This window comes from Polypterus senegalus, chromosome 10, assembly GCF_016835505.1.
Source record: "Polypterus senegalus isolate Bchr_013 chromosome 10, ASM1683550v1, whole genome shotgun sequence".
In the NCBI taxonomy this organism is placed as follows: Eukaryota; Metazoa; Chordata; class Cladistia; order Polypteriformes; family Polypteridae; genus Polypterus; species Polypterus senegalus.
Genome location: NC_053163.1, coordinates 93,740,414 through 93,807,685, shown reverse-complemented (window position 1 = coordinate 93,807,685; position 67,272 = coordinate 93,740,414). Strand labels below are relative to the sequence as shown.

The 67,272-nt window shown below is 38.5% G+C and overlaps 1 protein-coding gene across 1 annotated transcript; it reads right to left on the bottom strand.

The window, feature by feature from the left end:
• Positions 1-6,596: 6,596 nt before the first annotated feature.
• hs6st2 (heparan sulfate 6-O-sulfotransferase 2) lies at positions 6,597-48,587 on the bottom strand. Its single transcript, XM_039766218.1, has 2 exons — positions 47,894-48,587; positions 6,597-8,105 (listed from the first exon to the last, which is right to left on the bottom strand). The coding sequence occupies exons 1-2, from the start codon at positions 48,418-48,420 to the stop codon at positions 7,358-7,360; spliced, it is 1,275 nt and encodes a 424-aa protein (XP_039622152.1). The 5' UTR covers positions 48,421-48,587; the 3' UTR covers positions 6,597-7,357.
• Positions 48,588-67,272: the final 18,685 nt, after the last annotated feature.

Below are 67,272 nucleotides of genomic sequence, written 5' to 3'. Positions count from 1 at the left end.
GGTAACACATCCCCTATTGATCTTTGCAAGTAAATGTTGATAATCAAATTTATACTTAATATATAAATCCATCGATCCTCTTCCACTTATCTGAGAGCGGGTCACGGGGGCAGTAGCTTGAGCAGAGATGCCCAGACTTCCCTCTCCTCAGCCACTTCTTCCAGCTCTTCTGGGGGAATCCCAAGGTGTTCCCAGGCCAGCCGGGAGACATAGTCCCTCCAGCGTGTCCTGGGTCTTCCCCGGGGCCTTCTCCTGGTTGGACGTGCCCAGAACACCTTACCAGGGAGGCGTCCAGGAGGCATCCTGATCAGATGCCCAATCCACCTGATCTGACTCCTCTCGATGCGGAGGAGCAGCAGCTCTACTCTGAGCCCCTCCCAGATGACCGAACTTCTCACCCTCTCTTTAAGGGAAAACCCAGACACCCTGCGGATGAAACTCATTTCAGCTGCTTGTATTCGCGATCTTGTTCTTTCAGTCACTACCAACAGCTCATGACCATAGGTGAGGGTAGGAAAGTAGATCGACTGGTAAACTGAGAGCTTTGCCTTATGGCACAGCTCCTTTTTCACCACGACAGACCGATGCAGAGCCCACATCACTGCAGACACCGCGCTGATCCGCCTGTCAATCTCACGCTCCATTCTTCCTTCACTCGTGAACAAGACCGCCGAGATACTTGAACTCCTCCACTTGGGGCAGGATCTCGCTCCCAACCCTGAGAGGGCACTCCACCCTTTTTCGGCTGAGGACCATGGTCTCGGATTTGGAGGTACAGATTCCCATCCCAGCCGCTTCACACTCAGCTGCAAACCAATTCAGAGAGAGCTGAAGTTCATGGCCTGATGAAGCAAACAGGACAAGATCATCTGCAAAAAGCAGTGACCCAATCCTGAGTCCACCAAACCAGACCCCCTTAACACCCTGGCTGCGCCTAGAAATTTTGTCTAAGTTCTGAACAGAATCGGTGACAAAGAGCAACCTTGGCAGAGTTCAACTCTCACTGGAAATGGTCCGCATTGCTGGCAGTAAGTCGAACCCAAGCTCTGACACCGGTTGTACAGGGACCGAACAGCCCTTATCAGGGGGTCCAGTACCCCATAATCCCGGAGCACCCCCCACAGAATTCCCCGAGGGACACAGTCGAACGTCTTTTCCAAGTCAACAAAACACATGTAGACTGGTTGGGCAAACTCCCATGTACTCTCCAGGACCCTGCTAAGGGTGTAGAGCTGGTCAACTGTTCCACGACCATGACGAAAACCACACTATTACTCCTGGATCCGAGGTTCAACTATCCGACGGATCCTCCTCTCCAGGAACCCCAAATAGACTTATAAATAGACAAATATGTTTAATATATAAAGTGGTTTACAATATAAAAGACCATCATTTTACTTTGTATTACATTATATTAAAATACCTCGTAAATGGCATTAATCTCATACCCAAATTTTATTATCATGCCTTGCTACACATTGCAGCTCTGCATTAGATTTAACAAGGCGCCTAACAATGAGAAAGGGAAATTTCCAAAAGAGAAGTTATGCATATCAAGTACGACCGTCACTGAACTTGACTCACTAAGGCCGGAGTTATACTTCACAAGACGCGATGCACGCTGCAGCGGACGCTCCTGCTACGCAAGCGTTGTAGTGTTCATACTTGTGCGCGTACTTTACGTAAATCTGGAGGAATCCACCAGGTGGCAGTGCGACATATCACAGTGAGAACATGTTCGGCTTCTCTGTGTTGTGAATTGCCTAGAACACTCATTAAATTCTGATGACACCTTACCGCAATATCTCTGAAAATTCTGTTTATTGATTAAATCCATCAATCCAGGGATGTGTCCATTCCAGCAAGCACTGGGCACGAGTGAGAAATAATCCCTGGACGAGGCCTCAGCTCACCGCAAGGTGAATACAAGTACTCGCATACACAGCGTCATTTTAGCAGCACCAAATCCCCATATCTGCATGTCTCTGGAAGGAAACCGGAGCACAGTGTGGAATACAAGCAGGAAATATAACTCCCTGCGAGACAGCAGTGCTATCGCTCAACCTCCGTGACACCCCCATATGTGTAATTATTAACAGTATTCATTATTTAAACAAAATTACATGTAAATTGTAACATACACACTTTAATTCATTTCATCATAAAAGTGGTATCAGGTACAAATCTAAAGATTCTAAATGTACTGAGAGTTGGAATATCATACATTTAATTTGTCCTGTGTGGTGATCTATTGCTGCATGGCCGCTGCTGTCAGGTCTAAGAAGCTCGTATCGATTAAAAACTAGGATGACGTTTACGATGGTCTGCATTAATGATAAAGTAAACTACGAGGTTAAAGTGGACATTTCGAGGTTAAAGCCGAAATTTCCACTTCAATCACAAAATACACGTTTTCACCGTGTCCTTTATTTTTTTTCACAGTGGCTCAAATACAGCGTTATACATTATGTTGCTATGTGTTAAGTTGCAAAAAAAAAAAAAAGGGAACAAAAGATGGTATGTGAGACTTTTAAAAATGTATCATGTCATTACGATCGGGAATATACGACGCTTGAATATAAAAGCACAACGAATGAATCCGTATGTCTGCATTTTGCTTCACCACATCAAAGCATTCATTCCGTAGGATCTGCATAGAGGCTTTCTGCCACATGTAGATAGTAAACAGAGACACTGACGTCACGTTCCGACTTTTTGCTGGTGCTGCAACTCGCGCACGCGTCTCGCTAATTTCTGAGGATCTGCTCAGAGGATGCGTGAAATGAACACTGTGAACGCGTGGCAGCCATGATGCAGGCGCGTACGCGTTCTAAGCGTGAAGTATAAATCACCTTAAGACTTCAAGGAAAGACAAAACTGGCACAAGATTGTGTGTGCTGCCCATACTGGTGTGACAGAATGTAGGTTAGGTTGACATAGAAAAATGCAAAGCAGCTGATCATTACATAAAGAACCACCATACTGTTTGTATCTATGTACCTCATTCTTGGGTAGCATGCTCAGGTCCAGTCAAGTAGGTAGGAGAGGTCAGCATGTGTGCTTTAAGCAGCACTGATTTCCACAATTAAAACTCTTGGCAAGCGCGCCATGTGAGAGGTCAATGGCTGGCCAAGCTGCCCTTGTAACATCAAAGCCTTCCTTTACCACATGACTTTTCAGAAGACTTTCAAAGGAGAGAAATCAATATATAACACTGCCATTTGATTCTCTGCCTTCAATCGACTTGAAGCAGCACATGTCTCGATGCAGACAGAAAGGAGAGTTACTCTGTCTCTCATAGTATTAAATTTAAGCCTTCTGACACACTGCTATTGGACAGAATAAGATCTTAACATAATTCCAGCCAACATTCAATCCACATCCAATTACCTTCTCTTTTACTTTATGACAAGAAAATAAATTAGGATTAAGAAAGAAAAGCTAAACAGGTGAAAACGGTACACTGTACCAATGGAAACAGTGTCTCAAAACTACATATACAATCAAAAAAAAAATCTTTATGCATTACATGAAAAAGATGGCTCATATGCACAACAACGACAGAGATCAAGAGCTGGCAAGATGCTTGAATTATGTATAGAAGGTAAACGTTCGGTGTTATTTTAAATCTGCTATACAATAATAAAGGTAAAAGGAAAGGAAATGAAAAGGGACTGCTGTAGTTCAGACTGATGGAACAAACCGTAATGCAGGGCTTTTAAAATAATTATGAGACCAATACAAATCCTGTCTGGTTGGGGGGAGTGGGCAAAATGATTTGTAAGAATACCTTCTCAGAATTTGAAATACGGACACTCCTGTAAAAGTGCCCAGTAAGATGTATAGAAGCACAGCACCAATATGTGAGCATAAATGTTCAATGCTCACACTTTGAGCAACAAAAAAGGTCTCTTAAGAGTTCAAAGTGGTTTGAAGGTTTCTATAGTTCCGCTCTCTACCACTTTACTTTGTAATTAATTCCATGTGTCTATGGTTCTTTCTGTGAAGACTAACTTTGTAATATTTCTGCAACATTGACCCTTAACACATTTTTCAGTGTAATATGGAGACCAAAACTACACACAGCACCTCAAGTGAGGCCTCACTGGTGCATTGACTTGTACTCCACAGATTGTGCTACAGTATATAACCCAACATCCTAGGAATCTTCTGTAAACTATATGGATGTACACAGTAACAAGTCCACTATGACTCTTAAGTCCTTCTCATAAGGGGGACTTTAAAGTTTTAAAGCTTCTTTTGTATATTCAAATCTAAAGAAAGGAAAGTTGCCAAATACTTTACAAAGTACACTTACTAGCTCAACATTGCTCAATATCTTGTTCAATTACATGTTTTCCTAAGGATAGGAAGTGGTAAAACAAGATTTCTTTTTCCTTAATTCATTTAAAATACATTTAATTATTTCCACGTAAATACTTCTTTTCTGAACTGATGATTTTGTTTTAAATAGTAGTAAAACAAATCTATTTACACAGAAAAAAGAAAACGTATCAGATATCCTAAAAGTATATATACATATGTGGCTTATGCTTAAATAGCAAATGTGGTCAAATTAAAACAGATGTTTTCTTTGAAATAAAGTCTTTAGAATCAATCAGGCATTCCTGATATTCACCTCCCGACATACAAAATCATTTTTTACTGACACCATAAATAAATATGACTGCTTTGAGTTAACACTTTCAAGTCACATATGTCACATTGGGAATACATTTTCAAATTTTGACCCATCTCTAAAGTTTGACCCTTGTATTAGAAATTTTGCTCAGTCTTGGTATATAAGGCAAAAAATGTAAGATAAGATCACTTCTATTCTTACAGGATGACTATAAAGTTTAATTCATCAATTTAGTACAAGACTGGATTATTGCATCTCATTGTATTTTTGAATGGCATATCAGTCCTGGCTAACCACAAAAGTTTTAACAAATAATGGCAAGAAACCCACATTTCAATCACTGTTCCAGCATAACTGCATTTTTTTCTGACCTCCTGGTCAACTGACCTGATCATACTCATCTGTTGAGGCTTACATTATACTATATGCAAAGACACTGGTTTTCTACAAATTATATACTATGTCATGTAAGTTCAAATGCATTTAAGGTTACTTATTATGTTTCTATCTTTACCTAATTTCATTTGTTTTTATATTCCTGTAACCATCTCTTGGACACCTTGTAAAATATTCTGAGCTATATTCTTTGTATGAGGCACTTACCCTGTGCTCTGTGTGTGGATCCCAATGCCACAGTGCAGAGATGAGGACACAGTGCTGTCAATATGGAGCCTTCTTTGGATGTGATGTAAAACTGAGATCCTGACTCTGTGGTCATTAAAGATACCTGGGCATCTTTGAAAAGAAAAGGGTTTATCCGGAGGTCCTGGCTAAATTGCCCATCACATCCCAATCCATTCTGGCCACCTAATCATTACTGTCTCTAACTGGCTCTCTCTCTCACCTCTTCAGCACCTAATAGCTAATGTGCAGTGAGCGTACTGGCACCATAATGGCTGTCATTGCATTATCCAAGCGGGTGCTACAGTTCCCCTCTGTCTAAGTGCTCGGAGTAGGGAGAAAAGCTATATATAAATATAATTAATATAGTTTAACAATAACACAAAAGATGGGGCCCTCCTCTGTTAAGATATCAAAGAGGCAGAATTCTCACTTTGAACATCAGGTTAGCAACATTTTTAAAGTCTTGATTAGATATTCTACTAGTTAACATGTTATTTAATGGGTGGGCTATTATCCGTGGCCCTGAACTGGATAAGCAAGCTAGTATCAAATAAAAACAAGAAAACAGAAAAAAGGATTGACAGGTGATTACTACTGTCTGGTGTACTTGTATCCAAGTCTTATTTTCAACATTTATATATTTTATGTTTACCGAGTAGTTTTCTGGTAAAATACTTTAAATACAGTGACTAAATTTGCATTACAATTAATGTTTTTACTTAAGCAACCACACAATAAAAAAACCTCTATTAAACTAGAAAGTGTGGTGCTGCTGTGACATCTAGTGGACAAATTAAGTACTACATGGATATGAACAGAGCAAACTGGACACTAACACCATTCAACATTTCAGTTAGCAGACCAAATTTGATTAATTAATCAGATGACAACTATTAATGAAAAATTGTATTCATTCTGAATATTGTGATTGCATCTTAATTTCACAGAAATTTTCCATTAGGTCTATAAAATACACATTTAAAGGAAAAGAAATAATCACATGCATTTCTACAGCATTCATCCTACAGTTCAACTAGCTCAGTGTCCTTTAACACATATTGCAAAATTATAAAATGCCACATAACACCCTTCAGATAAAAATGTGAACACATACTAAAACTCAAATAAATGATTGAAACTCTTAATTCCCTGAACAGGGCAGTGCAACCTCACAGTTAGGTGCTAGGCAGAGGAAAAGGGGTTAAAAAAAAAAAAAAGAAAAGGTAAAAAAAGGAAAAAAGGTCAATTAATTCTTGCTGTTTTTACGAAAATTTAATTTCATCTTGACATACCAAAAAAAATTCAGTGTGATGATTAAAAAAATAAATAAAATCAACAGGAAAATTAATACTAAAAATGTTAAAAATATATATATGTATATATACACACATTTACATATAGATGATCAGACCAGAAGGTATTTTGGTATGAATGTAAGGGTCACACAATGAAGACAGTGATAATTCTCAGTAGACACCTGATGAGGCAACCCAAACAGATACTAAAGAGACAAACAGTGAAAACAAGATGACTAACAGCAAGATAAAGACGTCACAGTTTCAAGAGGTTAGATTTTCATACAGAAGGTATAAATAAATAATATCAAGCAAAACATTGGAAGTTCAAGACCGCAAAAATGAACGGCCCATTTTGGAAACCATCTGAGCATGCCTTCGTCTGTACAAGCAGCTGAGCAGTCCCTGTATAGGCAGGGAATAATGGGTAGAGGCAATCATAGAATGCGCTTCTTCCCAGCCTGGAGATCAGCTGCCGCTATTGCTGTACGAGGTGAGAAATAAAAACTAAATATGAGCAGCTGCCAAAGCTGCTACTTTAAGTATGAATCAGCTTTACAGTAAAAAGTTAATTAAACTCCATGCTAAAGTCAGCACAAATGCTTCAAAGCATCAGCAAAGAAGCACAATATCTGAACAAAGTGTGGCATTGTCCAAATATTACTAAGTGGAATTAAAACAAGGTCTTCCCATCTAGTCAACAATGGACCACCATTCATCAAGCACTTCTACTGAGCTTTTAAGTTTAGAAGACAGCATCACATCAGTGTCATTAACTGTTTAGCCCATGAGCCTATTATCGCCTCCACCTTTCTACATTCCCAATGTAGTCTGCTCCTGTTGAATTGTCTTCTGAGGCCCAGGAGGATGCTAGTGTTTCCTGCTGTTCTGTTGGGTTGTTTACTGCCCATGGCAGATGGCCCCTCATAAGTCGCCGGCGCTCCTGCTGTCGCTGCCGCCGGGCCTCCCGTCTTTCTTTTTGCCGTGCATACTGGAAGCGCTGCAAGAAGAGGTCCTGGGCATAATCATAGAGCTCCATATCAAGGAAGTTGAGCTCTCGTATACGCTGCTGGGTTGCTTCCTCGATTTCCACGCTGGATGCCCTAGTGCTGTTAAACTGGGTGAAGGGAGCAATGAAGTTCATACGAAAGGTGCGCTCAAACAAATACTGGGTCTTACGCTGAAACTCTGTCAGGCCAAAAAAAGCCATTTCTTTCAGGTTGTTCTTGGCACTCTCCAGCAGGCGCCGATTACGCTCCTCTACAGTCATTACAGATAGGTTATAACATCCTACCAGGCTGAGGTCTGCTAACATGCGGACCTGGCGATTGTTGGCCAGGTTGTACGGACAGTCCATGAACTCTGAAAGTGTACATCCTGACCAGTCATCTCCTGTGTAACAGCTGGGCAGCTCAGAGGTGGTTGGGGAGCGTCCATCACACACATGTAATGAGGCTTTCCACGTAGCTCCCCGTTGTACATGTCGCCACTCACTAAGGTAGCGAGATACTGGATCCCTCAAGATGGTGATGTAGTAGTAATTCCTGTTGGAGATACAAGGGGCAACAGATTAATCTTAATCAAGGGCCCTTCAAAATTACCACCATCACAAAATATTTTACAGTACAACTAAATAAATGTACAAAATACTGACTGGGTTTAAAGAACTTTGAAGCTTGTTTTAAGTGTCCATTGACCAGCACCAAACAAAACTAACCAATGCAAAGTCATATATGATACCGGTGCCATGGCTATGCTTTACAGCCTAATAAGAAACCTTCCGAGGATGACAGAATGCTGGATGGATAGACTGATAAGCTAGACAGAAAAAATCCATTTTAAGACATAAACCTTGGTGATCGTGGAATAATGGGATTTTATCAGGAGTCTTGGAATCTTCAACATGTGAATCAATTTTAGCACATCTCTTAACAGCAAACACAAACAATGCTCTGAAAACTTTAAAATTATTCTGGTCTGCTCACAGAAATGATGGTGAGGTCACAGAAAGCTTTGTTGAAATGATTTACAAATACTTATGGAAGAGTTAATGAGAAGTACCTAACAATAGGTATTTCTTGAACCTCCCTTCATTAACTGATTTTACATAACCAAACGGTTCCACCATTTTGTGCTGTTTTTTAAAAATTGGTTCACGAAGTTGAAGATGAAAAAAAGACATAGCATACAGCATGCATTCTATTTTTTTCTGTACAGCACATATTGTATATTATGAAACACAGTCCCTTTCATTACACACCTGAAGGACTTTAACAAAGTTCACAAAAGAAGAGAATTTACTTAGTTAATATGCTCTGTGGTTTGAACAACTCTGTACATTTAGTGACTACATTAAAATTAAGACTGCTTAACTGACTTTGTCAGTACCAAAGAAGATTTTAAACATCTTGAGTAGACCACCACAAATTTTTCTCTGTACCTGACCAAAAAACTTTCTACTTCTTCTAATATTATGAAGATAAATACAACTAGTTAAAGAAGGAATTTCTCTGTTTGGATATTGGGAAGTCAGTCCCAACATTTCAAGCAAAACAGAAATCTCTTTATTTTAGATTAAGATATTCTTGTTAAATTTGCTGCTTAAGTAATTTCATACTCTCATGATGTTGGTTGTAACTTTAACTGTTTTTGACTTGTCATTATGAAGTCTCTTTGCATTTTCTCTCTCTTTTTTGGCCTGCCATGGATAGGAAGCAACATTACATATAATGAACCAATTTTCATTTGTCTGCTATCTGACTGAAATGGCTGCTAATTGACTATGGAACAATATTGTCAGGAATGCAGCTGAACTATAGCAATTTAAACTTAAAACCACCTTGTACATTCATCCAGTTTCTACACACACTTATCTAGAGCAGGGTCATGGGGAAGTTGAAACCTATCCCAATAAACATCAGGCACAAGGCAGGAACAATCTCTGCACAGGGTGCCAGCCAATCACAGGGTGAACACAAATACACATTCTACATCACACAAATGGGTCAATTTAGCTTTGCCAATTAGAAGGAAAACCACTTGGACACCGGGAGAGCATGGAGACTCCACACAAGGGGCAACTAAGACAAACTTTGCCTCCATCGTATGATGCTGAAGTACTACCACTGTTCCACGATGCCTCACATTCTGTACATGTGAAAATATGTACATTTTTGTATAAATCTTGTTACTGTGACTTGCACAATGTGCTAGAAATGTACTTAATATGAATAAGCTGAACCACATTATTTTACATTGACTATTCATTTTGTACACAGACCATTATACAGAAGACCAGTTCAGGCTGTTTTATTACTTGAACTGCATCAGAATCTTGTACATGGTGTATCTTTTGTTATAGTACTAGAGTGATCACTGTTGTATGGTGGAATGCTGAAACACGGCACTAAAATAATTCTCTTTTTAATTACTTCAGTTTATTGTTGCAAATATGAAAAACAGAAGACTTTTTCACCAAAAATAAGTGCTCACTGCTACACTGTCGCGAGTACCATGCAGAGTGACGATATTGTTTTGCTATGCATTTTCTCTCATGCTTTTCTCATGCCTGGAAGTGTTAATTATGAGGGGCCAACCAGGCCATAAATCATATATTTCTGTGTGTAATCTATTGGTTTACGTGTGAACACTATTGGTTTAAGAATATTTACTATCGGTTTGTGTGCATACTTAATTGGTTTGCCTGCATACAATACTGGTTTCATTCATATGAACTATATTGGTTCGTGTCCTTTAGAATAAGTAACTGTTTTGCAGATACTGTGTGAACAAGTACAGCTGCGGGTTGCAAGCAAGCATGTAGATGGGACCGAATAAGAGGACGGCCGAATACGTACCTAACTTTAGCCTTGTGTTCATTACAGACTCAAGGGTAGATTCTGTTAAATAGTAATAATTACCACCAAGTCCTTTCGCAAACGTATGGTGCGGAAAAAAATTTATATAGTGCCGTTTAAACACAGACGCGTCTCCTAGACACATCTCTTTACACTCCATGACTCTACCGGTCCCGGAATTCCTGTTTCTTGCCCCGCCCATTTCCACTGAAGATCACCTGAACAACCAATATAGTTCACACGCAGAACTGATATAGTTCATTCACAGAGTTGCGATAGGGTGCGCACGCATAACCAATATGTGTCATACGCGAAACCGACATAGTGCACACATACAACCAACAGAGTTCAAGCGCAAAATTGACAGGTTACCCACATGAAACCAGTATAAGACGTGCATGAAACCAATATAGTGCATACGCAAATCCATTGTTAGACCGTCACAGAACGCAAGCCAACATAGTTCACTCACAAACCAATAACAAATCGTACTGGAACCAGTGATATACACACGCAAATCAATATAGTTCATATGCAAACCAGTGGTGTATGCACATACAAACTGATATAGTTCACGCACAAACCGTTAATATACGGACACGAACCAATATAGTTCATATGAATGAAACCAGTATTGTACGCACACATACCAATTAAGTATGCATGCAAACTGATAGTAAATATTAATAAGCCAATAGTGTTTGCACATAAACCAACAGATTACACACAGAAATATGATTTTTGCCTGTTTGGCCGCTCATAGTTAATCACTCTTTTCTTTCACAATTCTCAACATGACTTTGCAATTCTGTGCATCACAGTCTTTTCACAAGTAGCCTGTGGCATCAGACTAGAAGTCTGACTACCAAACACTTTGGTCTTGCTAGTGTATGATCAGAAAATGTAACCCTTAAGGCCGTTATAGATCAGAAAGGAGCAGCCACTGAGAGCATTCACATGTTTTTTAATAATATTCAAAGAAACATTTAAAAAATGCCATGTATATCTTTATTCCAGTTACAGAAACCAGGATATGAGGTTAACACACGTAAATTTATCCACAGGTAAACTGGTTATGTGGACATGTAAACCCTTAACTCGGTTGCAGTTTTAAATTTTGCAGCCTGTGCATGTCCAATGCACTTTGTTAACCACCACACGTCTTTCCTTTAATCATACATTAAGCAACCACTGGTAGAAAACAGTAGGAGCATCCATAAAGATCAATGGAGGCAAATATTTAGATGATAAGCATGATTCCTTCTCCTGGTTGAAATTATCTGTGCCAAATCACTATACAATAAAACAATAAGTTTCGTGTGTGTGTCCTGGCCTTATAGCAATATGATCGGTTTGGCTTAGGTATCACAGTCAAAAATAGAATTGCAAGTGTTAGACACACGAGGAGGAGAGAAGGTATAGAAGGTGACTCCACGTGCCTCCTAAGATGGGAAGTATAAAAGTAGACAGGAGGTGAGAAAAGTGCCTCAAAAATGTGACAAGAGACTGAGAACCAGGCTTTGTGGAAAGTCATTCAGAAAGGGAGCACCAGTCAAAAGAGGTTCAGACACATGTAAACAGAGAGGAGAGGAGAGGGATAGATAGAGAGATAGAGAGATAGAGATAGATAGATACTTTATTAATCCCAAGGGGAAATTCACATAATGAATGTGCATGTAGGGCAGGGGACGGCAAATATTTTAATTTCTATTACAGTACTTGTCTTTTGACAAGCAGTGTGGCTAGTATTTCACAAATTGCTAAATTCATGTTGATACATTGAACACACAGTGCTGGGCTCGGCAGCATGACCTTGACAGACACAGGCTCCATCCTTGTTTTCATGTTCATGGGTGCTGTTGAAGTTGTTTCATTTTTTTTTTTAAAAGTGAATTTCTAGTGCATGTTTATGACATCACAGAATTTTGCCAAGGGAGTGCTCCATAAGAGGATTTGGGCATATAAACTGGGGTCCTGAAGAAATCACATTTCTGCATTAACTAGGTCACTCACCTTATCCCAGTTGTGTGTGCATATAAAAGCACTCATCATGGCAGTATAAAGCATCCATATCAGACATAGAGCACAAGCCCACTATACATCTTCAAGTAGATACTGCAAGGTACCAAATGCACTCTTAATTGCACATTCCAGATTATCAGCATACTAAATTACATGATCTCAAAACTGGTTATTCTTTATATATATAAAAAAACAAACAAAAAAAAAAAACACCTTTGCTTTCTAGATTGTCAAATCATTGGCCCTTGATACAAAAAAGAATATATATACGTACGTTACAACCAAGACATTGCTATTGACTTTTTTTTTTTGTAGTTAAGAATTTTAATTAACATTTAAGCCTAGTAACATCTGCATCTTAGAACTAAACACTTAAAATGAAGTTTATGACAATAATGTAAAAATGTACTCACTGCTGAACTGATTCTCTATTTTATTCTACTCAAGTTACTGTGGATCCCAGTTAAAAGTAGTACATTTTAAAGATCCACTCCCTCATCTAAAACTACTTTTAAAATAACTGGAAAAAAGAAGCACTAGCATTAATGACTATTCTCCATTTGGAGTGTCATTTTCCACTCAAGTCATGGAGACCGCTAATCAATGGAGACAAATGATTCATTAAGTGGGGAAGACGCCAAGTGGTTTAGCGGTTTGCCCAAAGGACACATTCTGATCAGGAAGGTCACATCTTTGATATCGTTCCAAAATATATTACAGAGCTGCTCTTCTGCCAAGATAGGACAAAAGCAATCCGACAGGAGGGATAGCTCTTAAGATCAGTTGCCCAGACACAGCAGAGAAGAACAAGCACCCCAAACCCATTGGAATTACCTCACTTTTACATTAAATATTGTTTGAAAAAGCATCAAACACTGCAACTCATTTTCCAGTACAATCCATATAAGTAGCGTTTTGCCTCCCTTTACTGTCCCATAATACTAAAAGAATGCAAATTTAATGTCATGTTCATGAACTCCACAAAGTGATAACTATTACAAATATCTTTCTGAATGAGTTAACAGTTCAGACTACACAAAAAACAATATATATATATTTAATTAATACTGTAGACTATTTGTGCCCATTATATTCTGCTCTGGCACAGAGGCCTGCATAAATATTATGATGATAAATATTTTAAGAGAAAAAATACTGCTTGTGACCTTGGACCATTCCTCTCAGCAAGAATTTTCTAGATCCACGATATCTTTATGATCATTTAAATTCAAAGGCATTTAACCAGGATTAAGGGACTGAAATGGCAATTAGAAAACATTTTTTTTTTCAATCCATCATTCAGGGAGTGTTTAGAGTCACTATCATGTTAAACATGACTAAGCTGAAGTTTTTGCAGAAGCAGTTTTTAATTTGAATATCCTATTACTTAAGAATACTGGTATAATGAACTCTTCTACCAAGGGCTACACGATTAATGGCAGCAAAGTAACAAGAGGACACTAAAGAACCACTGAATTTAAACGTGGACATGAGGCTGTTTATACAGTCCAAGGGGTTTTGGTCTCACCTGGGTTTCAGTGAAAGTTCCAACAGTATTTGACCAACTCGGCAATATGACCTTTCTTCCTCGATCTTTCAAAATAGTCAGTTTGTAGACAAACACTGTCATGATTGTTGATGTGGACAGCCTAATTAACTACTACATTTCTCTAGCCATGACATTTTTATTCTCCCCCGCCCCCTTTATCACCAACTTCCCAACTGTATGTAGGAAGATGATTAACTTGTGCCCTCTCTGCTAGGTGAATTACCACTTAAGTGGTTTTGAAGTTATATAATGCCTTATATTATTGAATGATGCATTTAACCTTTTATATATTTTTGTACCCAGTGAAGTGATCAGTTATTTGTCTTTTGGCAAATACATAAATCAGAATTATTTCATGTGGTTCCCCCATAATGTCCTGGTTAAATAGGAAGTTCAAATCTGTTGCTTTGTACTGGCATTTAAATAAACAAAACCATTTTCTTTCAGATAATATATATTCACTTTGATTTTTGTATAGCTCTCTTTACAGAGTACCGGCTTACAGTGTTTACACATATTACAAAATTTTGTGTGTTTTAATAATATATTGTTAGTACAAAATTAATGTATCTGTCCGAGTGTCTATATAAACACTGGGAATTCCAGTCTCTGTATTACCTCTTGCCTGAAAGGGCCTATGTTGCCTCAAAAGCTTGAATATTTTAATCTTTTTATTTAGCCAATAAAAGATTTCACTTTGCTTGCCTTCTCATTAAATACATAAACACAGAAATTAACCTAAACCACACAGTCAACTTGAACAATTGAAATAATGCTTTAAATTAATAAGAATGCCCTATTAAAATCATAACAGATATGGGGATTCAATAAATCCTGCACCAGCTTATTATACAGCTTATTTTTTGTTTTTTTTCTCCTTTTATTCAACTTCACTAAGAAATGCAATAACTTCTAAGCTCTGTAAATGACAAAAGATTCCACATCCCAATCTTTCAGAAGTTAGTATATGTCAAATCATCACTGGACATGGGATTTAGTTCTAATGAGCAATCATTTTCATACTGACGAATGTCAGAAACAATGAATTTAATGTATTGATGCTTTATAAATGAAGCCCTAACAAAGGGTAGGCCAAAAAGTAGCAAATTGTAAACGTTTATTCTACAAAAATTCTATAAGATAAAATAGATTTGATTACATCTTGCCTGAAGAAGGGGCCTGAGTTGCCTCGAAAGCTTGCATATTGTAATCTTTTTAGTTAGCCAATAAAAGGTGTCATTTTGTTCCCCCCTCCTCAAAAAAGGGCCTACAATGCCAAACTCTGCAACGACGCACGAAACTAACACACTCACTGTGCAGGGGTCTATGGATGGATGGATTGGCTTCAGCCTAATAGTGAACATTTTGCTTATTTACCCAACAGTTCAAATAGAAATGTGCCTCGTCACTGCAAATGACAACAGCATCTTGAACGGTTTGTAGAGTGTTTGTACACAACTCTCTACGGCTCTCCCAGTCTCCCAGAGTTCCTGCACTACCATCATTCTGTATAAATAAAGATTAAGGTCCTCATGCAAAATCCTCCCCAAAGATGTGCTGGAAATTCCTAAGGCAGAAGTATGTTAGCCTGCTGAACATCCAGGAGACTGCAAAATTGATGGCCTTATAGCTTGGATGTTTTCCGGCGTTTCTAAAGTTCAAGTATGGCCTGGAGATTTTCTGTTCAATGTTGTACCCGTCTATTTAAATTTAGCCACCCACTAAAGAATTGTTTTCTGATTTGGAATGTCACTGTTAGGAGGAATGCTGAAGTGCATTCGGAAGACGCATTGCATAGCGATGATGGACTCGTTTTTGAAGAATGCTTCGACAGTGAACGCAGGGTGCATATCGGACCAATGAATGTTGCCGACTAAAAACTACAAGGGATCACCTATCAAAGGATCCCCCACCCAACCCACTCAGCTGCCTCTACCTTGCGTAATGACCTTGAGAAATGTGGTACTTCTTTAGGGCTCACCCTGTATTTGATAGAATGATATGAAATTAGTCCATTCAAGAGTGGAATTTAATAATGCTTGCATAGGTTAAACATCTTTCTACCCACATGGAGCTGTTATATTTCAAAAGCATGGCTATAACAAACCACCACCCTACTGAATTTAAGGTTTGGCAGTGAGCAAAGACAGAAGTGATACTTCATACATGCACCAACTGTCCAAAAGTGGGTGGACACCGGATTATTACATCTATATGAGCTTGTTGGACATTCCATTCCTAGGCCTAATTTATATTTTTATATACATATAGTCACACACGTGCGAATAGGGGGGACGTTGTGTGGACCAAGTAAAGGTAATTCCACTCCAGGCCAGGGGAGGGCGGGGTGCATTAAACCTTCTCCTGCTATCTCTACAGACCAGCCACAGGAAAACCTATCTGAATCAAGAATGTCACTTCTGGTTCCGGCGCCCAGAACAATGCCACTTCCGGTTCCGGCGCCCAGAACAACGCCACTTCCGGCGCCGGCTCCCAGGCTGATGTCAGAGAAACATCACTTCCGGTCAACCTACGTCACTTCCAGTTAACATACATCACTTCCTGTCTGACCATTTAAAACCACCATCTTTTCCAACCTTCATGAGTTCTGTCTTGGACTCTCTACAATCAACTACTATGTTGAATGAAAAAACAAACCTTTGCAGCTAGGAATATTATACGGGTGGCTGCCCCAAACATAACAGTCTAACAGTCTCCATTTTTCTGCAAAAGATTTCCACAAAATCTGGCGTGTGTCTGTTGGGAATTTATGCCCATTCAGCCAAAAGTGCATTTGTGAGGTCAGGCACAGAGGACAGATGAGAAGGCGTGGCTCACAATCATCATTCTAGTTTATCACAAAGGTGTGGAAAAGGGTTGAGGTCAGGACTCTGTCCAGGCCACTCAATTTCCATCACACCAAACTTGTCAAAGACATGGCTTGTCAACAGCAGCACACACATGCTGGAACAAATGCCACAAAGTTGGAAGTTCAAAATTGTCTAAAACGTCCTTTTTATGTTTTAGGGTACCTTTCACTGGAACTAAGGGGCCTAACCCAAACCCTGAGAAATAGCCCCGGACAATTATCACTCCTGCACCAAACTTTACAGTAAGCACAATAAATTCTAGAAGACAGACTTCTCCTGGCATCTGTCAAATCCAGATTCATCCATCAGACTGCCAGATAGTGAAGCGTGATTCATCAATTCAGATAACTCTTTACACTGTTCCAGGCATGGTTTACACAATTTTAGCATTCTAATAGTTATCTTAGGTTTGTATGCAGTTGCTCAGCCATGGAAGCCCATTTTATGATGGTTCTAACACAGTTCTTATGCTGATATTGCTTCCAGATGCAATTTGTAACTCTGTTAATAGTGATGCAACAAATGATTCTTACACTCTATGTGCTTTAGCACTCGACAGCCAGAGTCTGTGTGGTCTACTACTTCATGGCTGAGAAGTATTTGCTCCCAAACACTTCACAGTAATAGAACTTGTAGCTGACCAGGATAGATCTAGCAGAGCAGAAATTTAACATACTAACTTGTAGCAAAGGTGGCATATTTTTGACAGAGTAACATTTAAAGTCACTGAGCTCTTCAGTATGACTCATTCTACTGCAGTTGTTTCTCTCTGGAGATTGCATGGCTATGTGCTTGATTACAGCACCTGTTAACAATGGGTGTGGCAAGTACTTATGAGATGAGAAATGGTGCGAGTAGTTAAGGGTTACATTGCAGAATTACTTTACTTTTCAATTGTCAATACTAACATAACCTCATTTATAACAAAATTCTGGTTAGTTTACAAAAAACTGAACAACAATTTAACCTGGCAGAGACAGCGACACTACAGTCTTAGATGTTCAGTATCCTGGGTTCAAATTCAATACCCAGTTATGGTCAGTGTGGAGTTTATATGTTCATCCAGTGTCTGTTTGGACTTTTTTGCCATTACTCTTGTTTTCTCCCTGAATCCCCACAGAAAAATAAAGTAGGTTAAGTTACATTTAAATCCAAATGCACCGTGGTGTGGGAGAGAGTGGGACCTGCAAAGAGTGGCTAACCTGTCCAGGACTTTTCCCCACCTTGAGTCAGAACAGGCTTCAACCCCCATGACCTCAAATTACATTAAGCAGGTTAGAGAATGTTATGAGTAAGTGAAGGTTTGTGCATGAGTGTGCCTTATGATAATGACTTGTGACTAAATGCAATTATATATACAGTATTAGCAATGTAGCAGGAAATAAACTTTAGTATTCTTTAAATATTTTAGTTATTTGTGTGCTCCCTAATTGTATTATTATATTTCCTCACTGAGTAAAGAAAGCAAGGTTCAAGCCATGCCTATATTTGTAAACAAAATTTAAAAAAAAGAAAACCGACATAAACACCAACCCCATAAAATACCATAGCTTAATATACTCAGTATGGAGGACACTGAACATTCCCTGAGGTTTTCTGAAATTCAAGATGTTGTAATGCTTAAGTCCCACATGACTATCAAGTAGGCTTTTATAAAAAGTTTTACATTCTTTTCCCCGTTTTTTAAGTGGAAATGGTCATACAGCATGGATATTATTACTATAGCAATGGGCTTGTTGTCATACACAACAAGAACACTGAGATCTGAAATGTCTTTATCAGGTCACAGAATATTTGTTAAGGAATCTGGAATGTAGCCTCGTGCCGTAAATGCACAATCAGGAACATCGGCAGAGTAGAACAACGTTATGCTAGTTATTGTTGTTAAATTGATCACTCTGCAAATCATCTCAGTGTAGAAGCATATAAAAAGTAAAATGTTAGAAAAAGACATCATGTGTTTCTACAATTTTCAATATCATTATTTTCAACTGATAAAATATAAACTACGAATTTAACAAATACTCCAAGAAATTTCCAAGGTAACAATTAGGTCTTTAAATGTTTCAGATTTAAAAAAACACAAACAGGCAAAATGAGTATAAATCCAAAAACTAAAAACACCACCAACTTTAAACTAGTTTTCTAAAAGACAAGATAGTAAATGTGCCTTTTCTTAAGGTGGAAATGCCAATATCTACTATCCTAGCTGCGGTGGGTTGGCGCCCTGTCCGGGGTTTGTTTCCTGCCTTGTGCCCTGTGTTGACTGGGATTGGCTCCAGCATACCCCCGTGACCCTGTAGTTAGGATATAGCAGGTTGGATGATGGATGGATGGATACTATCCTAGTATGTACTGTATTGGTAAATCTTTCACCATTTTCATTCACATAGTAATCTAAAGGCAAAGATTAAAACACGTGTCTGTTGAAATTTGCCATCTCTTTCCGATTACTCTAGTTTTAAATGAACATCTGAAACACTTGAACAATGAATTGATAACAAATTAAAAAATGCATTGTTAAGTACAATGGCAACAGACTTACATGTTTAATCTACAGTTTCCTGTGGACAACATACAACAACTCACAAGTACTGATGTGGGCCGAGTATAGGCAACATTTTTAAGCATTCTACCTTCCAAAGATTTTTTTGCAAACAATTGAAAGAAAAAAAGGAACTGCCTTCAAAAGGGAAACAGTCATAAGCATGCATGGCAAAATCGTAAGAAATTGCAGCGAGACTGAACTATGGGACAACCGAGATCTTAAATGCTGTTACCACTGCGGTCATCCACATTTTTCCAAATTAAAATGCTCTAACCATCTTTTGCTCCTTTAGCATATTTAAGATGAATACCTCAATGCTACTGTACTGAAAAGTTTGACTTCGATTTGCACTGTGAAAGAGTAACTGTGTTATTGCCACATGCTGCACTCTCCACACACACATTTTTAAAGGCTATAAAGCAATTAGTTTACCACAAAACATCTTATGACTTGCCTATATCGTCATAATCAATAATAATTATTAAAAACATTGGTAATAATCACTTTCATCGATTAGTTGATTTTGTCATTAGGCCAAGTATGTTGTGTTTTACAATTGCGTCACTACTTCATTCAGTTGTGAACACATTGGAAAAATTGCAGACAGTAAGCAAGTGCAAGAAAAAACATGGGATGGACCTAAGAGTTTAGGTGCACTTTATTTCGAACACAGTATAAAAAAAAAATAAAAAAAAGGTTGTTACTTGCGAATTGTGTAGGTCTGAACTTATACAGCAAAAGAGCACAATAAGATGCACAAAAATTTGAAAAGGAAATATACCGTTACAGGCTTTGTGGAGAAGGAAGACTCACCTGTATTTCATTAAGTTGATTCAGCTTTATGCAATACAAATACATAATGTAGTGTTTGCTAGGCTAGACATAATGACATGGCATTCGGTATGAAGTGAGGAATAATTCAAGTCATAGTCAAGCCCTCCACAATGCAAATAAAACACTAGCATATGTGACAGAATTTTATGATAGGCAACTAAAAATATGTCATTAGCCACTAACTAGTAAAAGTTCAAATTTTCACTTGCCATGTTTGGGTGTTTCTTTTTTTGATGTAGTAAATGGTGCTGCATTATACATTTGGACACGTGTAACATTAGTGTGTGCATTTACAAAAAACAGTTGCGAAGAAACCCAAATCCCTGTCCGAGTAGAAATCTTTATTTTTTTAGACTTGCGTGCAAAGGAAGTCAAAAACTCGTACTGTGAGATTCACGGTCACACTCAATGAGAAAGGTGGATCTCTCATTCAGAGTAAAAAGATGGAGTGGGGTGGAAAAATCGAAAGTTCAAGACTAGCTGGCTATCAGACTTCATCTGGATTTTATCAAATCTGGAGGAAGATGCAATAATGTGCAAATTCTGCTGCAGCAAGCCTAGCTTAGCCAGTAAAACAGATTTAGTGCCAGGGGCACAGAGTTTCAAATAAAAGAAAATCTAACAGAACACTCATACAGCAAATGACATGCAGCAACGCTGGAACAGTGCGTTGGTTGCAAGCAAAAGTGCCAAAGAATCTGCAGTGGTGAAAAGTTTCCAGACACAAAAAAGACAAATGATGATGCGAAACATTATGAACTTTCAGTTAAAATAAACTCCCCATATTACTTGGCAAAGGAAAAACTGAAAAATTAAACCACTTGTTTTGATGCAAAAGGGAAATAGCCTGGACATTTCCACACCATGACAACTATGCTTGTTATGCTGAACACCTGATGGTGCAACAGATTCTTCTGCGGTGGAATATTGTGTTGGTCAGATATTTACATGCTTTGCCAATAAACTCTCTGTTCCACAGAAATTGAACTTTATTACTTGTTTTATTTTGAAGTGTTTGGTTTAATGGGATTCTGCACACATAAGCCATTATTGTGAGTTTAGTTAATTTATTGAAAATTGTTGTGTTTTTAGTGTGTGTTCACTGCAAACACAGCCAGTAGTGCTACTAAGTGTTTCCTTTCTATTTATTACTGCTTATATTCAATGTACTATTATATAAATCTTGTATAAACACCTACATTTTGTTTAAAATACCTATAAGTAGTTTTTAATACATTTCTGAAAATATTATACAGACCAGTTTAATGGTGAAATATTTAATTAATGCACTTATTATACTGAATTAAAAAAAAAAAACAACAAACAAGACAAGTTTTCACTCCTCAGCACCCTGAAACTGGATAAAATGGATGGCTGGAATACATATCTCACTATAGAAACCTGTACTACTCCTTCTGTTGATGCATCACATACCTGTATCTTAATGGTTAATAGGATCAGTAGTCTGAGTTAGCACAGGACAAAAAGGGATGCTGGAGAGACAAAAACCAAGCCAGGATTTATTTATAAACTATATATATATATATATATATATATATATATATATATATATATATATATATATATATATATATATATATATATATATATATATATATATATATATATATATATATATATATATAGTTTACCAATAGTGTTTTCTTTATTTTTGATTTTCTAACTAGGATGTGGAGGCCGGTCAATTTAAGTTTTAAAAAGTACATTGGTTCCAAGGTGAGAATTAAACCTTTTGCTTCTTTGAATTCCTTCAAATATTATGTGCCAGCCTATCAGTATCCTTAATAAAATATTCTACAGAATGTTATGTTATTTCTCAAAAGGCTGATCTATCAACCATCATTGTTTTAGATAAATGCACAAATATTGAAATTAAAAAGTCTTTGTCCATAATATAGCTGCATTCACATGGCTTCAGTCAGACATTATACCCTCCATACATTCATCTCCTGATCTGACCCAATATATGATGCAGCATCACAGAAGCCTATTTTTTGAGTTCAACCAAAGTACTTCAGAGACTCTCTTCTAGAGTTCATTCAGAGTACCATGTATGTATAGTTTATAAACATTATACTGCTCATTAAGAACAGTTTCAAGACCTTCTTTCTTCTCCCTTATACTTCTAGTCACACTACATGTCTCTTTACATCGAAACTGCCAACGTTTTTAACAAGCTGCCCAATTCTAGTACTCAGTTTCTGACATTAAGGGGTTTGAGTAGAGGCCACACACATCACATGAAAAGTACAACCCACCTATGTATTATTATAAAAAAAAAAAAAGCTCAGAGTAATACATTTAAAACTAAGCAAAACCTCTAACAGTATCATATAAAAAGGTTATGAAAATCATAGCTATTAAAATGTAAAGAATTATTATTATTATACAACAGACATGCTATTTCATGAGTCAAGGGCCTCTTTCACTATAGCATCTAATCTCCCCTTTTAAAAAAAAAAATAAAAAAAAAAAAGGTATAAATCCAGATAAGGTAAAGTGTATTTTACCAAACTAGATCAGCTTTGTTTATTAGCAGTAAAAATGCCTGTGCTAATTCCAAACATTAAAAAGAATGTGTTCCAAGACAATACAGTACATTATATTGTTTACTTGTAAACAAAAGGAGTTTAATTTAAAAACACTTTAAATTACTTTCCCTGAACATACACAGGCACAATATGCTGAAATGAACTTAATCGACTCAACTAAACTTCAAAATAAACTGTAAATAAATGCCTGGCTGTACAATGCATGTCAAGAGACATTTCCACAATACTGTATACTGGGGCCATTCAATTCGAATTCTTGGGTGGAAACATCTGAAGTGTTACGGGGAACTGCTTTTTTCTAATAAATTTCTAGTCCTGTAATTGGCAATACCAATATAAGCTAGGATAAGCAACTGCACAACAGCAAAAACAACGCAGTCTCTCGTCTTTCTCTTAGTTTACAGAGAAAAATGCACCTATATTTACCCCAAAAAATTCATTCTCTCTCTCTCCTTTTACATACTTGAATCAGGAAACTATGAAGTGGGACACAAACTCCAAAAGGTCACCTCAGCCATTCCCAGCTCCTACACAAATTACAAAGAGAGCACTTCAAAACCCTCAGGCAAGTGTTGTGAAGTGGGTACTGCAGCAGTTAGCAGGCAGAAACACTGCTTTTCTATTACTAATAAAACACATGAGCTGTGTCTAGCATATAATAGATTATTGAAGTAAACCACAATAGTTGGCCAACAACAAGATTCAGTAGAGCCTAACCATTTACATACATGTACAAACGCATGGAAAATAACAGTTCTGTATTTGCAGCAAATATTTTCTGATACAGATTTTATGACATTCAGGATGAGTTTCCTTTTTCTATATGCACAGAGCATATTTACAAAAATATAAAAACTTATGATTCTCACTAACCTACAGTAGACACTTTCCAGCTTGGATATGTTGGATTACAGAGGATTATCCATTATTTAGGAATCTCTGTATTAAAAGAGAAATCCTAAAAAATTAATTATTAACTCAGCAGTGATGTATCACTGCAAAAGCATGGCACATAGGGACTGGTACTCTCAGTTCACTAGGGCACATGATGCAGTCTAAAAGAACGAAACAAAGGTGAGGAGAATTAAACTCTCATCTGCAAAGCCTGCCTCAACAAGATCAAGTTGACAGGATAATGGTAATAAAAAATAAAAGGGACCTTCAGTCAAGCCACTAATAGCAGTGGATTTAACATTTGCCTTCAGAAAGTCCCTCAAGGGAGACGGCTCTTTCTATGCATCAGACACAGGTAATATTTGTAACAAGACACAAAACACAGCTTTAAAATGTCCTACAACCTCCAACACCTTCAGTAAAATAGCAGATACAAGCAACCCAGATTACAATGCCAACAAGTACGTACAAAAAACAACCACACCATTCTTTGATGGCATCACTCTGATACACACAAAGCACACATTTTTTTTTTTTTTTTTTTACTACAGAAGTGCTTCCATTCCCTTCTGCAAGTAAATACCATAAGCCAGAGAATAATTTGTTGCTTTTATACTGAGGAATACTCTCATATTTTGCTTGAATTTACCTACAGTATATTGATAACGTGTGAGGTCACTCCTGACAGATCATGTCAATTTAATGCAAGGTAAAAAAACATAAGCACAATAAAACCAAATACTGAATCAAGAAAAACAACCATCAATCTTCTGAATTTGTTTTTATGCAATTTAAAATTGCAAGAACCAGTTAAAATGTTATTCCAGCATTATTGGACACAAGGCAGAAACCATCACTTGTGAAGTCAACAAATTAAATCAGGTCCCACACACTCACATTAAGACAATTCAGAGTTACCCTTAACTAAACATATACATGTTTGATGTATAGTAGAAATACCTGGACATAAAAGCTACAGAGACAAAGGGAGAATGTACATCTCCACACAGATAATGACCAGGCTGCGAGCTGAATTACCAATTCACCCTAGGGATTCTTTTTAGGTATAAATACATATATTATTGGTTCCTTTACACACATGAGCTAGCATAGTATTTTGATCATTAGTGCAAATTGTAATATTTTCCAAAATAAATAGCTGGGTGGTTAGTGCACAAGACTGCAGAATATATGTTGGCACTGTTTGTAAAATCCATAGCTACCACCCCCAATACTCCAAGTAACCCCAAGTAATTCTGGTTCTCTTTTTTCTCCGCGTATAACTTATTTACTGAAATATCCACTTTAGCTTGCTAAAACAAGACAAATGCCCCAATTTGGAAAAATATTGGAGTGTAAACAATGTATTTGGCTAGGCTGTTCATGAACAGATTTCAAACACTGCGGATACCGTAAACTCAGGTTTTCAGGACTTCATGAGGCTATAATCACTGAGCATTGATTCCAATTTATTGCAGATGGGGTGGTACAATTACTGATCATACACCAGAAGATCTGCTACACACTCTACACAACTCTGTCAAAGAGCTCAACTATCATGGGTATCGTGTCTGATTTTGTGTTCTTTACAATATTTTCACCTGAGGAGGCTTTCCTAGGTCTAATATTCTATTAGGCAGATCTTGGATTGTATGTAGTTTGATGTAAATGCTAAATTAACCTGTAGTCTAGCTGTAAGAAATATGCCTAAATAGTAACATTAATTATCTGTACTTGCAAAGAGCCTTAGAATGGTCCAGGAGATAGAAGGGTTTTATATAAAATAAAGATTATTTGGTAACATCACATCATCTAAAAACCAACTTATTTATTGGACCTTTCATTTGTTAAGTACCGTAAACTGCTATGTATCACTTTCAGAGCATCCTTGCCTCTCAACCATTATAATGCAACATTGTCAATAGAGAATGTAATCCTGTCCACAGAATGCCTTGGCCAAGTGTATAATAATATTAGATTCTGGTCAATAACAACAGATGGGTCAAAACACATTTTGCTTCTGTAGAATTGCAGAAATATTCATGCATGCTAATGGATTTGTAATTTAGAAAAGTGTTACAATTTGCACAAATAGAAATGTTCATACCTGAAAGTCACCTTTGCAAATCCATACTTGTATTTAGTCATGATGGTACTTCTCTAGTAATGCTAATTGAGATCAATCAATTTCTACCCTTAATTATTTGTTCAGTGATCTGTAAGTCCTTTACACAAAGTAATACAGTAATTCGGGCATTTCATATGTCATTTTGCTGCTGAACTCTTTGTAAACAGACAGTGTATAGTCCAACTTTAGGACAGAGTGAAGGTGTTAATATTGCTTTTTACGCTAAAGAAAGTATATCATGGTGAGGAACACCATTGTAAGAAAAACAAGGTGTGTATTTGCCAGAAATCAAAACAGAATGGGTTCAGACATTTTCATTTTTTCCTATAACTTAAATGGATACTCTCTCTCTGAATTTGGACAGTGAGCATGCCCGCATTTAGTACAACAGTTCACATTTTTAATTATAAAAGAACAGATAAAGAATTGCTTGTTAGCTTAAGAGCAAAATATATCAATTTTACATATAAATTTGTTAAGCCTGTTAGCTTTGTATCTTCTAAATAAACATGAACATTAGCAGCACTGTGGCTTGTAATTATGACAAGAAGTTCCATTTTCTTTAATTAAATGTGTATTAGGGATACTTTTTTTTGTAAATGTTTTCATAGTTTTAAAAAGTATGTTTTAAGGGGATTATACAGTATTTAATTTTGTACATTTTAATGTCACTGAACAATAAGCCCATGGAATTTCAATCTGTAAATAAAAAAAATGAAGTTTGTGGTTTAATTATAAAAATACCACTTTAATATAGAATATAAGGTATGGCTGTAATGCAGGAGTTCAATGTAAAATAAATAAATAAAGATGAAGAAAACAAATCAGAATCACTAATGGAAAATTCTAACAACATAAAAATTGGTGATCGGTAGCAGCCCTAAAAAACCTGATCAGAGAATTGCTATAATTTACATACAGAAAGTCTCTTGCAGTTGTAATATAAATTAAGGACAGCTTTTACTTAAGCTGTAAAGTGAAAATGGTCAACACTCAATACACCATGCAGGTTGTTATAAAACACTGGAGATATCTGAGCATGAAATTGGAGCACTGCATTTGTAAATATGCATTTAGAGACACAGGTCGATGCTTTTTGCAGACCAGGTCCCTTGTGTATCATATGCCTCTTTGTGACCCTGCTATGTAGAAGTAGCCAACAAATATTACATAGCAGGATGGAACAATGTTACTGCAGTTGCTATTGTCTTTCTACATTTCTCTATGATCATTCATAGCTCTTAGAAACAGCTTTTCTGTGAATTAAAAAAGACCAGATTTCACCCATCCCTATATTTCAAAAAGCAAGCCACTGAATGGAAAAAAAGAGTTGAAAAACATTACAGCTAGCTTGGTCTCACATTTCTTCGGTCAAAATCACTGCATGGCTGCTGGCAGCCGTAAGTCCTTAGTGACTGTGAGACGTATAATTATATGGGGTTTCATTTACCCAAGAGGCACAAAGCAAAGAGATCTGCAGTCTCTTAAAAGGCCTCTGAATTATTTATAGGGAAAAAATGACTTCTACACTATGCTGTCCGCTTATAACACAAAGACATTTGGTGGCTTGCAAGATTAAGTTGCTAACTGGCACAATTTTTAGACCACAGGAACAATTCATGAAGAGCCACAAACAGGGCCTCTAGGAGACTTCTAGCTTTTAGAAGGTTTCATGCTTCAGCTGTAAAATTATTCCGATTGTCTGAGGTTGGGCTCAAGTGTTAAGCTGAAGGAATTCCAGGGCTCTGGAAAGTGGTCTGCAAATGATGAAGGCGCATTCCTGGAATAGCAGATGGAATCAGATCCTAGTTAATGTATGATTCTAAACCCCCAAACCTCAGGGGTGATTATTTGTTAAGGACTGTAATGCTATAGAGCAGCTTAAGCCAGCATTACGTTTCATGGACATTCATTTCAAAATCACTTCTTTTGTAACAGCTTCATCAAAATGTATCTTTATAATGTACATACAACTACAATAAATACATCTTGATGCTAGATTTCCATGGAGTTTCCTTCTTTACAAAACATTCTTCCATTTATCTAAGGCAGACCAAATATTAAAAATGGAACATCTTTGCTGCTAATGCAGGAAGATGAAGGGGTTCGGCTCACTAGTTTTGGGCAATTTTTTTTGCTTCTGTTACTTCAATTGGCTTTATTTGGCAATTTTGGTATAAATTCCATATTTTTGTTGATTCTAAACTTTTGCTTTATATATGCAAGATTATGTCTTTTTTATTATGATTGTAAGCTCATGTATATTTCTTTAATAAATATTTGTGTTTCTATGTTGTTCATTTTTGGGTTCATTTTGTATTAAAATAATTTTCTTTTTTTTGTACTTTGACCAGCTTTATTTTTCTCTTAATGTGATTCAAGAATGAAAGAAAGGTGCAACGACAGTGTTATGATTTCATTAACAGATCCCCATCTATAGTATTTAAACATGTCCACAATCTATGATAAATTTTCACTTTCCACAACTGACTCAGTGTTTCACTCTGCAGAAGACCACCAATCTATCCACTTGATATGACGATGCACTGAAAATACAAATGCTTTTATACTTTAATGAAGCAGTACCTGCTAAATGATTAAAAAAACATTAAAAAAATTCATATTGTGACTTGTCATGGACTTTACTTAAATCTTCGTATGAAAAACATATCCTTATTGAAAGTCATATTTAAAAAAATAATAAAATTATTATATATACAACTACTATATACATATACAGTAAATCATTCGTCACTCAACCGTCAAGGCCAAAAAAGAAAACCCTTTACACATTGGAAAACATAGCATTCTTCCCCAGCAACAGTGTCAGCTACGTACCTTCAGTTTTAATTGCATTTCGTTACTTTTCTTATAATTAATCTACTATATATTATATACTATTAATCTACTATACATTGTTATGGCCAATAAACTTAAACACTGAAATTACTAAACATTTATGAAGTGACGAAAGCGTTTCAAGTATTGCTTCAACTTACTGAGTAGGAAGAATAATGAGCGATATAAATCATGATGCCGACAAAATTGAAAAATGTGTCAAAAATGGAACCCACTGACTGTAGATTTATTCTGTATTAATGTTATTTAATGTTCTTATGTATTGTATTTTTTTTTATTCTGTTATATTATGTTGTATTAATATATTGTGATGTGCAGACAGCTTGTGATATGCTGTATGGGAGCAGAAATGGTGGAATGAATGCTGTAAGTGATTGGACTGGGTGGCTTCTGTTCTATAAGGGGCAGACAAGTCTCTTAGGAGATGAGGCAAAAAACAAAAAGGTGCAGCATAAGAAAATTCTGAGTACAGAGTCAAAAGACAATAAGCAGGAGTATTTGCGATACAGAGGAAAAAAAGAATGTAAATGACAGGAGACAAATTGATTGGTAGGAAAAGCTTTCTTTTATTGTTTTGGAGGTGTGCTCCATAACCCAGATAACAGTGTATAATACAGGGCACCATTTGCTACAGAACTCCAGTACCCATAGAGTTGGATTTACGTCTTATGCTGGTCATTAAAATATTATATGAATTAATTTTGCTAAAATAGTTTTGTTTTGTAAATAAATGACCATTCCCTAAACTAATCTACTGTATATTTTTTTAAAATATCGGTTCCGTTAGGCATTTTTCTCTTATCCGTCACAGCCTTGGTCTCGACCTCTGACAGATAACCAAGGTTTTTCTGTGTATGTATTTGTGTGTGCACATGATAAATTATATTTATTTATATCTAAATGATCATGATGATGTCATGATATCAAAATTTTAGTATTTGATACCAATACTAATGAAATTTCATACAACTCTATACCTTTCAATTCCAAGGCAAAAAACAGAAATCCCATTCAAAAACGTTTTATTAAAGGTATCTCTATTAAAGTGAACAATACTGCACTCTTCTGTAACAGAAAATATATAAATACTAATACATTTTAATAATTTGTTGACTAGTAATATTTGCGACACAAATGGTTACATTTCTTTTGATTTTCCAATTGGAGCACAGGCAGGTGAAGTGATCTGCTCATGGTTACACAGTGTCAGTAGCTGGATTTGAAGCCACAACCTCAGGGATTGATGTCCAAAGCCTTAATTTTATTACACCATTATTGCCTGCCAAAACCTACATCACACTGCTACCGTGGTAATAGGTTTAAAATACTGGTATAACCCTCAAGAAGTTACTTAGCTACCATTTAAGTAAACTCGTATTGGCATTAATAAATATCAAAGTACAATGTAGAACGAGAGCCATTTATTTTAATATGTGATGTTCATGGGTTTCCCCCACTGTAACCAGAAGAGGGGGGAAAATTTTATAATCTTGCGGGGAGTTCAGCACAGAATTTATAAAAGATGACATCAACATGGAGTACCTGATTTCTCTTTCCACGTGCACATTCCAAATTTATTCAACACTGTCTCTCTCATAACTGAAAAATGTTGTTTTTTAAACATAAAAATTAAAACATTATACTTGTACTGTTGAATTAGTGAATTCCAAGATAATTCAGGATATTTTAATTCAAGCAAATTCTTAAATTGTTATTGTAACAACCCCCCCATCTATTTAAATCTATTTTGTCAGAGAACCCCTGTTAGGTTTGTAACATTTACTATTGTAAAATTTACATTTGCATCATTAGGTGGGTAAAAACTTACTGAAGAGTAATAGATGAGTCAAAATAATTCAATTTTCAGATGTCACAAAATCCTGGAGGTTTCATTTTTCAAATTTGTCCCTTTTTTAATTTTTGTTCAAACTTTAACTTCTCACAAGAAATCAATCTTGCCAGGTTTACCTTAATATAAAATGTATATCACAACTAATCTTATATAACTAGCATCTTATATGACTGATCAGACTTTGTTACTGCTTAGCCAATGTACTAGTCCAGAAGTAGAAAATTCAATGGGAACTACAGTTTAACTGGTAGACTGCATTACATTCACCAATGTACCTTTCAAATATATGACATAGGTGCTTTCACATATTTTACTTTGGTATTAACAATTGGGGCATTAATTGAATTGCCGGTGTAGGCAAGCTAAATAACCACTTCACTTAGAAGCTTGCCTCGACTTTTACTTGGTATAGATGTTCACGCTGCCAGAGCAAAAATTAGAATATGCATGGTGCATGCAATGTTTCCCTCAAAACTGTGAACTTTATAAACAAACTAGAAAAAGTATGAATGTTTAAAAGCACAGCTGTGGATGTGTTAGACATAATCAGAGAATGAAAGCAAAACTTCTGCTCCTCTCCTGGGTTAATAAAAGACACTGTATTAAAAAATGATTCATCACACAATCATTTTTTGTCCTTTTACAACATTGTGATGCTAGACACTATGTATGAAGCTATTTTTGAACTGACTCCATAATGAAATAAAAGTGGTAATAATAAAAGCATGTGTTTGGCCACTTTTTTAAAATAATAATAAGCATGATTCTCAAAGTCACACTGAAACTGTACTGTTTTGAAGACAAAATGTTTGTAGATGTTATTTCCTTTTTTCTTTTTAAGATGGTGATGCGGTGCTGTGCCATCATCACTGTGAGACATTTCTATATGTAGTTCTTATTCATGTTTTTCTCACAAATAATTTGTCTACTTGCAATCAAACACAAGTCCAGCACTGACAGACATTCGATACTACCAATACTGAAAAAAAGCTAGTACCTTTGTGTTTAGAACTTTGGTATTGAGTAGTACCAAAAGTACTAGAAAAGTACTAGACGTGAGAGGAGCTGAGAGGAGGGTGCTCAGAGCTGAGAGTCACGTGTGCTTTGTGCCGACGTGTGCTTTGCAAACGCTAGAGTCTGTTGAGAGTGTTGGTTTGTTCTGTGGTGTGAGATTTACATTAAAAAAATACATTTTGCTCTTAAAAACTTGGGTTTTGGTTGCCTCTAAGGAACCGTGTGGGAATTTTTAAAGCTTTTTTCCCTTTAGAAGGGTTTTTTGCTTTTTTCGCCCGCACAAGAGCAAAAGTAGCTGGGTGTTTGGAAGTGCGCTTGGAAAAGTTATTTGTACTTGTTCTTTTTCTTGTTATCTGTATTTGAATTAGCATCGAGGCGGCAGGGTAGAAAGCAGCAGTAACTGATATCGGCATTTGTAAATAAATAACCGCGTCGTCGTAACAGCGATTCCTTAGTTTAAAGGAAAAGAAAAAAAGGCCGCGGCTGACTTCAAAGCAGTAAAAGGTGGAAACTCAGTAGTGCGCAGGTAAGCGGCCTGCGTTAAGACACCGATCAGGCACAAGGAGCAGTAGGAGCAAATAAGGTAGTAAAGTTTTATTTATTTGTTTATTTTAGATTAAACAGTCCTTAGCCGTCCAGAGGCAGAACAGTTAAGTGGGCGACAGCGTATTGGTTCATTAATACGGGGGAATACAAACAGTGCGAGTGAAGAGCTTATAAGTAAGAAGAGCGCAAAGCTAGAAGAGACAGAGAAAAGTAAAGTTAACCTCATAGAAAGGCAGGCAGCTGAGAGGGAGAACAGTACAGGAGCTTAAGGGGGAAAAGGTGTAAAATATCTGTAGCAGATCTTAGTGTTACCATTTAAGTTAAGGAGCAGCTGAAAGAAGAAGAAATTTAATTTTAAGAAAAAAAAATATATAGTTAAGGCAGCTTAGTAATCCCAAATCAAATTTTAATAATGAGGCCAGTGCAATGCAAGTCCTGTTGGATGTTGGACTTTTAGATGATGGTTTGGAAGAGCCAGTTGTCTATGAGGGCTACATCTGCAAGAGATGCCAGCTGATCCAGCACCTCGAGCTCAGGGTCGCTGAACTGGAGGAGGAGTTGGCTGACCTGCGTTGTAATAGAGAATTGGCGGACTTGGCCCAGGTGTCCTTTAGAGAGATAGTGTGCACCCCTAAGGTGGCGCGGAGGAGATTCCAGACCAGACAGGTAGGAATAGGTGGGTCACGGTCGCAAGGCGTAAGGTAAAGGGTGCACACTGTCCGGGGCATCAACCCCAGAATTAGAAGTGTCTAACCGTTATCATGTCCTGGCGGAGCTGGACGGTGACTCTGATAATTCTGAGGTGGTAGGCAGGGTTGAGGAGCCCCAACGGGCCACCTCAAAACCAGTTCCCAAAAAGAGAGAGGTAGTGATAGTTGGGGACTCAATCATTAGGGGGATTGAAGCGCAGGTGTGCTCCAGAGAGAGAGTCTCTTACGGTGTGTTGCCTTCCGGGAGCACAGGTGGGAGACCTCCTGGAAGGGTGGATAGGCTCTTGGCCAGAGCGGGTGGATCCAGTTGTCATTGTCCACGTTGGAACAAATGACATACATAAGGGTAGTCTGTCAGTTCTGATCCAAATTCAAAGAGTTAGGTACCAAGCTGAGGAGCAGAACTGACAAGGTAGTCTTCTCCAAGTTCTGCCTGTGCCACGCGCAGTCCAGGTAAGATTGAGGAGATTAGAAGGCTTAACGCGTGGCTCAAATCTTGGTGCAGGGTAGAAGGGTATAGGTTTATGGGGCATTGGGACTCCTTTTGGAACAGATGGGACCTGTTCCGCCGTGACGGGTTACATCTGAACCGGAGGGGCACCAATGTATTGGGGAGGCGTATGTGTAGGCTAGTCGAGGATTGTTTAAACTAGGGAATGGGGGGGCAGGGAGTTTAGGACAGGCCAGATTTAGATCTATACATGGAAGAACAAACAATGGTGTAGAAATAAAAATGCATAGTAATGTAAATTTTAAGCAAACACGTAAAGATAGAAGGATTAACACATTAAAAATAGCTTGCCTTAATGCTAGAAGTATCAAAAATAAGGTAAGTGAGTTGGAGTTGTATGTAGCAGAGCACAATTATGATATTATAGCAATAACGGAAACCTGGCTAAATAACAAAGATGGGGATGAGTGTAACATAGAGGGATACACATTTTTTAGGAAGGATAGACAGAACAGAAAAGGAGGTGGGGTTGCTGTTTATGCCAAACAGGAATTAAATGTAAGTCATCTTCAGTTGGATGATGAGCCCCATCTTAGTGAGGACATGTGGCTTCGCCTGGAAAATATTAGGGAAAAGGTCTCATTTTAGGAGTGTGTTATAGACCACCCAATTCAGACAGTAATTTCAACACACATCTTTTAGTAATATCAAAAGGCAAGTTTACAGGGGATATTATAGTCATGGGGACTTTAATTATCCAAATATTAACTGGGATAACCTTACAGATGGAGGAGCACAAGAGCAGGAGTTTTAGAAGTAATCGCGACTGTTTTTAACACAGCATGTTAAAGCACCAACAAGGGGTGAAGCCTATCTGGATTTAGTATTCTGTAATAATCAGGATAGAATTGAGGGTGTAGAGGTGATTGAACCACTAGGGTCAAGTGACCATAATGTAATACAATTCTCAGTATTTTGTAAGAGTACAGATGCAAAGACTAAAATTGTTAAGTTGAACTTTAGTAGGGCTAATTTTGAGCAGATGCGACAAAGTCTAAGTAGGATAGACTGGGATAAGCTTTTAAATGTGGAGACAGTCGAGGAGCAGTGGAACAGGTTTAAAATGTTTTACATGTAATGCAGGACAGATACATACCTAAATTTGGAAGTAATAGGAAACTAAAAAATCTCCACGATGGATTAATAAAGATTTAAAAAGAAGTTGCAAAGGAAAAACTGCTGTATAAGGCATATAAGACTAATGACTGCAAAGAGAACCGTAGCGTATGAGAACATGAGGGCAACCATTAAGAAGGATATCAGAGAGGCTAAAAGACAGTTGGAGAGGAATATAGCAGATAAGGCAAAGAAGACCCCAAGAGATTCTTTCAGTATTTTAGTAGTAAAAGAACAGTTAAGGAGGAGGTCAAGTTCATCAGGAATAGTAAAGGGAATTAAAAGATACAGACAATGAAATAGCAGATGCCCTAAACTTACATTTTTCTGAGGTGTTTACAAGTGAGCAAGTGGATAACCTGCCAGAGGTAAACACAACTACTAAGGAGGTACTGAGGGATTTGGAAATTGTAGAGGGAGAAGTGCTGCTCAGATTAAATAAGATGAAATCAAACAAATCACCAGGCCCAGATAATATTTATCCTCGTGTTCTTAAGGAGGCTAGTGAGTACATATATAAACCCTTGACACATATTTTTAGGAAGTCACTGTGCACTGGAGAGATTCCAAAGGACTGGAAAATGGCAAATATCATCCCATTATATAAAAAGGGTGACAGGGCAGATCCAAGCAACTATAGGCCAGTAAGCTTAACAAGCATCACAGGAAAATTAATGGAAGGAATTATTAAGGATAAGATTGAGCAACACATGACAAGGACAGGAGTTATTCTGAACAGTCAGCATGGGTTCAGAAGGGGAGGTCGTGTTTTACTAACATGTTGGAATTCTATGAGGAGGCAACAAAAGGATACGATCAAAGTGGAGCTTATGATATTATTTATCTGGACTTTCAGAAAGCATTTGATAAGGTGCCACATGAGAGGTTGGGCATCAAGTTAAAAGAAGTGGGAATTCAGGGTGATGTTTTTAGATGGGTGCAGAATTGGCTCAGACACAGGAAGCAGAGGGTGATGGTGCGAGGAACCTCATCAGAACTGGCTGATGTTAAGAGTGGTGTTCCACAGGGGTCAGTGCTAGGGCCGCTGCTATTTTTAATATATATAAATGATTTAGATAGGAATATAAGTAACAAGCTGGTTAAGTTTGCAGATGATACCAAGATAGGTGGATTAGCAGATAATTTGGAATCCGTTATATCATTACAGAAGGACTTGGATAGCATACAGGCTTGGGCAGATTTGTGGCAGATGAAATTTAATGTCAGTAAATGTAAAGTATTACACATAGGAAGTAAAAATATTAGGTTTGAATACACAATGGGCGGTCGAAAAATCGAGAGTACACCTTATGAGAAGGATTTAGGAGTCATAGTGGACTCCAAGCTATCAACTTCCAAACAGTGTTCAGAAGCCATTAAGAAGGCTAACAGAATGTTAGGTTATATAGCACGATCTGTGGAGTACAAGTCCAAGGAGGTTATGCTCAACCTTTATAATGCACTGGTGAGGCCTCATCTTGAGTACTGTGTGCAGTTTTGGTCTCCAGGCTACAAAAAGGACATAGCAGCACTAGAAAAGGTCCAGAGAAGAGCAACTAGGCTGATTCCAGGTCTACAGGGGTTGAATTATGAGGAAAGATTAAAAGAGCTGGGCCTTTACAGTTTAAGCAAAAGAAGATTAAGAGGTGACATGATTGAAGTGTTTAAAATTATGAAGGGAATTAGTACAGTGGATCGAGACTTGTATTTTAAAATGAGCTCATCAAGAACACGGGGACACAGTTGGAAACTTGTTAAGGGTAAATTTCGCACAAACATTAGGAAGTTTTTCTTTACACAAAGAACGATAGACACTTGGAATAAGTTACCAAGTAGTGTGGTAGACAGTAAGACGTTAGGGACTTTCAAAACTCGACTTGATGTTTTCTTGGAGGAAGCAAGTGGATAGGACTGGCGAGCTTTGTTGGGCTGAATGGCCTGTTCTCGTCTAGATTGTTCTAATTGTTCTAATTGTTCTAAGTATCAATTCTTTAGACATTCCTACACACACACACGTGTGTGTATTTCTTCCTACCGATAACTTTTTGTTTGGACTAAATACAACTTACCATCTGTCAGTCAATTATTAACTCAAACTGTCAATTTATTTGATTTAATTGCTAACAGTCCTAACTCAGCATCATCTGTAAATTGAAGTTTAACTAAGTGATTTAAAACATGTAACATAAAATGTATGCAAAGAAACTGATATCAGCATCACAAGCATTAAACTCTACAATGTATCAGTTTATTACCTACACAAAATATAACCTTCCTCCTTTAAAACCCTAACCTCTTCTATTTCCTGAAATATCAGACAGCACAAAATGTCACATGAAAATTAACGTTTTAGTCTCAAAAGTTAATTTTAAAAACTGACAGACATGTACTGCACCCACAGACAGCAGCATGTTAACATGATTGGGTGGGATCTCCTACCTGTGCACATTGAGGATAACAGACTATACCTGAGACTGATATCTAAATAACCGGGTTTCTCTTTTTCTAAGCAGAGTATAAAGATTGTGATGTACAGATGAAGGTTTTCAATGTCAAATAAAATCAACATTTTTTGTCTTCCCATCGATTAATCAAAAACTTCTTGTATGCCCATTACATTTAGATGGTGAAGCAGCTATATACCGTACTATTTTTGGCTTTGTGCTCTATTAGTCCTTCAAATCGTACATAAACTGCAACTCCACTTGCATCCAGTTCCTACCTCAACAGAATGATATGGTGTTAAAGAAAGTCTGCTATATCTTACAGAATAGTTGTACAAATCCTTTTTGAGTAAGCATTTTTCCCCCATTTTCATGTAGTATAACATACCTATTGAAAGTATAAAAATTCTATTTACATTAGAATAATCTTTTAAGAAGTATATTTCATCTGAGATAAATTCCAAAAGAACACTTAGTGGGGGAGGTTCTTTTGAAATTCCAAATATTTCCAAAGGCATAGGGAAAACATATCCATTGAAGTTTGAGTCAAGGACAAGCTAAAACATCCAAAAGAGGCTGGGGCTTCTATAGCATCTTGTGCAGGTGGGTCCTCATCCTGGAAAGGTTTAATAGAGTTTAAGGTTGAAATATGTACATTATGCACAATTTTACATTATACTACTCTTTGTAAATAGCACAGAAACTTTCCATTTATTTTTTGTGACAGCAAAACCAATTTTATTTTGCACTTTAGGGGGAGCTTTTGATATAATTAAGAGTGTAGTCCTTTGTTCACAAATCTTTTTAGCAACAGTCACTTGATCTTAGTTAAGGAGGGTAATTCATGAAATTGAGATATAGTATGATGATCACGCAGATAATAAAAGAAGTGTTTCTTCTGCAAGAAGTTATCTACAAGAAAGCTGAAAAAATGATGTAAAAGTGTGCTCTATATAAAAATCTCTGGTGGTTTCTGTGGCTTACCATTTTTAAAGATTATATTTATAAATATTTTAACAAATTTAATTAAATCACACAGACTAAAAAAAAAATAATCGCTATCTCAGTTAGCAATCCTTCTTCAAAGGCCTACATCGGCAATATTCGCACAAGCTTGAAACAAAACTGTTTATACTACAATATTACATACTAGCTGTGTAAGCCCGTGCTATAAAAAGTCTGGACTCCTAGAAACTACTGAAATCGTCAGAAAAAAATTTAAATGCAGAGCCGTCGTTCTCGTTTTGTAGACGTACTCACTCCTCTTGTCTATCAGTGGCTAAGTGAGTTTCTGTTTCGATTGTCTTTCCTTGGCGGTTTCTATTTGGCGATGGAGTCGCTTTCTTTAAGCTTCATGTTGTAGCCTCGTACTTCTTTCCTCTTCCGAATCGTTAACTTGGGGCCACCGTGACACACAAGCATACAATTCCATGCATAGACATTTATATATAAAGGTATATGAGCTTTTCAGAGAAAGTGAGTAAAAATTGTGGCAAAAAAAAACACAAGACACACAAATAAAGACTTTTTTTTTTTAACTGGATAAAACTCTTTTCTGGCCCCACAAGATACATTCACTATTGCACCAAATGCTTGCCATACAAGGGTCTGATTCATTCTGCATTGCCACCTTTGCCAGGTTCACTTCCTTTCATACAAAATGTACTTCTTCACTAGGCAGATTAACTCTTTATTTCATGGATATGGCTAGCTGCTATAGATTAAAATTGACCCTCTAAATATTTTCAATAGATTTTGGGATAATTCTGAATTTTAAACAATGAAAAAGATACATTTAATCTTAGTTGTGCCACATCTAAAAAGAACTGGCCACTGGACAAAGAATACCAAGTCACAATGGTATGCAAATAATAAAAAAAAAATATTTATCTTAACAGGAACACCTTAAAAAGACCTGGGGTCAAAGGGTCAAAACCTATTGTGTAAACTATAAGTGCAGTGAATCACCTCTTAGTCACAGATTTGCTTGCCTGAAGAAAGGGCCTGATCTGCCTCAAAAGCTTGCATAAAAGGTGTCATGCTGCTTCACTTCTCATTGCATCCATAATGGCTAAAATGGTAGAGAACCCTACTGCTATCAGCACATACTAAAATCTTACTGTTGAAAGGCATAGAAAGCCATTAGGGCACAAAATGGGAGGGGCGGGGTTTGGGCTGTGACATTATTCTAGATGTATTTCTTAAACCACCAATTTATGCCCTTAGAAGCAAACATTAAATCAATGTTAAGGAATGCTTAACTTGGACATCCCCAGTTAATACTATGTTGATTTTCTAAGTTAACAAAAGAAGTGAGCATTACATCCGCAGGGAACTTATACAGTACACAATATATTTCTGCCAGTTCCAGTACTCAAATACTACTTATTTGTTAAATTTGACAAATTCAGAAAAAAACTACAACATGTAGATTGAAAAATCAATACAAACAAGTATTTTCAACATTTGTATACATCTACATTCTGTCTGAAAATGCAATATGCTGTTAAACTTGTGGCCAACTCTGTATTATAGATGTGGCATGTTGTAGGCGCTAAAAGTAACAGATTCAAGTATGTAAAACTGGGATGCATGGCTTTATCACAAATTAATCTTATTAATCCTGTTTGATAACCTCCTATTGCATTTTGTTTACAATGCTCTTTCATTATACTCATGCATTCCTAACCATATTGATGACTAAGACCATGCTTGAAGTTTTGCCATGTTCAATGTGTTCTGTCTAATCAGCATGTTGTGCCTAACTGGCATGCTGAAGCAGTCAGTGTTGTGTAACATTATTACAATGCCATTGTATTTGTAAACTTATTTTAACTTAGTAAGAATATTACATAATTACTACCAAACAAATTCAGATTTTCAACAAACTGGGCAAAAAGGTTTTTTATAAAGCATTGACTATTTCCAATCACTAGCCGATTCGTCACTTCAGTTTGGAGGCTGTTGTGGAGAAGCAGGAGTATCCAATGTATATGCTGTGCCACTTACAACTCTAGGATTGGATTCCAAAACGTACAAAATGATCTATGAATACATTTGACACTGAAACAAATGTCTCTGCCTCATTAGTACAATCTCTCTCCAGTTCCTTTCTTGGAATGTAAATTGCTTATCTGCTACCGCAATCCTAAAATTCTATATAGATGTCAATAAATTAAGAACTTCATTAGTTTCTTTAAAAAAGGCCAACATTATTTTTGAAAAACTATGGTTTTAAGTCACATTTCATATTGCAAGGTTAGGTAATACAACACTACTATAATGCCTTTTTAGGTTAAAAAACCTGAATAGCAAAATTCACTATACCATTGTACCTACAGGATATAAAAATTTCTACCTTTCTGCCCATAGATCAATAATGATCTAATATCCAGTGCTGCATACAAACGCATATAATATGGTGTTAATAGTTTTAGTTATATGGAACTATAATGATAAATAAAGAACTAGAATTCAATAAGTCAAATTCCACCAACAAAGAAACATGTGCCATTTAAATGGCTTTCATCTTTGGCACAGAACAATTTTGCTTCCTTAAAAATCAAATCCCACCACTTTACAGGCAAAACCTCTCTTACACTTGTTCTGTATGATTGAATTGCATTAAGTTGTATGATAGTGCTTAACCTATTTGAAGTAAATCAGTGTGCTTTCTATTTAAATGGTTCAGCTTTTCTTCACAACGTACACTGAATTGATTCATTTGGAAATAAATTGCTCACAAGCAGCCTAGCTGTATTTTCCAGGGCCACAAGCATACCTCTAGATGTCTCACAAACAGATTTAAAACACAGATGCCAAAGCTCTATTTGAAAGAAACAAGTTACAACAAATTGAAAAGGATCACGAGTTCCATAATCCATACTTTTTTTAAAACAACTTTACCTTACTCCAGGTTTCCATGGGGATTAATGAACCTTTCCTTACAGAAAAAGCCACAAACACAAGCAAAAAATGAAATAGCAGACCAATGTAAAGCAATAAACACAATAAAATAATAAACACAATGAGTCTGAAAGTCATCTAACCTAAATGGATCACATAAACACAGTATCATTAATGGCTTTACTGAGCAACCAATAACTAATAGATGTTCTTCCAATCCTCACAAACAATGTAGTATCCAACAGAATGAAAAAGGTATTTCAGAACTAAACTGCAGTTGTTGCATCTATAGAAATATGATTAAGCTCTAATTGCTTTATTCTAAAATAAAGTTATTAGAGAAAACTGTGTTAGCAAATGAAAAGCTGCAACGTGTTAGTGACAGAGTGAGGTGCTGCTTATTTAGCAGTAAAGAAAAATCAGGGCATAACATTCAGCAATCAAACTTAACTTTTTAAAGCACCTTCATAATAGGCAACTAATCAGAACGTCATTTTGTTCATAACATGAGTATATGGTAAACTGTTTGCTTCTCTGAGCCAACTGACAACATGAATCATAATGGATAAGCTGCAATCTAAGCCCATCTTTTTTTCTGCTTCCACATGGTTATGGTACACGAAACGCAAAACTTTGAACAGACATCTCTAGTAGTTTCCAATATTTGCATATTTTAAAAGAATGGTTTTCAAGCTTTTCTTTTTCTTGGCAATGTTCCTCACACTTTGTAGGCCCTGTGTGAATTTTACTCCAAACAAAAGCTTGCTGTTAACTTTCTTAGTCAAAAGAGTCGGCCTCTAAGACTACTGACTCTCTGCAATAAAAAAAGAGGCTTTTGTACCAGTTTATCCTGACAAACTATCTATAGTTTACAAATTATTCTTCAGTTTTCTTCCTGAAGATGTGAATTCAGCTTCCAATAACCACCAGAACAGAAGGACTACAACCTGAATACCCAATCTCTTAATAATGCATCCGGAGACTGCAAAGGCTTTCTAAACATCTGCTCACCTTGGATATCTAGAAATGTACTGGTGCTAACAACACTTAACTGTGGCATTGTAATTCCTCCTCAATCGCAGGGGTTGCGTTCCAGACCCACGTTCCACGGCAATCGTTAACATCTTCCATTGGCGCTTGGGCACATACCCTGAAGCAGTAGCAGGAGCAGATCGTTTTGGAGCCACAATGAAGGGCTTGACTATGCACAAAGATAAACACAAAAGTTAACTCTTTACACATCGAAACAGGTTGATCCTGAATGAGCGAGATGAGACTTCCTGGTTAACGCCGCGGAATCAAATTCAGCGCTCCATCACTGAGCCATTCAGCACACAGGAACTTAACTGCGTGCTCTGATTGGTTAGTTTCTCAGCATCTGCCAATAGCATCCCTTGTATGAAATCAACTGGGCAAACCAACTGAGGAAGCATGTACAGGAAGTAAAAAGACCCATTGTCCGAGAACCACAAAGCAGCGAAAAATCCGTGTTACATATTTAGATATGCTTACATATAAAATCCGCGATAGAGTAAAGCCGCAAAAGTCGAAGCGCGATATAGAGAGGGATTACTGTATTCAAAAAAATGCACCAAAACTACAAACCCAGGGTAACTGAAAACATGCACATACATTTTCATCTGACCAGCAAATGACAAATATTGCTGCTGAAAATATACATTGACATGTGTGTTACATCCTTTATACAGCAGCTTCAAGAACCCTCCTATAATCATTGAGCCAGGCCTTTCACCTCAGCTTTCAATCTGAGCTCCTTCACTAATTCTTTTTCCGAAGGTCATATCCAACATCCCCCTAACATTACTTCTAAATCAATTTCTCTTTCTTTGAACAGCAGCAAACTTGCACTGAATCAACACACACACAACTTATCAAGCACATGTACAGGCTGCCAATAGCACAATCAATCCAACAAATTTGTTGAATCAATTTAGCCAGCTTTCTATAACAAAGTGTTATGTGCTTTTTACAGAGAACGACAAATTACTTCAATTGAAGTCACCCGCTAGTCAATTAAACTGGTTCCAAGTGAAAGTGGCTGAACAGTCACAGTATTAATTATTCCTTTTGTATTATCTATTCTGTTTCCAACCATTCTATAAAAATTGTACACATATTGGAAGGGGGAAGGGAGAAAAGGAATGAAGCTTTTTATGTGTAGGCAGATATTAACAGCAACAGCAGTCTTGACAACCTGAATCCGTGAATCTCTCCAACCTCAAATTTTTGTTTTTTTGCAAAACTGCTTTCTCTGCCTACCTGCAATTATTTATGAAATTCTTATATATTCATGATGTTTACCATTCAAAATAACAAAATAAAAACTGTAATTGAAAAAGAAGTTCTTAGGATATTTAAACCACTGCAAAAGATGCTTCTGTATCACATATACTGTATCTTCACAACTACTGCTACAATTCAGGTATAGCACTCAACTGACTTTCTTTGTTCTGCATTATGAAAGTGAGGTAAACCACAAAAGAATGGCATGTAACATAACACAGGCTACCACTGTGACTCCCTGGGCTCTTGATGCTCCTATGTAGAATTAAGCCTTGGTTGTCAGGATCTGCACAGAAGTGTGCTTCCAGATAAATGACTGTAATGAGAAGTCAAGCAAAATGACACTTATTGGCTAACTAAAATGATTACAATATGTAAGCTTTTGAGGCAACTCAGGCCCCTTCTTCAGGCAAAATGTACATCAGATAGAAGTGGCCTGAGTTGCCTCGAAAGCTTGCATATTGTACTGTAATCGTTTTAGTTAGCCAATAAAAAGTGTCATTTTGCTTGATTTCTCACTACATTCATAACGGCTAATACGGTACAACACCCTAGTACTACAGATAAATGATTGAAATTCAGCTCAGACAGCCTTAGCACAGCCACTTACAAAGTGTGGCTTATTACAAACTTCTCAAAACTGTTATGCAAACAAAAACAAAAAGCTACCATACAAGAAAATACAAAACCACAAAAAAAATGACTTGGTCAGTGATATTTTTAAATTTCAAAAAATGCTAGCTTCTGAAATTACAACATTGTGGACACATTGAGAAAATGGCTTTAGTATGGCAGGGTGAGTGAATATTGCACTAACTAATCAAAAATGACATAATAAAACACACACAAATATATGCGAGTCGAAAAAATTCTCAAAGGCAAAAGCAGGAGTGAAGTATGTTTCTCAAAGCTGACTGCAGATCAGCATTCACCACAAAAATACCCAGCAGCAGATCAAAAGAATCAAGTCTTTGCTAAAGATGTTGGCAAGTCTACACTCCACAAAAAGACAGAGGCCTTATTATACTCGGTTTTACCAAAAGCTGTTTTGTCTTATGTTTAAAAGGGAGAAGAAAGCTTTTAAACTGCAAGTCTATTGGGAGAAATGCCACTTGGCATTGGCATATAGAAATCTTTCCGGCAAAAGAACAGCACACTGCATTTTTACATATCAATATTTTACAATAAATAATGCTACCCTTCAACTAAGGACAGCAGATGACATCAGCACCATTGTTATATCAGTGCACATTTCCAATCCATCTCAGTCTTGTCCGCGTCCTTGCTCCCTTGCCCATCTGCTGGGGGTGTAGCGGCTGCCATCTCCAGTCAAGATAAAGCAGCACTGCCTGCCCAAACGCATTAGCGGCTCAGTCGCGTGGGCAGACTAAAGATGCTCTTGATCGGTGTGATATGTCAAGCTGAGGACTATGTATTCTCTAGCCCCATCCAATGTGGGTGCCCATCTGTATAGGGCTGTGCATGCAACCAGTTTATATGCATCACAATGTTCAATCTAGTCATCAATCCATATTATGGTAGGTTTCTAAAGACTGTAGTAATAATGGAAAATGCAATTCAGACTCTGGTCTCACACTGCAACAGATAACATTATACTATAAAAATTGAAAGAAGCATCGGGCTGCTGCTTTCCTTTTCTTTCACTTACGAGTGTCAACTACCAGTGGAAAAGTATAGCATATACAAGACACCAAGATGTGACAGCAAAATGTAAAACTAATCTTAATGCTGCAAGACCATATAATGACAAAGACACAAAGTTAAAGTTTAATCCTGTCACACCAAATGATTTTTCCAGTGATTACCAGTTGCAGACTTCATTTATATAATCTTAGTGTGTTACCAGCAAATGCACTGCATTCCTGTGACTACCTGTCATGTAGTCTAACATCCCAAATGATTTAGACCGATCTGCAACGCGGCTCAACAAAATCAAACAGGTTTCTTGTTTTAAGTCATAGGGCTAGGCTTGTGTGTGTGTCATCTTACAACCAATGATCATTCACCAGGAAGTACAATGCAGCCACAAGGATACAAGAAACCCATGTGTGTTGGGCAGCACAAAGAAGGGGCTCACGGGTCTTGTGTTTGTTATTCTATGACAGAGATTATTAAAATTTCCCAGGATTGCAACTGAATTCACCATACCTGCAAAGCCTTTGTATAGACAATGGCATTTTCAGGCAGTAAATTAAGTGGCTATCAGCATGCAGTGTGTTTGTGGTACTTAAGAAAAAAATGTGCTGAAAAGTAATAACAGAGTAGTGCAATTTGTAGATTTGCCGCAGGCTATAGATCAACAATTTTTGTGCATGGGGGTTTGGTACGGGATCTGAATATTGAAAACACTCACTTATAACTTTACAAACGTAATATGCTTATTGAAAAAAAACTTTTACTCAATATTACTACTACCAAAGATTTAAACTGAAAAGTTCTGATAAAGATACAAATACATTTAGTTGTGCTGCTTCCTCACCACTTTTTGGAATGATAATTCTGTTGATTTATGATATATAATTACAAGGTTCAGAATAAATGAGGTTGGCTTCCAGGATAAACTGGGGAAAGCTACAGACCCCCACTGTTCAGACTAAAAGGTTTTACTCATGCAAGAGCAGAGGACTCTCATGCACTCCACTTCTGTTGCCCTGTGAAGGGTAATAAATGAACCTAACTGTTGTATTCTGACAGGGATCTGAACACCCAATGCTGTCCAAAAGTGCATCAGGCAATTAATTCTTGATGGCTTTTTAGCCAGCTGTGGGGTTTTGAAAGTATCCCTTCTCAGACAGTTTTTTTTTGGTACTGATGTGATTCTCTTCCTCTGGGATTTTCACTTGTCCTCCCTTTGAAAGTGGGCATCATTCATTCAAACATCAAACCGTAATACATGGTAATTATAATAAAAACAAAAAAACCCCCACTAATTCTGCTGATCAACAGATGAAGGCATAATGAAAAAATACACAGATTAATAAAGATAATCAGCTATATTAATAAAAATAATCAGCTATACATACAATCATTTTTTATATATGAAGGTCTGTGTTCTTGTTTTAAAAAACTATAGGACATGTTTCCCTTTGATATCAAGTCAATTTTCCACCCCATCAATATCTGAAGCTTTTGTTAAGATGAGCTTCCAAGCAGACTAAAAGTTTGCAAATAAAGATTACGTATGATTTAGCTAAAAAAGAAAATTAAGGAACAAGTCAAAGATAACCAGAGAGCATGATAATGAAAACTTTGATTTTACAGATCACTAAAAACAAAGCACCAGTAGTGCATCAAATATTAATCAAGCAAAAATGTGGTGTGCATAAAATCATGTTTCTATTTCTTCTATTTTAGTTTAAAAATATATTTTGTGTAGTTAACATTTTTGGAGTAGGAAATATTACTGTTTACTTAAAAAGAAAGATTAGAAAACCATATTATCTTCAACCAAATTTAGCTATATGTTGTTTCCAGAATGCTTTTATTGAAACTCTGAACATCACCATTATTCTAGTCACGTACCTTGATTTAAATGTAACACTGCAGCTGCTGAAGGTACTGTTAAGATGAGTTGCCTAACTTACACTTATTGCTTCAAGTTATTAGGTATTTTTAGCACAAATTTACACGTGTGGGAAGGTGGTAGGGACAAGAGGGAGATGTTTCTATATAAAATAACCAGCAAGAAAAACGTTCTTGCATGTAATATGCCATATCTTTCTACAGCTAGACTGAGGTCACTCACAAGGAACAAGCAATCTCAATATTTGAAATACACTTTTCTCCAATGAGGATAGAACAGCTGGAAAGGCAGGATTCTTTACTCATGTCATAGTCACAGTAGCAGATCTGCCATATGGGGTGTGTGATTAGAATCTGAATAGCATACATAATCAAAGGAAGGGACAAGGGGAAACAATGGAAACCTCACACAAAAACTCGTATCTACAAAAATACTGAAAAACTATGAACCCAAGATCAGCGGGTTCTGGAGCACCAATAAGGGATAGCAAGTCTCATAAGGCTAAAGTAAACAACCACCCGAAACCTATTTTTGTTTAAACAAAATTTGGTTACTAATTAAAACTAAAGTTTACAACATAAGGATAGTTTTACATAGCCCCTATGCTTGACCACCCAGCATGATGCAGCTGTCCATTCTGCTGCTTGCCCCCTACCACTCTCATATGTCCAATGCCAACCAGATACTCTCCGCTGTTTCTGCTCCTGTTTAGTGCAGCATGATGCACCACCCTGATGCCTAGCGCCACCCCATCTGTGTGTTTCAATCACTCTTTCAAGGGGTCTCTTTTCAGATTCGTTTCCTGTTCAATAACTACCAACTTCTCAGTTTCCTCCTCTCCTGCACGCTTACATTCAACCGCATCACTCGGTTATTTACCTTTTCTCATGTTCACTGACTTTAACAAATGTGTGTGCCTTATTATCCTCTTTCGTGGTTTGGAAATTCAGCTTCTAATGGATCCGTTTAAATGCACTTTAAAACGTCTGGCGACCAACACGTCACACATATACAATACCATCCCAATTTCTGATCTTCAGTGTAACCCTGGACCTCTCAGTTGTCTCCTCTGTCCTTCAGTGTCACTGTCCACTTGATGCTTATCTTATTTCTTGTCCCATGATACCCAGTTACTCTCGACTTCATCAAATCCAGCATTACGACTCAATACTACTAATGCAAAAAGTTAGACATTTCCTTTAAATTCAAACCCAGACGCCAATACCACCCAACTATTCTTAGTTGTCTTACCTGCGTGGCTCCTCAGATGTTGGTGGCGCCCCGCGGCCAGCCATCACAGCAGGGACGCAGCTGACCAGCTCGGTCCAGTCAGCGTGCAGGCCACAGCTCCAGCCAGTCGAGAAGCGGGAGAAGAGCCAGGTCTCCTTCTTACCAGGCCGGAGGCAGGTGCACTTCTTTTGGCCGACACGACACTCACAAGGCTGCTCCAACTGGATATTGCGCACCAGGTGGCGCCCGAAGGTTGTACCTCCGGTCTTTTGAATGTGTAGAAAGACGATTACGTCGTCGCCCTTGATGTTGAAGTCTACCTCTCGACGCAGATCTGCCTCGGTAAAGTTATAGCGGGGAGTGAAGCGCGCGGGACTTCCGTCCTCGGCCCGGTACGGATCGGGACCAGGGAAAGAGGCCCCCCGTCCGGCATGCAGCCGCAGCAGCAACGGGCACTCGCTGCCTGGGCATACGTACTGCAGAACTATCATACCGAAGAGGCATAGCATAAAGAGAGCCAGGAGCAGCCGGCTGGAGCGCTCATCCATGGTCCGTACGCATTACTGAGCCTCTCAGTAGCGCTTCGTCAGCCTCGCACACAGCGTCCAAACCTTCTAAGCCAGGCGTCCATAGTGTGTGTCTGTGCGCACTACTGAGGAGGATGGGCGAAATCTAATCTCCGCCCTTCCCAGCAACCTCCACGGTATCTGCGCGTGAGCGAGACGAGAGAGAGAGAGAGAGAGAGAGAGAGGTAGGTGCGTAGGGAGGGGGTAGTTGCTTCAAGTCACGCTCGCCCAGGCGTCGCCTTTTCTTTATTTAAATATGATAATCACTTAAATGCAAGTGCTAATGAAGTATTGTGTGGCAGCACAAAAGAAGTAGTGATAATCCTGCCGTGCCCCATTTAGACTTTGCTCCCTGTAGTTTCTGATTATATTGCTGTAGTACAATAAATTACTTTAAGATTATCGTCGTTTATAGCTGAACTAGAGTATGCGCGAATATTTGTAGGTGAGTTTTTACCTAAAGTGCTAAAAAAATTAGGAACACTTTCAAGACACATCAGATCTCACTGGGAAAAAAATCTTGCTGGATATCTATACTGAAATGGACTGGGTAATGTGTTAGGAATGAAAGAATGCCACATCGTTTGATGGAAATTAAAATTATCAACCTACAGAGAGCTGAATTCAAAGACACCCCGAAAATCAAAGTGAAAAAATGCCGAAATTTCATTTCAGCAACTGAAAATCGTACTCGGAAGTTTATATGCCCCCCACGTGCTTGTATGCATGGCTGACAAAGTAGGGTCATGCTCCAAATGAGACGACGGATGGTGCCCTGTCCAGTCTATGGTGCAACTTGGCTGCGTCGGATGGATTGAAACATAATGTCTCAGAGGTGTTCTATTGGATTTAGGTCAGGCGAGCGTGGGGGCTATTCAATGGTATCAATTCCTTCATCCTCCAGGAACTGCCTGCATACTTTCGCCATCTGAGGCAGGGCATTGTCGAGCATCAGGGGGAACCCAGGACCAACTGCACCAGCATAGGGTTTGACAAATGGGTCCAAGGATTTCATCCTGATACCTAATAGCAGTAAAGGTGCAATTGTCTAGCTTGTAGAGGTCTGTGTGTCCCTTCATGGCTATGCCTCCCCAGACTATCACTTACCCACCACCAAACTGGTCATGTGGAACTATGTTACAGGCAACATAACGTTCTCCAGGGCTTCTCCAAACCCTTTCATGTCTGTCACATGTGCTCAGGGTGAACCTGCTCTAATCTGTGAAAAGCAAAGGGCACCAGTGGTGGACCTGACAATTCTGGTATTCTATGGCAAATGCCAATTGAGCTCCACGTTGCTGGGCAGTGAGCATGGGGTCCACTAGAGGACATTAGGTCCTCAGGCCACCCTCAAGAAATCTGTTTTCTTATTGTTTGGTCAGAGACATTCACACCAGTGGCCTGCTGGAGGTCATTTTGTAGGGCTCTGGCAGTGCTCATCCTGTTTCTCCTTGCCCAAAGGAGCAGATACCGGTCCTGCTGTTTGGTTAAGGATCTTCTATGGCTCTGTCCAGCTCTCCTAGAGTAACTGCTTGTCTCCTGGAATCACCTCCATGCCCTTGAGACTGTGCTGGGAGACACAGCAAACCTTCTGACAATGGCATGATGTGCCATCCTGAAGAAGTTGGGCTACCTGTGCAACCTCTGTAGGGTCCAGGTATCGCCTCATGCTACCAGTAGTGACACTGACCGTAGCCAAATGCAAAACTAGTGAAAAAACAGTCAGAAAAGATGAGGAGGGAAATATTTCAGTGGCCTCTACCTGTTAAACCACTCCTGTTTTGGGGGTCATCTCATTGTTGCCCCTCTAGTGCACCAAAGCAGCTGAAATTGATTAACAATTCCATCTGCTACTTAACTGACCAGATCAATATCCCAGAAAGTTCATTGACTTGATGCTATACTCTGATTAAAAAGTGTTCCTTTAATTTTTTTGAGCAGTATATACTGTATATAGATATATGTATGTATGTGTGTGTGTATATGTATGTATAAAAAATGAGTACAGTAGCCACTGTATTTAAAACAGAGTTTAAACATAAACAGGAACCATGAAATCATTGTCTTCATTTTCCTTTGATCAAAAGATTAAAACTTTATTGCAAGTGTAATTGGAAGGAAAATAAATGATACTTCAGTATATCTTTGTCTGTTCAGGTTGTAGGCTACAAATCTTTAAATAAGAATACAAAATGGACAGTGTAACTAGTTGGGCTTCAAGTTTACTACATTGTGATGAAGGTCAAAATGAGGTATCACAAGAATGTCAGGCCATGTGTCTGTTAATTGAAGCAATATGCAACCAGACCTGGGCCAGCATCCATACCATTTGCACTTGAGAACAGATAATCCATCTGAAGGAAAGCAGGTTTGGGCCTGGCCAATGCTTAGATGGGATACCATCTAGGAAAAAGCTTAGGTTGCTGCTGGAAGAGGTGTTGGGGAGGTCAACAGTGGGTGCTTTCCCTGTGGTCTGTGTATGGATCCCAAAGCCCTGGTACAGTAAAGGGGACACTGATCTGTAAAAATGGTGCTGTCCTTCAGATGAAAAGTAAAACCTAGGTTTTAGCTGTCTGTGGTCATAAAAGACCCCTGGACATCTTTTGAAAAAAGAGTAGGGTGTTCCCTGATGTCCTGGCTAAATTGCCCATTACAGTCTGGTTATTCTGGTCCCTTAGTCATCCTCTGTCTCTAACTGTCTCTCTCTCTCCAACCCCTTCACCACCATGCATTTCCTAAACCTCTTAAAATTTTAAAAAGGGTAGTGAGGAAGCAGTAGTCTATCCCAACAAGCATAGAACACAAGGCAAGAGCAATCCCTAGACAGGAACCCAGTCCATCACAGGATGAACACACACACACACACACACACACACACAGCTAATGTGGCTCAAGAATGGCAGATGTCACATCATCCAGGAGGATGCTACACATTGATGGTGGCTGAAGTTTTTCCCCACTATCTATGTAAGACATTTTGAGTAGAGCATTGAGTTGAGCACTATATAAATGCAATTAAATATTATTCAATTAAATATCTATATAGCACTGTGAAAAACAAGTCCAAACTAAGATTCACGGTCGGCTCTACCACAAAGTTGAAGTAGGTGGTTTAATAGGCTGTCAAAGTTTTTTGATGGTGGCATTTTGTTAATTGAAGTAGACATTGCCATTGGTGTTGGGAGGGTGATCTTTGGGGTCTTGCCGCTGTTTTTCAATCTTGCTTCTGATCCCTATGTTCTTAGTGCAACTAGCCTGAATATCCAAGGGGGACCCTCCCATCCAGCTATTCAATCCGACATCTGCATCTGACTAACATGAAACACCAAAGGGGGAACTACTGTACCATCTGCAACAATATGTATAGCAATTACTTTCAAGACTCTGTGGTTTGGACACAACATTTTCACTTTTGATTAAGGCAGCAAAAAAGCTAGAGCCCCATCAAGACCTAACCCACAATAAGATGTTTTAGATGGCTCTAGGAGAAATCAATTCATAAAAAGAAAGTATTGACTAAAATCACACCACAGAATTGTAAGAGAATTTAGGAAATGTCAGGTTTCAGTTTGTTGCTGTTAAAGGATTCATAAGCATTTATTGAGCCCAAAGGGAAATAACATTTTCACATGGAACATTGAGTGATGCACAACTTTCTTTAATAAAAAAAATAAATATAAAAAAGCACTTATTTATTCACTCAGTAATATTAGGCTTTGGTTGAAGAGCTCATAAAATAAATTCTCTGTGTAAAATTTACAATGATGCAAAAAATCAGACTGTAGACACATGCTTTTTCATGGCGCTAGATATGTAGCCTTAGGCACAACTGGCTAAGGTGGCCTCCTGCTGTATCAGATTGCAGGGCCTGACCTCTCCTCTTAGTGTGCAAAAATAATCTGACATCCAATATGGCACTAAACGAACTTGTTTTTCCTTAACTGTACTGTTTATTCAGGCTTTTGAGTCCAGGTGTTCACATGTGTCCAATAAAGGAAGCAGACATATTTGCAGAAAGCAAAATAAGGGAAAACTCTTTTGTGATAGTTTTTGGCATGAACAGATAGTTCAAATAAAAAAAAACAAAGTTACATTCAAAAATAATTCCCATCAGCTAGTTCTTAATCTTTGACTTCTCTTTATAAGCTCATTAGCCAATGTTTATACTACATAGAGTTAGAATGTTGACTCTGCACTAGTTATATGGTTTGGTAAAGTTTTTCCATTTGAGACAAATGCTGTTATTTCAGATAGATAACATGAATCTATGCTATCAGTTAGGAAGGAACATTTTGATCAGGACCATGAAAACGTAACAATGCATCCTTTCTGGCTCAAATGGTATGCTTTTTTTTTGTAATTGCAATTCATGAGTCCACTCAGGAAATATCAGGTACATTCGAAAATGGATACACATCAACTTCTTTGTTGCCAAATGTGAAATTATGATGTTGTAACATTTCAAAGGTGTTACATGTCCAAAGTAGATTTTTGCTAAATTAGAAATGTTGTTTGTAATGAACAACAAACCTGGGAGAGTGGCTGGGTGGCTCAATAGTTCCAAAAGCTGACTTGTAGATTTAGCTACAAGGGTCTGAGTCCCACACCCATTTACTGTCTATGTGGAGCTGGCAATTCTCTCCATAGCTGCATGGGGTTAATCTGCAGGTATTCTATATTTCTTCTAGAATGTCCCTGATGAGTTAACTGGAAATTCTAAATTGTCCTCATGTGAGTGGTTGTGTGTGTGAGTACTGCATGTGCTGGTCTGGTACCTCATCTAGAGTTGCCCCTTTTGCACTGGGACTATGATACTAATTTGAACTAAACAGGCTTGAGAATGTTACAGTATGTACAGCATTGATAAGTACTCAAAAAGACAAAAATAAATGATTACATTTTACATTTTTTAAAGGCATATACTGTACTGTATAGGAAGTTATTTGATTAAGCAAAAAGGTTTTTGTGATTTCTTGTAATAAGGTGTGAGTATTTGCCAATGATGATTTTAACTTGGGGAACACTTATTTATTTTGCTTCCTGCTGCTTCATTTTCAGCAAACATGAAAAATCTTGGATGTATTTAGTGTTATCTGGCCATTTTCTTTAGCTGTCACATTTCAGCAGTCACAGCAGTTGCAATTAAGGGAACCCCTGTCATGATTTGCTATAGATAAGCCCCTTGGGACATTCTGCAGGACCTCAGATATTGTAAAAAAAAATGTGAATCTCTATACTATGATTAGTGCGTCTATTTTTTCTTTAAGGTATTTTAGCATTGAAAGTTGCTACAGTGCTTAGTGTTGCTATTTAGCTCCTGGCCTGGTGTAGAGTTTGAAAATTCAGTTTGTGTACTGGGTGTAATAAATTTTGTTCAGTCTTTCTGGTTTACTCACTCATTTCTAAAACTTGCATAGTGGGTTAACTTGTGACTTTAAACAGGCCTGGTTTGAGTGTGTGTGTGAATAAGTGGGCTCTTTCATAGGCTCCTGGTTCCCTTGACATTGTAATGGTTCAAAATATTGATGGATTGATAGAACAATAAACAGTGAGCTATTAGCATTATCACAATGAAATTATCCCAAGAAAAAATAGATATAGGGGAATTTTTAAAACATTTTATTACATTTTTGAATGCTTTCTTAAAAGCAAATTTGATAATGCTAGGCTGAGGTTAGTTTTCAGCAAGACTTAACATAGAGCTTTCTAATAGGATTGCAAAAATGCAGTTTACCATATTAAACCAAGCATTTTAACTCTGATTTACTGATATCTTTGCAAGCTTTATTCAATTCTCCATGATGATTTGTACACAACAATGTGCAAGTAGCAAAGGTGGAAATCAACACATAAACGTTGGTGCTCATATGAGATACTATTGAGTTCAAGGAGCTTAACAAGAAGATGGTAGCTTCACAAGTTGTTGAAACAGGGAAGGAAGCTGAGAAGAGGTCTTATAAATGTTCCTTTTCTTAACATGACTCTAATATCAACTTCATTCTAGTCCACTTCTTATGAATGTTAATGTTAACATTAAGAATAGTTGGATAATATTAAGGCCTTGCCAGTAGTCGTAGGAAAGCTTACAGTGTGATATTGACAATTATGTTTTATTAAACTATTTGAAATAATAGCATAGCTTAGCTATTATTTCAAAACATCACTGTAAATTTTACTATAGGCTCCTCTGAACAAGTAACATACAGTTGTCCATCGATAAGCAGCTTCACTGTACTGTAAATGTCTGACTTCAACACAGACTGAAAGGGAACTACAGTCAATTAACATGGGAGGGGTAATTGAAGAAGATAGGAGGAACCCTCAATATAAACACAGATTCCTTTTCTTCACATGCCATTCAGGCAGTGGCCACTCATTCTGCCCCTGAGCCACCTTCACCATCAACGAATCAGCTTTAAAGTTAGCCTCTGACATTACAAAGGATGGATTTAATATTAAGCAGATTCATAGAGTCCTCCCCACCACTGTATTAAGATGCTATAATTTGGCCTATCCTTGAGGTGTCCTACTAGTACAGGTTATGAATGTAAGCACCGCCATTATTGAGTAAATAATGCAAGAACAAATACAAAGTGATGGTGCGTCAGCTTAAATTATATATATAAAACTGTTTTTCTCAGCTATGCCCAGGTAATATTTCAAAATTCAACTGTAAATTTACAGTGGGAAATATTATTCTGTTTAGTCCAATATGATCAGTGAACCCATCCATCCATCCATCTTCTTCCACTTATCCGAGGTCGGGTTGCGGGGGCAGCAGCTTTAGCAGGGATGCCCAGACTTCCCTCTCCCCGGCCACTTCTTCTAGTTCTTCCCGAGGCATTCCCAGGCTTGCCGGGAGACATAGTCTCTCCAGTGTGTCCTGGGTCTTCCCCGGGGCCTCCTCCTGGTTGGACGTACCCGGAACACCTCGCCAGGGAGGCATCCAGGAGGCATCCTGATCAGATGCCCGAGCCACCTCATCTGACTCCTTTCGATGCGGAGGAGCAGTGGCTCTACTCTGAGCCCTTCCTGGATGACTGAGCTTCTCACCCCATCTTTAAGGGAAAGCCCAGACACCCTGCAGATGAAACTCATTTCAGCCGCTTGTATTCGTGATCTTGTTCTTTCGGTCACTACCCACAGCTCATGACCATAGATGAGGGTAGGAACATAGATTGACTGGTAAACTGTGAGCTTTGCCTTACGGCTCAGCTCCTTTTTCACCACAGCAGACCGATGTGGAGCCCGCATCACTGCGGACGCCGCACCGATCCGCCTGTCGATCTCACTCGTGAACAAGACACTGAGATACTTGAACTCCTCCACTTGGGGCAGGATCTCGCTCCCAACCCTGAGAGGGCACTCCACCCTTTCCTAGCTGAGGACCATGGTCTTGGATTTAGAGGTGCCGATTCCCATCCCAGCCACTTCACACTCAGCTGCAAACCATTTCAGAGAGAGCTGAAGATCATGGCCTGATGAAGAAAACAGGACAACATCATCTGCAAAAAACAGTGACCCAATCCTGAGTCCACCAAACCGGACCCCCTCAACACCTTGGCTGCGCCTAGAAATTCTGTCCTTAAAAGTTATGAACAGAATCGGTGACAAAGGGCAGCCCTGGCAGAGTCCAACTCACACTGGAAACAGGTTTGACTTACTGCTGGCAATGCGGACCAAGCTCTGACACTGGTTGTACAAGGACCGAACAGCCCTTATCAGGGGGTCCAGTACCCAATACTCCCGGAGCACCCCCCACAGGATTCCCCGAGGGACGGTCGCCTTTTCCAAGTCCACAAAACACATGTAGGCAGGTTGGGCAAACTCCCATGCACCCTCCAGGACCCTGCTAAGTGTGTAGAGCTGGTCCACTGTTCCGCGACCAGGACGCAAACCATACTGTTCCTACTGAATCTGAGGTTCGACTATCCAATGGACCCTCCTCTCCAGAACCCCCGAATAGACTTTTCCTGGGAGGCTGAGGAGTGTGATCCCTCTGTAGTTGGAACACACCCTCTGGTTCCCCTTCTTAAAGAGGGGGACCACCACCCTGGTCTGCCAATCCAGAGGCACTGTCCATGCGATGTTGCAGAGATGTGTCAACCAAGACAGTCCTACAACATCCAGAGTCTTGAAGAACTCCAGGCGTATCTCATCCACCCCCTGGGCCCTGACACCAAGGAGTTTTTTGACCACCTCGAAGACCTCAGTCCCAGAGATGGGGGAGCCCACCTCCGAGTCCTCAGGCTCTGTTTCCTCATTGGAAGGCATGTTAGTGGGATTGAGGAGGTCTTCGAAGTACTCCCCCACCGACCCACAACGTCCCGAGTCGAGGTCAGCAGCGCACCATCCCCACCATATACAGTGTTGACACTGCACTGCTTCCCTCCTGAAATACCGGACGGTGGACCAGAATCTCCTCGAAGCCATCCAAAAGTCGTTCTCCATGGCCTCCCCAAACTCCTCCCACACCCGAGTTTTTGCCTCAGCAACCACCGAAGCCACATTCTGCTTGGCCTGCCGGTACCGATTAATTGCCTCTAGAGTCCCACAGGGCAAAAGGTAGGACTCCTTCTTCAGCTTGACGACATCCCTCACTGCCGGTGCACCAACGGGTTCGGGGATTGCCGCCACGACAGGCACCGACCACCTTAGGGTCACAGCTCCAGTCAGCCTCCTCAACAATAGAGGCATGGAACATGGCCAATTCAGAGTCGATGTCCTCCACCTCACTCGGGACGTGGTCGAAGTTCTGCCGGAGGTGTGAGTTGAAGCTACTTCTGACAGGGGATTCTGCCAGACATTTCCAGCAGACCCTCACAACACGTTTAGGCCTACCAAGCCTGCCGGCATCCTCCCCCACCATCGAAGCCAACTCACCACCAGGTGGTGATCAGTTGACGGCTCCACCCCTCTCTTCACCCGAGTGTCCAAGACATGTGGCCGCAGGTCCGACGACACGACCACTAAGTTGATCATTGAACTATCAACACCCCTATGCTTGAACATGGTGTTTGTTATGGACAATCCATGACGAGCACAGAAGTCCAATAACAAAACACTACTTGGGTTCAGATCGGGGTACATTCCTCCCAATCAGTATAGTAAGCCCATTAAGTATGCCCTCACCCGCTCAGCACCTCTCACCGGTGGCAACTCCAGAGAGGTAGAGTGTCCAGCCCCTCTCAATGAGATTGGTTCCAAAGTCCAAGCTGTGCGTCGAGGTGAGCCCAACTATATCTAGCTGGAACCTCTAGACCTCGCGCACTAGTTCAGGCTCCTTCCCCTTCAGAGAGGTGACATTCCACTTCCCAAGAGCCAGCTTCTGTACCCAAGGATCAGACCGCTAAGGTCCCTGCATTCGGCCAGCACCCAACTCACACTGCACCTGACCTCCTTGGCCCCTCCTACAGGTGGTGAGCCCATGGGAAGGGGGACCCATGTTGCCTCTTCAGGCTGTGCCCGGCTGAGCTCCATGGGTGCAAGCCTGACCTCCAGGCTCTCGTCATCGAGCCCCAACTCCAGGCCTTGCTCCAGAGGGGGGCCCCGGAGAGGGAAAACGTCATCCAAGGTTTTTGATCTTCATAGAAGGTTTGGTCGAACCGCTCTTTGTCTCATCCCTCACCTAGGACCAGTTTGCCTTGGGTGACCCTACCAGAGGCATAAAGCCCTGGACAACAGAGCTCCTAGGATCATTGGGACACTCAAACTGCTCCACCACGATAAGGTGGCAGTTCAAGGAGAAGAACCCCATTAAATAAAAGATTTGACTTTGTTGTGATCTTCCAACTGCTGTTTAGCAGAACACAGCTTCAAATACACAATGATGGTGGTTAAATGGTGAGAAACTGAGTTTGTAACTCCAGTTTGCAATAAATAACTTTGGAGACAATATGGCCCCACAGGGTGATTTGGGCCATAATAAAAATGGTGTGGGAAATGTTTGATTAAAGAAAAAGTTTGAAAAAAAGTGAACCGAAATCAAACTTGCCACTTGCTCCATCCCCAAAACACCAAGGATATAAGTATATACCAACAACCTGATTATGGTGTACCAAATTTTAAGTCTGTGGCTGGAAAAATAAAGCTTTGCATAAAGAACAAATAAACGTAATTTCTGCTTTATGGACACAGACATCGTTTAAAAATCACACAGAGCAAAGGTTGGGGCGGCAAGGTGGCGCAGTGGTAGCACTACTGCCTTGCAGTAAGGTGATCTGGGTTCATTTCCTGCTTCCTCGTGTCTGTGTTGGTTTGGTTTGCTCCAGTTTCCTCCCACAGTCCAAAGACATGCAGGTTAGGTGCCTTGGTGATCCTAAATTGTCCCTAGTGTGTGCTTGGTGTGTGACCTGCGGTGGGCTGGCACCCTGTCTGGGGTTTATTTCCTGCCTTGCACCCTGTGTTGGCTGGGATCAGCTCCAGGAGACCCCACCCCCACCCCAACCCTGTAGTTAGGATGTAGCAGGTTGGATAATTGATGGATGGAGGTTAAAGGTTAGAGACAAACAATCCTCTCACAATTAATTTTTGTTTTTTGTTCTGTATTTCATATTTGTTTTACAATCCAAACACACATTTTTATGTTTTTTTTAATGTATGAAGGTTAATTTTGTGCCCTTGAATGGCTTAGGGTTCTTCATTTACTCCGGATGTCATTTTTTCTTAGTTGTTCCCATATTTGGTAAGACTTCTCCATTTCTCTCATCTTTGCTCAGTTAGTAGTAAAGTAATTGTTTCTGGAGATGGGAGCTGGGCAGTTTAATATAGTGGCCTTTCCAACAATGTTGGCTCTGCAGGGCCAGATGGTGATTACTAACAACTTTACTACCTGGCCAGTGGCATCTTGGCTTTTCTAATGTTTTGGACACACCTAGACACTTGCAGGTTTTGGTAAAATGAAGTTTGAAGTATAGGATGTTCTTCCATAGAAACCAAAATGGCATAGTCATCTGAATATCTATGCTTATCTTATTAATTACAGTACCTTTTATCATAGTCTAATGTTACTGTAGACTGAACAGCTTTCAACAAGGCCTGCTGCATGGATCATATTACTGAATGAATATTTAAGGGTGGTGGTAAGAGTCTGGAACTAATGAATCACTAACAAGATCTGAAATGACAAAAGAAATCAAAATAGACCTCAGAAATGGCAACAATGTCATCATGTTAACGAAAGGTGATATATCAATGTGGAATCAATTTTCTCACCACTACCAGGAAGATCCTCAGCCACTGAAAAGTGTCTTTTGTCTTCAGACCATCATGATGTAGTACCAACAAATCCAAGAGACACACCTCGAGCAGCAGCAAAAAGCGATGCACAGTTTTCATTATCCTGACAAAAACCTCCCTCTCCATCAGTCAAGAACCCTCTGGATGATCCTGTCAAAACTCAGATGTCCCAAACTTATTACTATGTCAAGGCTGCTACATGAGCAGATGATCACAGCTGTCCTTTACAATGGTATAGAAATACAATGAACACAGGTCAAAAATGGTTGGGTGATTGTATCAACCCTTTTCAATATCAGTACCTATATTTGTAATACTTTCCTTCACTTCATAATGGTTAAAATATTCATAATTTACCCTTAAATTAGAAGCCAACCCATATGGCACTCTTTACAGAAGCTCTCTTTTTTTACAGTTTTGCTTTTCAGTTATTAATGTTTTTAATGTCATTAAGTATTAATGTTCAGATTTGGCCTAAATCTCATTATTATATGTTTTTGAATGAACTTTTTAAATTGAAATGAAGAGATGCTGCTGTCAATGAACAGCCCAACTTTGTCCCATCTCAACCGCTTTTTAGACAAGCTGCAAACTTAAGAAATGTCACGTAAATGTGAGCATAAAATATCTTATGGCTGCCTACATCTATAGCATCTGAGACTGTAAAAGAGTCTGAGGAAGACAGTAGGATGTATTAAATACTCACATAGCCAACTGGTAGCACTATGATCACTACTGCCTAAAGAGCTCTGTTATACCCAATCAGAGGAGATATTCATCCAAATCGATGAAAAGGGGAAGATTTGGAGAAAGGATAAAAATTACAAACTTGTCTGAGGACGGAAGAGCAAAATCCAGAGCAAGGGCAAAGGTAAGGTGGAAAGATTTCAGACCTGGCCTGACATTCTGAGAAATGCTATGTTGATGTTATATCTGTTGTATGAAATATTACATCTCCTGGCAAGTCACAGTGAGTTCAGGTACTGTGACATTCTGGGTACTGTAGAGATCTGGCTTAAACCTCTTATTTCAGATGCTACTTTAATGCTGGATGAGTTTTATCAGACTGAATGGGTAAAGCAGGAGTGGAGCTGGAGGATAGGTTGAATGAAAAATAGTGAAATATGGACTGAATTTGCTCACCTGTCCAGGGAAATAAATTACATTATTCTGGCTGACTCAGCAACTGAAATGATTCACTCTGTAGCAATATCTTAATGATGAAGCATTCTGAGTGCTGATGAGTTCAAACAAGGAAACAATTTCAATCAGCATGTTCAATTTGTGGGCATTACGGGCTGGAACTGCTCTATTCAAATGTTAAGGACTTTTATAAAGCTGTGGTACAATCTAAGCAGGTCTGACCTCATTTTACTCCCACCTACAACCCTGTTATTGACAGCAGCAGTTCTCCATTGTCCATGCCAGACGTTTTTATGTCTGTCTGGGTGTTGTTAGTTTTTATTATAATGTATATGTAATAATACAGTGTGTATACTGTATGCTTGTGAGCTTCTGTAACATTTTAATTTCCCCTTGGGTACAAACAAAGTATAATCTAATCTGATATCTTGCCTTCTGTTTCTGAAAATAGTCATGAAGGGAGTCATTTTCCTGTCAAACCTAGATATGAAAGGAAAGCTGTGGAACTTTTAGACATCTCAGTGAGGATGCTTTCAGAAAGCTCTCATGGAGATACATTCTTTTTGAGAGTCCTTTTATAATGGTTCTCTTGAGGTGATAAGACTGAATGATGAGACAAGGAAAAAGAATAGTATTTCCTGAGGTGACAGGATGGTTAAGCGCTTCATCTTTCCATTCTTCAGTTATGTATGGTGGCTGCAACAGTACAAGCTAATTATACCTTTCATAGCAGCAAGTCATATCATGAACCTTACAGTTCATAAGGTGAGTGTTTTATACAGTGCTTGATTGTGTATGTACATAAAAGATCCATAAGACTGGAATGGAAATGCCCCTTTATGTGTACCCAAGTGTTCGTGATTATCTGAATGGGTGTTTCCACTAGAGTTCTTATGGAACTGCAAAGCGCATTCACCCCCTTGGGAGTTTCACATTTTATTGTTCTACCAGGTTGAATCACAGTTGATTTAAATTGGCTTTTCTGACATTAATTAACAGAAAAAATGTAATGTCAAAGTGAACACACATCTCTGTAAAGTGGTCTAAATGGTCTAAGTGGTTTAAAGGAAAAATTAATTAATCACATAAGTATTCACCTCTTTAATTTGACAACTCAAAATCTACTGATACAGCCAGTTGGTTTTACATGTCTCCATGGTGAAACGGAGATCACCTGTCTGTAGTCAAGGGGTTCAATTAATTGCAGTCTAAATGCATCTTATCTGGAACTTGTGGACCAGTATCATGGCCAGTATCATGGCCTAACCTACACAATGAATACAAAATAGAACACTCCGTGATTGAAAAGTACAAGTCAGGAGATGGAGACAAGAAAGTATCCAAGTCATTGAATATTCATTGGAGTCCAGTTAAATCAATCATTAAGAAATGGAAGAGTATGGGACAGCTGTAAATCTGCTTAGAGCAGGCCATCTACAGTCTTTGAGTGATCATGAAAGAAGACTAATGTGTGAGACCACCAACAGACCTTTGAGAATTCTAAAGAAAGTACAAGCTACATTGGCTGAGACTGGAGAGATCGTGCAGACAACAACTGTTGCCCAGGTGTTTCACCAGTTGTAGGTTTATAGGAGAGTGCCAAAGACAAAGCCACTGTTTAAAAAACGCACATGTCATCTCAACAGGAGGTTGCCAAAAGGCACACAGGAGACTCTGAAGCCAGCTGGAAGAAGGTTCTATAGTCTGATGTAACCAAAGTTGATCCTTTTGGCAATCAGACTAAACACTATGTTTGGCACAGGCTAAACACTGCACATTATCAAAACCTGACCATCCCCATTGGAAAGCATGGTAGCAGCGTCATACTGTGGTGTTGCTTCTTTGCAGCAGGCCCTGGAAAAACAGCGAGCACAGAAAATGAATGTAGAAAAACACAGAAAATCCTTGAAGAAAACCTGATGCAGTCCGCAAGAAACCTACACCTTGGAAAAAGATTTCTTTTTAAGCAAGACAATGACCCTAAGCATAAAGCCAAACCTAAACAGGATGATAACAATGATGCTAAAGTCCTGGAGTGGCCAATTTAGAGTCCAGATTCCAATGAAATTTAGAATTTGTGGCTGGACCTGAGGCTGTTCACTCTCTATTAACATGTAATCTGATCATGTCTGAGGTGGTTTGCAAAGAAGAATTGTGAAACATTGCAATGTCCAGATTGGACAAAGCTGATAGAGACCTGTGCACACAGACTCAAGGCTTTGAATATTTATGCAATTAAATATTTAATGTTTTATATTTGTAATTAATTTAGACCACTTTACAGAGACCTATTTCCATTTTGATATTAAAGAGTCTTTTTCTTTCGACCAGTGTCAAAAAAGGCAAAACTATATTCAATGTGATTCAGTGCTGTATAAAAGAAATTGTGAAAACATCCACTTTTTATAGGCATTGTACATGAGCCACTGCCTGCAATGTACATTGTATAGATGGATAAATAGTACTTTATTTGTCCCAAAGTAAAATCTAAGTTTTACAGAAGCTCAGGAAATATAGAAATATTATAACAGAAAACAACAACCCCCTTTAAACACGCATGTATGCATATAAGTGGTCATTTTTTTCAATGTAACAGTGTCAAGCTATTACCTTATCATGGATCCAAAAAACATAAACGTCACAGTAGAATATGTAGCAGGTAGAATACTGAGTGTGTTGTATTTTTTCACCCAGAAACCTACAATAAACAGAAAGCAATTTGGGTCAGAAGTTTCGGAATCAAACAATTATTTCAGTGTTGTGGCATCTGTCAGCATTTTCACTGCCAGAAAGGCACTTGTTAGTTTAAAACAAATGAGGAATTTTGCTGTTGCACAAATAATGAAGCCTGTTCTTTCAAGCTGAGGGTTATGATGACTCATACTGCATAATCTATTAATGCATGCACAGATGAACAGATATGTCATTGGGTTTATATTAAATTGCTCAGAACTGAAAAATGCAGGAACAGCCTGCAAATCTACAAAAATGATGATCAATGATCAATCTATAGAGTGAGTAATTCCCCAAAAGATATTTTCCTTTACAAAGATTGACCTCTGCCACCATAAGCAATGTGACTAGCAAACGGAAATTCATGCTCTTAAATCTTCTGCCTAATGAACAGCCCACTCATGTCACAGCAAAAATTATATAGTGTCAGCAGCAGAAATTGAAGCAGCTTTTCAAATGGAACATGTTATGGCAGTGAGCACACTAGAAGTGCAAATATTTTTTCCTCCCTTACCATATAGAGGCACCTTATAAGAAACACTTGTCTTAGACAGTTATTTCATGTCTTCTGGATTAGGGTGTCAATAGAAAAGACAGTACAGAGTTCTAAATATTGCTTTTGCAAAATGCGAAGCAATGCAATAAGGTAAATGAATGTCCTTAAATTCTATGAGGAGGCAACAAAAGGATACAATCAAAGTGGAGCTTATGATATTATTTATCTGGACTTTCGGAAAGCATTTGATAAGGTGCCACATGAGAGGCTGGGCATCAAATTAAAAGAAGTGGGCGTTCAGGGTGATGTTTTTAGATGGGTGCAGAATTGGCTCAGACACAGGAAGCAGAGGGTGATGGTGCGAGGAACCTCATCAGAACTGGCCGATGTTAAGAGTGGTGTTCCAAAGGGGTCAGTGCTAGGGCCGCTGCTATTTTTAATATATATAAATGATTTAGATAGGAATATAAGTAACAAGCTGGTTAAGTTTGTAGATGATACCAAGATAGGTGGATTAGCAGGTAATTTGGAATCTGTTATATCATTACAGAAGGACTTGGATAGCATACAGGCTTGGGCAGATTTGTGGCAGATGAAATTTAATGTCAGTAAATGTAAAGGATTACACATAGGAAGTAAAAATGTTAGATTTGAATACACAATGGGGGGTCAGAAAATCGAGAGTAAACCTTATGAGAAGGATTTAAGAGTCATAGTGGACTCTACGCTATCGACTTCCTGACAGTGAAGTCAGCTCAACCTTTATAATGCACTGGTGAGGCCTCATCTTGAGTACTGTGAGCAGTTTTGGTCTCCAGGCTACAAAAAGGACATAGCAGCACTGGAAAAGGTACAGAGAAGAGCGACTAGGCTGATTCCAGGGCTACAGGGGTTGAATTATGAGGAAAGATCAAAAGAGCTGAGCCTTTACAGTTTAAGCAAAAGAAGATTAAGAGGTGACATGATTGAAGTGTTTAAAATTATGAAGGGAATTAGTACAGTGGATCGAGACTGTTATTTTAAAATGAGTTCATCAAGAACACGGGGATAGAGTTGGAAACTTGTTAAGAGTAAATTTCGCACAAACATTAGGAAGTTTTTCTTTACACAAAGAATGATAGACACTTGGAATAAGCTACCAGGTAGTGTGGTAGACAGTAAGACTTTAGGGACTTTCAAAACTCGACTTGATGTTTTTTTGGAAGAAATAAGTGGATAAGACTGGGTTGGGCTGAATGGCCTGTTCTAATCTAGAGTGTTCTAATGTTCTAAATAAAGAACCTAACATTGTAATAGACCAGTTCCAGGTAAAATGTGAAATCTATGTAGGCATAAAGCCCAGTGCTTAGTCAAGCAAATAAAATGAACATGTACTAATGATCAACAACATAGAGTGTAAGATGAACTAAAGTGATTAAATGAAACAGAAATAGCTAAACAGAGGGAGTAAAACTGGACAAGGGACAACCAAACTAAACAGGTGAGGTTGTGGTAGATGTAGTGGTTTACTCTGCAAATCTTACACAATGGGAAAAGTCAGCATAGCGACAATAAACAATGTGGTCTTTCTGCATTTTTAAGGAGGACAGATGCTAAGATTTGCACTTGGTGTGACGAGGATGGATAGGATTAGAAATGATTACATTAGAGGGTCAGCTCAAGTTGGACAGTTGGGAGACATAGTCAGAGAGGCGAGATTGCGTTGGTTTGGACATGTGCAGAGGAGAGATACTGGGTGTATTGGGAGAAGGATGCTAAGGATAGAGCTTCCAGGGAAGAGAAAAAGAGCAAGGCCTAAACAAAGGTTTATGGATGTGGTGAGAGAGGACATGCAGGTGATGGGTGTAACAGAACAAGATGCAGAGGACAGAAAGATATGGAAGAAGATGATCCGCTGTGGTGACCCCTAACGGGAGCAGCCGAAAAAAGAAGAAGAAGAAGATAAGCAGGAATGTCACAGAAGACAGGTGTTTCCAGATGTGATATCTGAGCTCTTCTACAGAAGCACAAACAAACTTAGTGAGACTGATTACTGGAAAAATAGCTCTTGGCCATGGAAGCTGTGCACAGCAAACAAGAAATACATTAAGCTTATTTTCCTTAAAAACTGGGCAATGTCCAAAACTGCTATCAACTGGCAGAAACCACTGCAACCCTGGTACACCTTTCCACAGTCTGGAGCAGTCTTATTAGAAGTCATCTTCATGGGAGGGTTCTGACCGAAAAGCCATTCTTCTGAGATGTAAATAAAGCCAATTGACTTCCCTACACACAAAAACACAAGGAGTGGGATGCAGGAAAAATGGCAGCAGATGATCAGGGCTAAAAAGTCAAAATCTTAAATTTTTGGCAAAAAACAGAAGGCAGTTTGTCTGCTGAAGTGCCTAGAACAATGGATAGACCGTTGGCTGCAGGCAACAGTGAGGTATGGTGGAGGCTCCCTGAAGGTTTGGGATGGCATTTACACAGTATTGGTGATTTGATCAAAATTGATGACTTTCTCACTGCTGAGAAGTACATGCAGATTCTTATCCGACATGCAGTACCATCAGGGAGGCATCAGATAGTTCCCAGTTTTATTCTGCATCTTGACACAAGGCCAAAATATGTGCAGCAAAAACAGGGAACCCTGAAACAGATGATATGGCTCCACAGAGCACTGGAAAGTTCTCAAAGAGGTTCAGAAAACAACCTAACAAAATACCTTCAGAAACTGCATACTGTTGTTTTTAAGGGAAAGGGTATACGAGCCAAATGTTAATTTTATTTTTTTTCAGTTTACTGAAGTCTCTAGGAAATGTATTTATTGATTAAACTATTCATGGCATTGTTTTTGAAGGCACTCCTGTGTTATAGCATTGTTCACAAGTATGTAAGACTAATACACACTATGTGTATATTGTGATAAAGCACAAAAGGAGATGATAAAAAGAGTTTGCATCCCAGCTGGAAAAACCATGTTTAATGGATGATGGTATCTGATTAAACAGAAGACAGAGGCACACTGTCTCATGAACAGTGTGAGGACAGCAGGTGTGCTTCTCAGCATAGCTATTGGTCAAGATGACTTCCTTGGTTTTGCCTCTTTTATATCAACTGTACTGAAAGCATAGGAGTGAGGAAGGGCCAGATGTGATGTTCCAAAAAGCATCTAGTCACATTGTTCATAGATGGTCATCAACTGTAAAGGCATATGGTCTGTGACAAAGGTGAACTCATATCTC

Bases quoted from the DNA above. Each gene is read 5' to 3' on its own strand.
- hs6st2 (XM_039766218.1), bottom strand. From the start codon at position 48,420: ATGGATGAGCGCTCCAGCCGGCTGCTCCTGGCTCTCTTTATGCTATGC. The intron at 8,106-47,893 runs GTAAGACAACTA...TATCTCCAACAG, and splicing joins ACATCTGAGGAGCCACGCAG to GAATTACTACTACATCACCA.